We start from the raw sequence: 72,089 nt of genomic DNA on the forward strand, positions 1-72,089 counted from the left end.
GAGGACAGCAGTGGTTGACGTGGCTGAAGACGCTGGACCAGGAGGAGGATGGCGGCTTTGAGTTTGTGTACTGCTTGTACTCATGTGTTGATCCCATAGGCGTTTGTGATGTGCGATCATGTGCCTACGCAAAGCAGTTGTACCTAGGTGGGTGTTGAACTTCCCACGACTCAGTTTCTTTTGGCACAGGTTGCAAATGGCATCGCTGTTGTCAGAGGCAGACACACAAAAAAAATACCACACTGCTGAGCTCTGCAATGACGGCATCCTGGTGGTGGACACAGCATGCGTTGATTGACGTGCTGTCGGGCTGACCCCAGGTGCCGATGCATGCTGTCTGACTGTGCCACTAGCTCCTTGCGACGACCTCCCCCTGCTTCCAACTCGTCTCCTCCTCCTCTCTGTCTCTCCATCTGAACTTTCGTCCTGTTCTTCTTCTTGCCGAGCGGGCACCCACGTGACATCCATGGACGCATCGTCATCATCAACCGCTTCACTTGTATCTGACAACTCAGCAAAGGAAGCAGCGGGTACAACATCATCATCATCACACTGTACGTCCATGTATGTAATGCTGCCTGCCTGAGACATATCCCTGTTATGTACATCCTCTGGCAATAATGGTTGCGCATCACTCATTTCTTCAAACGGATGTGTGAATAACTCCTCTGACATACCAAGTGAAGCGACTGTGGTGCTAGTGTTGGTGGTGGCGGCAGGCGGGTGAGTGGTATCTTGAGAGGTGCCCGAAGCTAAGCTGGAGGAGGATGGTGCGTCAAGGTTCCGAGTGGAAGCTGTAGAAGATTGGGTGTCCTGTGTTAGCCAGTCAACTAAGTCCTCAGAACTTTTCAAGTTCAGGGTACGTGGCCTCTGAAAACTGGGCATTATTCTAGGGCCAAAGGGAATCACAGCACCACAACCACCCCTGCGGGGTGGCCTGCCTCTGCCTGTCATTTTTTGGGGGATTAGTGGTAATATGCGTGCAAGCTACTGTGAGACCAGATATGAGTGGCACTGTGCAGTGGCAGAGGTTGGCAGAGTACACGCTGAAGGCCTGACACCCGCTTGAAGACAACTAACTGCTATTCAATCTATAACAGTGAAAAAAGTTTTTTGTTTTTAAATGCACGCTATTGTGACACCAGATTTGAGTGGCAATGTGGACTGGCAGAGGTTGGCAGAGTACACGCTGAAGGCCTGACACACCAGCTTGAAGGACACTGACTGCTATTAGCTTACAGTGAAAAACTTTTTTTCTTTTTAAAAGGCACGCTATTGTCACACCTGATATGAGTGGCAAAGTGGACTGGCAGAGGTTGGCAGAGTACACGCTGAAGGTCTGACACCCGCTTTAAGGACACTGACTGCTATTAGCTTACAGTGAAAATTTTTTTTCCTTTTTAAAGGCACGCTATAGTCACACGAGATATGAGTGGCAAAGTGCACTTGCAGAGGTTGGCAGAGTACACGCTGAAGGCCTGACACCCAGACGCTTGCAGACAACTAACTGCTATTCAATCTATTACAGTGAAAAAAATGTTTTTGTTTTTAAATGCAAGTTTAAGCTATTGTGACACCAGATATGAGTGGTGGCACTGGGCAAGTGGGCACAGTATTCACTGTGAGCCTGACACAGAAGCTGGCAGGCAGGCAACTGCAATTACATTACACAGAAAAAAAAGCAGACTGATGTTCTAGCCCTAAAAAGGGCTTTTTGGGGTGCTGTTCTTACAGCAGAGATCAGATGAGTCCTTCAGGACTGTAGTGGACACTGAATACCCTAGCCTAGCTATCAATTTCCCTATCAAATGAGCAGCAGCTACAATTTCCCTCCTCTATCTAAGAATGCAGCTACAGAATGAATCTAAAATGGATGCTGTACAGGAGGTGGGAGGGTTTGGAAGGGAGGGTCTGCTGCTAATTTGCTGGAATGTGTCTGCTGACGGTGAGGCACAGGGTCAAAGTTTGCTCAATGATGACGAATAGGGGGCGGATCGAACCGCGCATGTGTTCACCCGCCGTGGCGAACGCGAACACGCTATGTTCGCCGGGAACTATTCGACAGCGAACAGTTCGGTACATCACTACCTGTCAATTTCAGGAGATTGAAAGTTGTGTGGGAGACTATCTATAAATGTAGAATTAAGCATGGGGTGGGTGGGAACCGAGTCTTCCAGATGGCTACCTGTTTCAAATGGCCATGGAACAGCTGATGGAGCTCTGAGTTCTATGCTGGGCTGGGTATGTTTAACCCCTTAAGAACACATGACATGTGACATGTCATGATTCCCTTTTATTCCAGAAGTTTGGTCCTTAAGGGGTTAAAAATCAGACTGTTTCAAATGGCCATGGAACAGCTGATGGAGCTCTGAGTTCTATGCTGGGCATGTTTAAAAATCAGACTGTGGGAGAGAGATGTATATTAGAATCAGATGGGCTAAGAGATTGGCGGGGGGATACATAGATGGACATTTGATTTAAGGTCATTTAAGGAAAAACAAAAGCGAAGATTGAGCATTACAGAGATAAGACAGAGGTATTTTAGTAGGTAAATAAAACCATTAAACAAGGAACAAGAAAGATATATGGGCCTGAGCTGGTTAAACTAACTTTTAACATGATGGACAAAGACAAAGGTGATAAAATACTTTGCATGATTAGCACAGGCTATAGTTACAAAGACATGAAAATAATAAAACTAAATAATAGTCACTAAATATCAAAACATACACATACAACAAAATTAACAGGTTATTTAGAAATAGTATGAAATATCAGTCTTCCAGATGGCTACCTGTTTCAAATGGCCATGGAACAGCTGATGGAGCTCTGACTTCTATGCTGGGCTGGGTATGTTTAAAAATCAGACTGTTTCAAATGGCCATGGAACAGCTGATGGAGCTCTGAGTTCTATGCTGGGCTGGGTATGTTTAAAAATCAGACTTTCAAATGGCCATGGAACAGCTGATGGAGCTCTGACTTCTATGCTGGGCTGGGTATGTTTAAAAATCAGACTGTTTCAAATGGCCATGGAACAGCTGATGGAGCTCTGACTTCTATGCTGGGCTGGGTATGTTTAAAAATCAGACTGTTTCAAATGGCCATGGAACAGCTGATGGAGCTCTGAGTTCTATGCTGGGCTGGGTATGTTTACAAATCAGACTGTGGGAGAGAGATGTATATTAGAGTCAGATGGGCTAAGAGATTGGCGGGGGGATACATAGATGGACATTTGATTTAAGGTCATTTAAGGAAAAACAAAAGCGAAGATTGAGAATTACAGAGATAAGACAGAGGTATTTTAGTAGGTAAATAAAACCATTAAACAAGGAACAAGAAAGATATATGGGCCTGAGCTGGTTAAACTAACTTTTAACATGATGGACAAAGACAAAGGTGATAAAATACTTTGCATGATTAGCACAGGCTATAGTTACAAAGACATGAAAATGTATACATTGAAAATAATAAAACTAAATAATAGTCACTAAATATCAAAACATACACATACAACAAAATTAACAGGTTATGTAGAAATAGTATGAAATATCAGTCTTCCAGAAGGCTACCTGTTTCAAATGGCCATGGAACAGCTGATGGAGCTCTGACTTCTATGCTGGGCTGGGTATGTTTAAAAATCAGACTGTTTCAAATGACCATGGAACAGCTGATGGAGCTCTGACTTCTATGCTGGGCTGGGTAATAATACTGTATGTTCAAGTGATTTTAATGTCAATGTATGGTCATGAGGTTTTTTTGTTATAAGAGAAAATGAATACAGATTAAATAGATTAAAAAAAAAAAAAAAAAGGTTTAAATTAGAATTAGAAACATGTGCCTGTCAATCAAAATGTAAACCAGACATAGGACAAAGACATGTGTTGCCTGTCAAAGAGTCAAATAGCCATCTTTAAAATCTTACGTTTAACTCTTTGGAGCTAATCATAGACAGTGCTAAATAAGTATCTGCTGATCACAGCACGTTACATCATATATTAGGGAACAAGTTAAATAACTTTTTTGGGGAATATCACAGCATGTGGGGGCCTCTCTTTGGAGGAAGAACACCAACACTGGATTATTTTAGTGATTGTCAAGTTATCAGCTAGAATAGTTTAAATAGTCCAAATCAGATTTTTAATGATAGCTTGCAAAAGACATGTTTGTTCTCCTAGTGCTGTATAATCATGATAAGTAATGAATGACTGGAGAAACAGATGTTCGTCGGTACATCAATCACACCTTAGAGAGCCTCAGTGACCAATATATATTAAAAAGCCAATATACGTTGGAACCCCGACAGAGACCATACTACGTGCCATGGGGTTTAATGTTTAATCTCTGCCTGTGAGCTAAACCATTTGACATAAACCTCATGCATGATTCAGCTAACCATAGCCAAAGAGGGGCAATATAACTTAAACTGCAGGCGGCCATGAGTATTCAATTGGTATGACAGACTTATCTAATGGGCATTACAGCTAAAAGGAAAAATAAACATTGGGCACATGGTGCAAGAAGTGTTTGGAGCTTAAATAGCAGTGGTCTATCATGGGCATCATTGGTGGCTGTAAGACTGTACATGCCAGTCATATTGCTGTCATGAGATGAAAAATGAAAATATATTAAAGGGATTTCTACACTGCCAGGAAAACAATGAGGAAAACGATGAGGTCCATGAGGACGTCCAGCGTCCGATAACAGACCAAATGTCCGTTTGGATTACGGAAGCCCTCTAGTGGCTGTCTGTTAGACATCCACAGAGGGCAGACTTAGAGCTGCAATGTACATATTGCAGTTCTCTGGAAGTGCAATGTTTTACATTGCAGCACTAAGTGCAAAAGGGACACAGCACCCAGACTACTTAAATTAGCTGAAGTGGTCTAGGTGCCAACAGTGTCCCTTTAAGTTCACTGTTTTTTCATCAACTTACATTGTATTCGTGTAATTTCAGATACAAACCACAGCAGAATCATGGAACTTGTGGCTGTTATGAAGAGGGTCTTATCACCACTGTGTGAAGAGATATTACATGCTTATCGTAACCACTTGGAACTTCTAGCTGCAGTGGGAGCCTTGTACACTGCTCAGAAAGGCCTTTATTTGCTGTGCGGCTGTTACCGTGCAATCAGATTTCACATCAGCATTCGTATGTTCAGTAAAACCTTCCTGGCCAGACAATATGGAGAATGGGCTGTTGTGACTGGTAAGTTTGTAGAAAGAGAAACATTGTAAAGCATGTTAACAATCACAAAGTATCTGTTTCATTTCAGTTCTCATTAAGTCAATATTTGTTGATGGCTTCAATAGATCAATTCAGGGGTGTATCCTGGTTTTGTGCTGCCCTAGGCAGGACAAAACTCAGGCGCCCCCCTTACCCCCCCCCCCCCCCCCCCCCGCCACCCCCACCCAACCCTTCCCCCGCCTTCTAAATACACACACACTGACAGATACGCATCCATTAGCTAACTGTTAGCTAATGGATGCGTATCTGTCAGTGTGTGTGTGTGTGAGTGAGTGTGTGTGTGTCTGTGTGTGAGTGTGTCTGTGTGTGAGTGTGTCTGTTAGTGTGTGTGTCTGTTAGTGTGTGTATGTCAGTGTGTGTGAGTGTCTGTTAGTGAGTGTGTCTGTTAGCTGCTAACAGACACACTCACACACTCACTAACAGACACACTCACACACTGACATACACACACTAACAGACACACACAGTCAGACACACACACACTCTAACAGACACACTCTCACACACACACACACTCTAACAGACAAACAGACATACTCACACTCACTAACAGACACACACTAACAGACACACTCACACACACTAACAGACACACTCACACACACTAACAGACACACACAGTCAGACACACTCACACACACTCTCACACTCACTAACAGACACACACACACACACACACTAACAGACACACTCACACACACTAACAGACACACTCACACACACTAACAGACACACACAGTCAGGCACACTCACACACACTAACAGACACACACTAACAGACACACTCACTCACATTAACTCATTTTTTTTTTAATTTACCCCCCCCAGCCTCCTTACCTTTGGGAATGCTGGGGGGGTTCTCCCTCTCCCTGGGGTCTAGTGGGGCTGCCGGTCGGGCTGCTGGGCTGGTTGCTGGGCGGGCGGCTGGCGAGGGAGCACTTCCTCTGAGCTGTCTGCTCAGCTCCCTCGCGCGCCGCACAGTGAGGCTGGGAGGCGGAGCCGGAATATGACGTCATATTCCGGCTCCCAGCCTCACTCTGCGGCGCGCGAGGGAGCTGAGCAGACAGCTCAGAGGAAGTGCTCCCTCGCCAGCCGCCCGCCCGCCCAGCAACCAGCCCGCCCGCCCGCCCGCCCAGCAACCAGCCCAGCAGCCACCAGCCCAGGATGTCTGTTAGCCGCAAGGCTAACAAGGCATTTGCCCTGGGCGTTTGGGGGCGGCTTTTTTTGCCGCCCCCTGGAAAATGCCGCCCAAGGCAAATGCCTTGTTTGCCTCGCGGCAAATACGCCCCTGGATCAATTGCCTAATGTGAGAATGCTATTTTGTGTTTTATCATTAGTATGGATCAACATAATTACCAAACTCTACCACTATATTTGATTAGAAACATTGCCTTATTAAAATTTAAAATACGAAATGAGTACCACTCACTCCTAAACCTTTTGTTATTTTTTATTTTGCCTATTTTTCCCTCAGGGGCCACGGATGGTATTGGGAAAGCATACGCGGAAGAGTTGGCAAGCTTTGGCATAAATATCATCCTGATCAGCCGCAATAGAGATAAATTACAAATGGTGTCTGAGTCCATTGCTACAACCTATGGAGTTAAAACCAGCTTCATAGAGGCCGATTTCAACAAGGGACGGGAAGTGTTTCCTGCCATTAAGGAGGCTTTGAAAGATGTTGATGTCGGTATCTTGGTGAACAACGCTGGGGTGTGCTATGAGTACCCCCAGTATGTAACAGATGTTCAGGAGGATAAAATTTGGGAGATCATTAATGTCAATATTGCTGCAACCACTATGATGCTGCACATAGTACTGCCGGGCATGGTACAGCGAAAGAAAGGAGCAATTATCAATGTGGCCTCTGCTACCGCCCGAGTAACAAGCCCTCAATTAACCATATATGCTGCATCCAAGGTAACTTTGTGTATCTATTATTTCCCTATGGGTTTTTTTTTTTAAATTCTTTATTTATGGTGTGCTATTGATAACAGAAAGCTTGGTAAGCCACAACAGCGTTCACGTATATAGATAAAACAGGCTTTTGGAACAGTGACATTCAGATAGACTGCACATTTTTTTTTTTTATATTAAAGTATGCTAAAAAGTCATGTCTAAGATCTGAGCATTACTTATAGAGAGCTGTTAGACATGGTTAGTTGTAGGTCATAATAGGGTAAAACAGGCAAATAAAACATGTTGAACAATATGGCATAGAAAGAAAAACAAAAACTTATATAAAAGACTGTTAACAGCATGCTATATGAAGGATAGACCCCTGAACCCCACAGTCAGCCCGAGACAGGGTAATATCTGGAGGGAAAATATGGGCCACATTAAAGATCTGTTAGGATACACTCCCAGGTGTCAGGTAAGGATCTCACCCCCACCACAGTCCCAAGATGCAGACTCGGATCTGTCCCCTCAGTGTGAGCAATTTTTGTACCGCTAGCTTGAGGCAGAGGGTGTCGGGCACAAGTCCACTCCGGGTGTAGGTCGTCGCTTGATGCTGCGGTGGAGGGTTATCAGCCTATTTCATGCCGGAGCAGAGTCTCCCCTGGTGGTAAGTTGGCAGAGGTCAGCAGAGGAAGAGGTATAACCCAGTTGTGGGGGTTACTTTAGCCAGCGGCTTGCTGGAGATGGGAGCTGCGACGTCCATAGTTGCGTTCTGATCTGGGCCACTTGATTGGTATGTTTCTCTTGGGTAGGATCGCCCAGTTGTGTGCAGGAGACATCGACTGCCATCTCCAGCGCCTGCCTGTGTTGTGTGGCAGGCTCAGTAGCCATCTTGCGATGCAGGCGGGTCCACCAACCGTCCGGGCCAACAGCAGGGTCCCTTGCGGTGGACCGGGATGACCCCCACCGGTCCAAAGGGGGGGGGGGGGGAGAACAGGGCCGGTGCCTCCGAAGATCTAAGGGTCTAGCTTGTTGCAGGCAGGATAGCAGGGCAGCGGCTGTCCACCCCACTCACCACCTGCATAGGCCCCAATCATAGAGTGTTATTATTTCCACGCAAGGGACCGTGAGACAAGTTTCGGGCCGAACTTAGGGGGGCGAGCCAGTTTGATGCCCCGTAACAGTCTACAAACCAGTTGGTCCTGGCCCACCGGAACTCCGTCCAGAGGAACATGGGCTGCCGAGATCGCTGAACAGGAAACGTTGATGGATCTGTAGGAACGGCCTAGATCGAATAAATGAGAGAAGAAATTCAAAATGAACTGTCTAGGGGCCGTAAGGGGATCGGTATTCCGTTCCAGGCACCAATTGCACCAAGCGTTCCAGGAGGAAAGGTAGCATCTTCTAGTTCCAGGGGCCCACGAATCCCAGAGGAGTTCTTTAGATTTCTGCGATAGTCCTCCGAAGTGCCAGGTTCCCCTGAAAGAGTCCAGGCTACAAGGTGGAGGTGTCCTTGTGATATCATTGGATGAGGGTTCCCTTGAGGGTCCTCTAGGAGATTGGGCCATGGAGGCAGGAGGAGGGGAAACCATGCTTGGCCCCGCCAGAGTGGGGTGAGCAGTACAAGTGTGATCTGTTGTCTGCGAACCTGGAGAAGGATTCTGGGAATCATCGCAAATGGAGGAAAAGCATAGGCTCCCATCGCCGGCCAACTCTGCAGGAAGGCATCTACAGCCAAGCATTCTGGGTCTGGAAGCCAGCTGAAAAACCGTGGGACTTGAAAATTCGTCCGGGAGGCGAAAAGGTCTAGGGTAAAGGGGCCCCTGAGTTTGGAGATGTGAAGGAAGATCGTCCTGTGAAGGCGCCAGTCGCTGCCATCTCTCCAATGTCGGGAGAACCAATCCGCGGTGATGTTCGATTCCCCTGGGAGATATTCTGCCCGAAGAGTAATGTTGCGTTGGAAGCAAAACTCGTAGATGTCTTTTGTCACTTCGGAGAGGATGCGAGATCTGGCCCCGCCCAATTTGTTGATGTATTGGACAGCTGAGATATTGCCCATCCGTAGGAGAATACAGCAGTTTGAGAGGTGATTGGTCAAACTGCGAATCGCGAATGAGCCTGCGATTAACTCCAGACAATTGATGTGGAGAGAGTGTTCTGAGGTGGTCCATGGTCCCCCGGTGGATGTTGTATGACAGGTTGCGCCCCAACCCTGGAGGCTCGCATCTGATTCCACTACATAGTCCGGAGTGGGACCGAAAATTGCCTTGCCGTTCCAGGCCGACATGTGGCGGAGCCACCAAAAGAGTTCTTCTCTCACCTCCGAAGTGATCGGGACACTCTGGTCGTATGATGGATGAGTCCGGAGGAATTGAGCTTTCAAGCGTTGCATGGCCCGGTAGTGAAGGGGGCCTGGGTAGATTGCCTGGATAGAAGCGGAAAGTAGGCCTACAATCCGAGCTAAACTTCGAAGAGGTAAGACCTCCTGACGAAGCGTTTTGCGTAATTCCTTCCTGATCGCAGTTAACTTGGACTGAGGTAGGCGAAGAACACAGGTTGAAGAGTCGATCTCGAAGCCGAGAAACTGGATGACTCTGGATGGGGACATTGACTATTTCTCTTGGTTTATGACAAACCCCAAAGATTCGATTAATACAGATGTATAATTCGTCTGTGAACGCAGCCTGGATGCGTCTTCGCAGAGGAGTAAGAGATCGAGGTAGATCAAACAACGGATGCCTCTTTCTCGAAGATGTGCGGTGACTGGTTTGAGCAGTTTGGTGAAGCACCACGGGGCGGAACTCAGGCCGAATGGAAGGCACGTGAATTGGAAAATCCAGTGGTGCCAATGAAAGCGGAGAAAACGTTGACTGGATGGGTGAACTGGTACCGAGAGGTAAGCGACCTTGAGATCGAGGCGAGCGAACCAATCGCCTGGTCGGAGAATGTCCCTGAGGAGATGAATCCCTTCCATTTTGAAATGTCGGTAGATAACGAAAGAATTCAGTCGACGGAGATTGATTATTGGGCGAAATTCCCCTGATTTTCTTCTTGACTAAGAAGATGGAGCTGAGGAAACCTTTGTCTAGTGGCGCGAGTTGAATCGCTCCTTTTGTTAGAAGGGAACGTAGTTCTGAGTCTAGAAGCAGACTTTGAGACTTTGACATCTTTGGATAGTGAGGATAACCTGTTTGAGAAGGGAGAGAATGAAACTCTATGGAATAACCCTGAACTGTGTTTAAAATCCAGGTATCTGAAGACAGTGTCTTCCACATGTCTACACAATGCGACAACCTGCCCGCATGATAAACAGAAAAAGGGTGAAAGGTAGGAAATCTCACCTGGTGGGTATCTGTTGCGTCCGCGGGATCTGTATCCCCTTCCCCTATCTGCTCTTTGGGCGTAGGAGGCTCTTGTTTGATAGTTGGGGAAGAATGGAGTCGGGGTTCTCTGGCGTTGGTTTGAGGACCAGAAACGGCTGACTGTACGACCCCTTGAACGGCCAGCCCTGCCAAAAACCCGTGAGGGTTGATGGTGGAATACCCTTTTCATGGATGACTGCGCCTTGTTTAGTGTGGCGTATAGGTTTACATGCTTATGTAATTCTTTAATATAGGGTTCTCCAAACAATAGACCCTTTGCTTTGGGGCCCAACTCTTTGGTTCCCAAGTCAGCTAACTTGGCATCCATACGCAGCAGCACTGTTTTTCTACGCTCAGTACAGAGAGATGTATTGGCATTGCCCAGCAGGCAGAGCGTAGTGCCCATTCTCTAATCACAGATGGGTCTAGAGGGCCTTCATTAGATAAGGCTTCATCAGCCAGTAGAAGGATTTTAGCTAGAGGTCCTAGGATATCTAGCATTTTGTCTTGGGTCAGGCGTAGGCTGCGCTCAATGCCCTTCTTTCGGTCACGGCCCGATCTGGCTAGGTATGTGTAGAGCAGCGTATCAAACTCCGGGGTTACCGCGACCTTATCCGGTAGAGTGGGTCTAGGGCATTCTGCTCGTAATCTTTTACGGATCTCCCGATCTAGAGGTCTTCTGATCCAAAAATGGATATACTGGGAAAGATGGTCTGGTAGTGACCATTCAGATGATCGGGGATATCTAATTTGTCTCGGGTCAAAAAGAGGCTGGCCAAGAGCATCCAGAAAGGATTCAGCGTCTCCAGATGGATTCGAACCAGGCGTAACTTCGGTTGGGAGTTCTCCCATGATAGAGTGAGGGAGAGGAGCTCCTTTAAAGGATGTTTCGGGCCAGTCTTCCTCATCTTCTGAGGAGTGGTCGGCTTGCCATTCATCCAGGATGGCTAAGGGGTGCAAGTCGAAAGAGTCTTCCTCCTCTTCCGATAGAGTAGGCTGGATGGAGTGTTTCTCTCTAACATCCGCCTGTTTAGGGCGTTTCGCCGGTTCTTTCCCCTTACGATTGAGTGAGTGGCTCAGGCCCATTCCCTTTCCAATAACGTTTGCTGGGTTTGGAAGGGTTTCTTTTGGTGGAGTCGAAATCTTTTGATTCAACGGGCAGCACCCGAGCCAGGGCCTTTTCTAGTGAAGCAGCCACAGCTGCGTTGATGATTACTTGAAAATTTTGGTCTTGATTCGAAGCCTCCATAGTAACAGTGTTGGAACCTATGGGGCAGAATAGGCCAGTGTTAGAGTGTATTTAAGGCCGTCACTGAATATAACAGTATGTTATTATTTCATATTGCAAGCTGGAATTGGGGGTCACCCAGTATAAATCACCTCAGGGGATACTTTTTCAAACCCTTATAGAGGTATAGCGGCACAGACAAAGCGGGCCAACCATGGGCTGTATATGCAAACAGCAATCATAAATTAGTTTTATGAGTTTAATCTTATACACATGCACAATGCAGATATTAATTGAAATAATCCTAAAGTATATTAGGAAAATTGTCTAATAAAACACTTCGGAAAAGTGGATCCAGTTATAAGTTGGAATATATATTGAACGGCTAAAGGTAAAAATACATGCAGTATATATAATCCTCCACTAGAGGGAAGCAGAGTGGGACCGTATTAAATTGTATGGGGTTAAACTCCTTCCTTAGTAGAAAAAGGGGAGTAAGTCGAAATACCACTCTTTTATACATAAAATAAAATACAACAAACGAACATCGTTATAGATGAATTGTAAATGAATTTATGAAGGCTTATAATCGGCCAAGAACGTAGTTAGAAAGCTATTTAAACCGCTGTGATAAGCGGTATAATGGCCGCCGCACGGCCGGAATAAATGGAGATCGCGGCTCCAAGAAAATGGCTGCCGAGATCTCGCGCATGCGCACAAGTGAAGGGAGGCAGCCGTTTGGATCCCGCGGAGGAGGGCGAGATCCAAGATGGCCGCCGTGCGCACTGGGGACCGTTGGAGGCGTACTCCACGGACCAAAAAGCCCGGGAAAAACGGGGCAAGAATGCCGCTGAAGAAGGTAAAAAACAATAATAATAATAATAAAAACGGTCAGAAATGTTATAAAAAACGGAAAGAGAGGTAACGAAAAATCAAAGAGTTAGAAAGGTGTGGAAAATAAATTATCAGTATGAGGGGTAAAGTAAATATAAAGACCATAAATAAATAAAAGCAAAGATATAATATATAGAGGAAAATATATATATATATACTGTAAGGAAATATGAATTAAACAAGTGACAGATACAATAATAGATAAACCACAGAAAACACAGAAGTAGACAGTGGCACTCTGACCTGTACTGGTGTGAAGCTGCAAAGAAAAAGGAAATTACATCACTGGGAGGGACTTATATACCTTGTTATCCCTTTTTTCTGATTGGTTACCTTGTTACTAAGTAAAAAGTGCTGCTGTGAAGCTTAAGTAAAGAAAGGCTTAGCTGTGGACCTTTTTAGTGGCAGCAGGGATAGCTGAACGTTTTGATATAAGATTTGTGTAGGTGGGCCTGAAAATGAGGGAGTGGTGGCAGTTTAGAAATCATGTCCTGATTTTTCAGCTTTTGCCAGCTCCCACTCTAGCTTTGCCATTCATTCCTATGGGACAAATTTCGCCACAAGAACGACGATATTCCGAGAACCATTTGGCGAAACGTTCCACAAAGTAATAGCAATCCGATCGGGAACAATCTGCGCGTTTTGGTATATTTTTGTCTATGTAGTGTAAAAACTGTGGGAGGAGTTAGGGTGGCAAATTTGGCAATAATAATAATAATATATATGTGAGATAACAGTAAGTGGTCTTGCTATGCAAGAACACTTAATAACTAGAAAAGCTACAATTTCTGGGGAAATTGTGTGAAGTGTTCTTGCCTCCACCAGTAGTCTACAACTGGAGTGGGCGGAGTAACTGTTATCATTTATATAGCACATTTAATTGCAATGTTGTTGCACAGTTACATTAACCCCTTAAGACCGCAGCCAAATGTACAAGTTGTGAACCAAAAAAAATGTAAACAAACCACAGATTTTCTGTGGTCAAATTTCGCCACAAGAACGACGATATTCTGAGAACCATTCGCCGAAACGTTCCACAAAGTAATAGCAATCCGATCGGGAACAATCTGCACGTTTTGGTATATTTTTGTCTATGTAGTGTAAAAACTGTGGGAGGAGTTAGGGTGGCAAATTTGGCTATAATAATAATAATAATATATGTGAGATAACAGTAAGTGGTCTTGCTATGCAAGAACACTTAATAATATATATGTGAGATAACATTAAGTGGTCTTGCTTTGCAAGAACACTTAATAATTAAGTGTTCTTGCATAGCAAGACCACTTAATGTTATCTCACATATATATTATTAAGTGTTCTTGCATAGCAAGACCACTTAATGTTATCTCACATATATATTATTCTTATTCTTATTATAGCCAAATTTGCCACCCTAACTCCTCCCACAGTTTTTACACTACATAGACAAAAATATACCAAAACGCGCAGATTGTTCCCGATCGGATTGCTATTACTTTGTGGAACGTTTCGGCGAATGGTTCTCAGAATATCGTCGTTCTTGTGGCGAAATTTGTCCCATAGGAATGAATGGCAAAGCTAGAGTGGGAGCTGGCAAAAGCTGAAAAATCAGGACATGATTTCTAAACTGCCACTACTCCCTCATTTTCAGGCCCACCTACACACATCTTATATCAAAACGTTCAGCTATCCCTGCTGCCACTAAAAATGTCCACAGCTAAGCCATAGTCCTTACAGTTTTCACAATATGACCATTTGTTTGCAACTCACGCAGTCCATTGACATTCATTGAAACTCCACTCTGCAAAGCTCACATTTGAAGGGCAATTTCTAAACTGCGACTGTGCCTTCATTGTTAATATCTCAGAGACATACTATACATCAAAATGTAGGTATGGGTCTTGTGATTCTCACAATATAAAGCTCTTCACTGTAGGATTTATAGTTTTTAAAATACGACCGTTTGAAGATGGCAACCGCAAAAATACTCTGACATGTGCCAGGCTGCAGCAGCAAGTGATGTCATAGACAAAGCCTTTTACACCTGCTAATGTTTTTATAACTGTATGTTTTAATGTAACTGTGAAGCACTTTGAGCAACAACATTGCAATTAAATGTGCTATATAAATAAATAATAACAGTTACTCCGCCCACTCCAGTTGTAGACTACTGGTGGAGGCAAGAACACTTCACACAATTTCTCCAGAAATTGTAGCTTTTCTAGTTATTATTATTCTTCTTATTCTTATTATAGCCAAATTTGCCACCCTAACTCCTCCCACAGTTTTTACACTACATAGACAAAAATTTACCAAAACGTGCAGATTGTTCCCGATCGGATTGCTATTACTTTGTGGAACGTTTTGCCGACTGGTTCACGGAATATCGTCGTTCTTGTGGCGAAATTTGTCCCATAGGAATGAATGGCAAAGCTAGAGTGGGAGCTGGCAAAATCTGAAAAATCAGGACATGATTTCTAAACTGCCACCACTCCCTCATTTTCAGGCCCACCTACACAAATCTTATATCAAAACGTTCAGCTATCCCTGCTGACACTAAAAATGTCCACAGCTAAGCCATAGTCCTTATAGTTTTCACAATATGGCCATTTGTTTGCAACTCACGCAGTCCATTGACATTCATTGAAACTCCACTCTGCAAAGCTCACATTTGAAGGGCAATTTCTAAACTGCGACTGTGCCTTCATTGTTAATATCTCAGAGACATACTATACAACAAAAGGTAGGTCTGGGTCTTGTGATTCTCACAATATAAAGCTATTCACTGTAGGATTGATAGTTTTTAAAATACGACCGTTTGAAGATGGCAACCGCCAAAATACTCTGACTTGTGCCAGGCTGCAGCAGCAAGTGATGTCATAGACAAAGCCTTTTACACCTGCTAATTTTTTTATAAATGTATGGTTTAATGTAACTGTGCAACAACATTGCAATTAAATGTGCTATATAAATGATATAAGTTACTCCGCCCACTCCAGTTGTAGACTACTGGTGGAGGCAAGAACACTTCACAATTTCCCCAGAAATTGTAGCTTTTCTAGTAATATATATGTGAGATAACATTAAGTGGTCTTGCTATGCAAGAACACTTAATAAACATGGTGTAAAATGCTTAAATAGTCCTGGCTGTAAACTTAATTGTATTTAATTAACCATCAATTGTCTTCTTGCTTTCAGACTTACCTGGACAATTTAACTGAAGCTTTATACCATGAATACTCTTCTAAGGGAATTTTTATACAGAGCCTGACCCCATTTTTTGTGGTTACAAACATGACAAGCCCTATGTGTAATTTTTTTAAGAGAAAGTCCATACTGGTTCCTCTGGCAAAAGACACAGCCTATCAAGCTGTAAGGACCATAGGACTATGCAGAAGGACATCAGGATCTTATTCCCACTCCCTTCAGGTAAGTAGTGGAAGAAAAGGGAATAATGGAGGTGACTGATGAAGGCTTCAGAGCAACAGTTTTGGTAAGGGCTGGGCAAAAATTAGAGCCCTAGATTTGGTAGAACTACAACTACCATGATCCTTTGCCAGCCTTTAAAATGTCAAAGCATCATGGACGTTGCATTACTACCACATCTTGGCAACTATCATTTGCTCACCCTTGGTTTAGATCATATCCACAAAGCATAAAATATACACTGTGATCAGCCACAACATTAAAACGGTCATACCTCTGGCGCTGTTCAGCAATTTTAACCTCCAGTGGGAGTTGTGCAGCAGCCTTGAAGACCGGGGATCCGTGCCTCTTCCACCCGTTATCCAGTTCTGGCTGCAAGACATGCTCCTCACATCAAAAGGGTCATGGGGTTGCCAGGTAACCATGGCAACACTGTGTGTAGTGCAAGCTTCCTTGAAGTTACAGGACCCTGCAAAACACTACATTTTTATTATAACAATAATTAGGGGACACTTCCTACTCCCTTCCCACGTTACACCTCTTGGCGCTGGGTGATGATTCTGTCCAATAGTGTTTAAGTTCACCCTAATATATATATATTCATGCACCTCTCCCCATTATTTATCCAATTTTCTGCTTTCTCTATTCTTTTACCTTGGTGGGCCCTCTTTTATTTACAGGCCTACCATACATCGGTTTCGGTACACCACAACCGACATGCACCACTATCAATCTATTACATACCGCTTTTATGGTTCCCACCATATATATATGATCTCTTCCAAGTATTAAGTGCCCTGTCAAGGTTTCTGTTACTTGAGAATGCGTTCTGCGTGTGTTTACATTGCTGTTATAATATCCCTATTCTCTGTGTTTGTAAGATGTTGGCTAACTAAATCAGGAGTTTGTTAGGGTAAGGTCATTTCATCCCTAGTTGTCAGGAGTCCTTATAGAAAAATATATCATTAAAACTTAATCTTTAATTATATATGCAAAATAAATACATTAATTAATTTTAAAAAAATAAAAAAGGATTATTTAAACACCCATAATACCAAATTTTCATCAAGTGTAACGAAGTGTAAATAGTAATAACAAACGAAAAAACACATGAAAAACAAAAATAGTTGGATAAAACTAAGAGCTGAATGCTCTATAGATTAAAATGTTGTCACATGGAAAGACCAGAAAGATGTAATATTTTCTGATCTAACTCTATAGATTTTGACTGTTATGTCAGGTAGATCGAACAGAAAAGTGCTGTCCTCTACTGGTCAAACGTAGGTATTTAGAATGCTGTGAGGTATGTTGTAGCAAAAAGAGGGAGGAACGCTCTACTAAGCAGTGAAATATGCCAGTTCTCACTGTTGGTGTAGTTTCCCTATAAGTAGGGGGTATTATTGTTGCCAATATTCCACTTAGTGATGTATCTGAGAGACTCTTGTTAAAGTGGTGAATGTATATCAATTTACAAAGAAAAAAATCTAATTTGTTGGAACCTTTAGTACACATTGTTTCAAAGTAGGACTTTAGTTATGTGAGTCCGTTTTCATGATACGAACGGTAATGTCAGAGAGAGGGAATGCGGCAGGCTGATTTTCAGATAAGATAATGTTTACAACCTATTTGCTTATTATGGGTGTTTAAATAATCCTTTTTAATTTTGTTTTAATATTTTGCATATATAATTAAACGTTAAGTTTTAACTATATATTTTTTCATAAGGATGCCTGACAACTAGGGATGAAATGACCTTACCCTAACAAACTCCTGATTTAGTTCACTTACATATTGATTCAATTATAAGGGGTTGACCCCCACACAGGAGTTTACACTTCTATTTGAAAAACTTTTGATTACATAGGAATGGTTTAAGAAACATGACAAAGAGTTAGCCTCCAAATTTCCCAAATCTCAATCCAATTGGGCATCTGTGGGATGTGCTGGGGCAACAAATCCAATCCATTGTGGCCCTACCTCTCATCTTGCATGACTTAAAGTTCTGAGGTCTTGGTGCCATATAATACAGAACAAGAGTCCGTGCCTCGACACATCAGAGCTGTTTTGGACGCACACAATATTAGGCAGGTGGTTTTAATGTTGTGGCTGATCAGTGTAAGGATATAAGGAAATTGTGAGAGAATGAACTGATAGACAGGTCTCCTGCCTACGCTCTATGTCCACTTCAGGGTGTCCACAACCAGCTGATAGGATATAGTCTAGGTATTATGTAGTATGTGAATTTCAATATACACATAAGTTGTTTCCTGTATAGATGTTTTAAATCGGTATGGAGATACGGTTCTAGGAAGTTAATAGGTGCACGGGGGCTGTGAGAATTAATGTTTGTTATGAAATTGAGTCATGGGCTCTGGAGTTCCAAGCAGTAGAGGAGTGCAATCAGTGGCACCATCTGCTCTGCAAAGTAGTCTGCTAGAGAATTAAGGGGCTTTCATTTATAGGGAGTAGGTCCATAGTCTGCTTTAGGCTTTCAGATGCCTTCTTCACAATTAGAAATATAAAATTGTTCATGATACACTCACCTAGTATTCATAGTATTCCCCAGTACCCTGTAGAATAAATATAGAGCAAAGTACTTTAAGGAGTTACTATTGGAAAAGCAGGGATGTTTTAATTTAGTTAAAGAGGAACTGTGACTTTCCAGGATTATTAAAATGTTGTTTACTTATCCCCTATTTTAAACAAATATGTGTTTTATGTACACCTACTGAATCCTGCAACTGAGTATGAGAAATCTAACAATGTTTAATTGTGTCCTCCTCATTTTCAGGGTTTGCCCTGGTCAGGGCCGGACTGGCCCACCGGGACACCGGGAAACTTCCCGGTGGGCCGGCACACTAGGGGGCCAGTGCACGGCCGCCTAGTGTGCACCAGCCCCGGCTGCAATTACAGGGTGACCGGCAGGAGGGGAAGCGCTCCCCTCCTGCCGGTCACAGAATGTAGCGTGGCCGAGCAGGCAGACCGGGTAGGGGAGCTTCTGTTCCCCTACCCGGTGTAACAGGAAGCAGTAAGCGAGCCGAGAATGCTCCTCCCGCGAGCAGGCAGGTTGGAGCGTGGCCGTGCGTTACCATGGCAACGCTCCGACCTGCCTGCTGTTCTCGCGGGAGGAGAGCGAAGTCAGCCTGCAGCCAGAGGAGCTGCAGGCTGAACAGCACGTGCCACCACTGGACCACCAGGGATTGAATTGAAGCTGTTCCCCCTCTCCCCTGGGCCTTGACCAAAGGTAAGGGGGGAGGGGAGTAATAAAAAGGTTTTTTTATTTTTTTAAATATAAATATATCAATGCTTTAACCCCCCGCATACACACACTACTCTCCTCCCCCACACACAGAACCCCCCCCCACACACAGAACCCCCCCCCACACACAGAACCCCCCCCACACACAGAACCCCCCCCACACACAGAACCCCCCCCACACACAGAACCCCCCCCACACACAGAACCCCCCCACACACACAGAACCCCCCCAAACACAGAAGAACCCCCCCACACACACAGAAGAACCCCCCCACACACAGAACCACCCCCCACACACACAGAACCACCCCCCACACACACAGAACCACCCCCACACACACAGAACCACCCCCCCCACACACAGAACCCCCCCACACACACACAGAACCCCCCCACACACACACAGAACCCCCCCCACACACACAGAACCCCCCACACACACACAGAACCCCCCACACACACACAGAACCCCCCCCACACACACAGAACCCCCCCACACACACACAGAACCCCCCCACACACACACAGAACCCCCCCACACACACACAGAACCCCCCACACACACAGAACCCCCCACACACACAAACAGCACCCCTCCACACATAAACAGCACCCCTCCACGCACACAGAACCCCTCCACGCACACAGAACCCCTCCACGCACACAGAACCCCTCCACGCACACAAAACCCCTCCACGCACACAAAACCCCTCCACGCACACAAAACCCCTCCACGCACACAAAACCCCCCCACGCGCACAAACCCCCCCACGCGCACAAACCCCCCCACGCGCACAAACCCCCCCACGCGCACAAACCCCCCCACGCACACAAACCCCCCCACGCACACAAACCCCCCCACGCACACAAACCCCCCCACGCACACAAACCCCCCCACGCACACAAACCCCCCCACGCACACAAACCCCCCCACGCACACAAACCCCCCCACACACACAAACCCCCCCACGCACACAAACCCCCCACGCACACGAAGCCCCCCACGCACACGAAGCCCCCCACGCACACAAAGCCCCCCACGCACACAGATCCCCTCCACGCACACAGATCCCCTCCACGCACACAGATCCCCTCCACGCACACAGATCCCCTCCACGCACACAGATCCCCTCCACGCACACAGATCCCCTCCACGCACACAGATCCCCTCCACGCACACAGATCCCCTCCACGCACACAGATCCCCTCCACGCACACAGATCCCCTCCACGCACACAGATCCCCTCCACGCACAAACGGCACTCTCTCCACGCACTATGCTGGCGCGATGCATTACGGGGCTGGTATGGAATTTTTTTCCAGGGCTGCTTTTCATTCCCAGTCCGGCCCTGGTTTTGCCTTGTCTGATGTGGATTAAAGGGATACTATAGTCTCACTGTTCAATGCTCTACCATTTAGGAGTTAAATCACTTTGCTTCTGTTTATGCCACCCTAGCCAAACTTCCCCTGGCTGTGTCTCACACAGCCTGCGTGATAACAAAATTGTTTCCTTGATTCAATGCTTTCCTGTGAGAAAGTTTGATTGCCGAACATGCACATTAGTCTTGTAATTACTGTCTCTGTGTTGGAACAATGTATCAGCTTGATAAAATTATAGCGAAGTTACCCCTACTATGGTGAAAAGTCTGGGGACTTCCTAAATAAGCTGAATTAGGCTGTAGTCCAATATGTACCATAAGCAGGGCAGGACTGGGAAAAAAATTTGGTCCGGGCATTTTTCAATCACAGCGGCCCCCTGAGAAAGGGGTGGGTCCAGACTGGGTGTGTTTTGTCATCACTAATGACAAGCATGCCCCCTCTCAAAGTGGGCATGTTGGTACAATGCGCAGAACCCCACTGAAGAGCTCTAGCATGGGAAAAGGACCCTGTGTTTGTTCTGCGCAGCACAAGCAAATTTAATAACATGCTTGCGTTGTGTTTGGTTTTAACTTGTCTCCATAAGTGGGATACCACCAGGAAAGCGTATGGTGCATGTGTTTGGAGCCTACATGTGGGATTGCGTGTGTGTAGAGGGAGCCGATTGTGGTGTGGTATTGTGTAAATAGGTCGTTTTCATTTGTGTGTGTGGTGTAATATGTGTGGCTAGGGGCTGTAGAGAGTGTGTGTGTATAGAGGGCATAGTGTGTATAGGGGATGTAGCGAGTGTGTGCATACGGGCTGTAGTATGTGTAAGGGTTGTAGAGAGTGTGTGTTTGTGTTTGCTTGCAAGGAATGTAGTGTGTGCGTAGGGGATCCAGAGTTTGTATGTCAGGAATGTAGTGTGTGTAGGTGGTCCAGTGTGTGTGTATGTAGGGTATCTAGTGTGTAAAGGACCCAGAGTGTGTATATGAGTTCGTGTGTGTGTAGAGGATTCAGAGTGTATATAGGGATCTAGTGTATGTGTGTGTAGATTAGATGATCCAGAGTTGGGTAAGGGATCTAACGTGTATCTGGAGTGTAGTGGTGTAGTGTGAGGGGTGCTGTAGTGTGTGTGTGTGTGTGTGTGTGTAATATATATATATATGTAGAAAGGCCATTAGGCCTGAATTTGTGGGAGGAGTAAGTCCCCTACTTAAACCACCAGCCCCTACTCACCTCTGACGTTCGAGTTCAAGTGTTCCTTGATCTACTTCCCGTTCGCGGGTTTCCTGGTTCGCGTCACTTCCGGTTCGGGTGTCTGGTGTGTTGGCTGCACGGCTAAACTCCTCCGGTTTCGGCGGTCCGGCTTTTTAGCTAACCGTGAGTCTAAACGAGTTACATTCCGGTCCCCACCACACCGCACTGTGGTCTCACCGGGGGGCCGGAACGCACATGTCGGATATCTTACCGGGGACCACCCACGGTCCCCTCATGTCAGCATCTATGCGGCCACCCGTCTGGGGGGTCCTACACCCCCACCCCCCCCCATGTCGGAAATCTTACCAGGGACCACCCACGGTCCCCTCATGTCAGCATCTATGCGGCCACCCGTCTGGGGGGTCCTACCCCACCCCCCTACCCCCCCCTCACCCCCTCAGTATAAATATGTGGGAAAGGGATGATGCCAGTAAAGTTTACTACAATAATGCAAGACATGTATAGATTGGGAAAACTTTCATTCATACCTTTCATTGTATTTTCCTGTATCTGTTCACATACCTAGTTTTTGGCCTGTTATCACCACCTAGTGGTTGTTTATGGTATTCTCTGTCCTATTCTGTAAAAAATATAGCTTCCCTGCACTAAACTACAGCAGCAGCTACTAGCACAATATTATACCATGCCTTTACGTACAAGTCAATCTCAGTCCTGTTAAAACATGTTCCTTTGATCTCCACAGATTATACTTTTGTCATATATTTCGTCAAATAATTGCAAAACAGGGGTTCTTCGCCTTAAAAAATCCTGGTTGCCATTCTACAATGGCACCAACCGTTTGCTCCTTCCATATTGAAAAAACCCTGTTTCTTGTTCTTTAACCCCTTAAGGACACATGACATGTGTGACATGTCATGATTCCCTTTTATTCCAGAAGTTTGGTCCTTAAGGGGTTGATCAAGGTATAGTACTTATTATTTTGTTCCTGGTTTGTTAAAAAATCAGACAGATATCACTTTACTTTTCTACTCATACTACGTTCATACGATACGCCCACTCAGATTTACATCTGGCCCAAAAACCCTTAGGTTCTTCTACGATAGCATCTACAGTTTTGCCTCTCCAAAAAAATATCCAAAATTATTGTTCCTGCCCCTTATACCCAGGTATAGTATTTTCTTCAAACTTCTGTATTTGTTATACTTCAGTTTTGTTCTTAACCCCTTAAGACCGCAGGACGTACTATGCCGTCCTTATTTTGGTGGCTCTAAAAGCCGCAGGACGGCATAGTACGTCCTGCGATCTTATGTACTTACCCGGTCGCCGGCGATCCCACGCCGGCGATCGCGGTATGGGGGACTTACCTGGGAGCCCAGGGAGTCCCCCTGCGTCCTCTTCAGCTGCCCAGGGCCATGTGATCGCGAGGTCCTTGCGAGGACCCCGCGATCACATGGACGGCATAGCCGTCCAAGGCATTGCCAGCAGGGGGAGTGCCTGTAATGACAGGTACTCCCCCTGCTGTCTGAAAAAAAAATAAAAAATGTTAAAACAGTGTAAAAATAAATTATATATACTTAGATCATATATATATTTATTATATATATGATCTAAGTATATATATACACACATATACACACATACACATAAATATGCATACACTGTCTACGTGTATTTTAATATTAATATATACATAATTATATATATATATTAATATCAAAATACACGTACAATGATATTGATTAAATATATATATAATTTTCATTATATATATATTTATATATAATAAAAAATAAATAAATATATAAATACGTTAAAAAAATAAATAAAAAAATTATAAAAAAATAATAAAAAAAAATAGATAAAAAATATATAAACATGCGTAATTTCGTTCTAACTGTATTTTAAAATTAATATATATATATTGATATCAAAATACATGTAGAACGAAATAATATATATATCTATATACATAAGTATATACGTATATATCACTATGTATATACCTATATATATATATATATAAAAATAATTAAAAAAAATTATATACATATATATACACACATATATATATATATACACACATATATATAATAATTCTACGCATATATTTATGTAATAATTTTACATAATTAGGTCATTTTATTAATTACAATTTGCAGGACCTGCCTGCCAACCCAGGCCAAAAGTTCAGGGAATTACATTGTCTAGCACTATATTTAACTCTGTAACTTTCCAAGACACCATGAAACCTGTACAAGGGGGGTACTGTTTTACTCGGAAGACTTCGCTGAACACAAATATTAGTGTTTCAAAACAGTAAAATATATTACAACGACGATATCGTCAGTGACAGTGACATTTTTTGCATTTTTCACACACAAATGGCACTTACACTGACGATATAATTGTTGTGATACGTTTTACTGTTTTGAAACACTAATATTTGTGTTCAGCGAAGTCTCCTGAGTATAACAGTACCCCTCATGTACAGGTTTTATGGTGTTTTCAAAAGTTACAGAGTCAAATATAAGGTTTGCGTTTCAGTTTTTTCACATTAAAATTCGCCAGGTTGCGTTTGAGACCGTATGGTAGCCCAGGAATGAAAATTATCCCCATGATGGCATACCATTTGCAATAGTAGACAACCCAGGGTATTGCAAATAGGGTATGTTCAGTTTTTTTAGTAGCCACTTAGTCACAAACACTGGCCAAAATTTGCGTTCAAATTAGTTTTTTGCATTTTCAAATATTAACACTAACTTTGGCCAGTGTTTGTGACCAAGTGGCTACTAAAAAAGACTGGACATACTCAATTTGCAATACCTTAGGTTGTCTACTTTTGCAAATGGTATGCCATCATGGGGGTAATTCTTATTTCTGGGCTACCATATGGTCTCAAAGGCAACGTAACCAATCTGGCGAATTTCAATGTAAAAAAACTGAAATATGTAACACGCTATATTTGACCCTGTAACTTCCCAAAACACCATAAAACCTGTACATAGGGGGTACTGTTTTACACGCGAGACATCGCTGAATACAAATATGTGTATTGTATTGCAGTAAAAGCAAACAGTATTATGACATTCACAGTTAGAATGTCACGTAGAACTAAAAAAATTTAAAAAATTATTTTCTCCCATTTTTTAAATATTTTTTTCATATTAAATTATGTTCCATACCTAAATATTTGATGTTAAACGAAAGCCCCGTTTCCCCTGAATAAAATGATATATAATAATGGGGGGTGCATTTAATATGAAAGAGGTGAATTATGGTTGGACAGACATATAGCGCAAATGCCAGGTTTTGTTTACGTTTTTTTGGATCACAACTTGTACATTTGGCTGCGGTCTTAAGGGGTTAAGGCCTCAGACAGCCTTCACTGTTCACTCGCCACTCTCTCATATCACTCGTCCATGCCCCCCAGTAATGCGTTACGCGCTCATATGCCACGCTCAATCAGATCTACATCTGTCTCATAACCCCTTAGGCCTCTTCTACGATAGCACTAACCGCCGGGTCTCTCTTCCACAAATACTCAAAAGTCCAAGTCCCCCGGGTATAACCACTATCAACAATAATATACACACAAAACAAGTATGTCCCAAAGAAATAAAGACTGCTCAAAACACCAGTGAGGTATCCCCTTCACCTTCACAAATACAATAATATAGTGCAACAAATAGGTGGAGCAGTGGATAACAAATATTGTAAATACTTCCCTCTCTTCAATATTACAGCCAAAAAGAAAACTGAAACAGAAACAGAGGGAGATACAATTGTGTAAATCTGATAAAACAGAAATAGATCACTATCTCTTTAAATGGCACACTCACAAAAATAGAGCCATAAAATAACCTGGCTCTAGTCTGGATAGCAATAGGATTCTTAAGGGAGATCCAAATCCCACTCCAGCAGATGAGAAGGATGCTACAGGAACAATGACTGCTTCAAATAAAATATAACATTTATTCAAGAAATAAAGCAGCATAAAACAAAGTCCATATAGTCACCAAAATCACCAAGACGCGTTTCGCCAAATAGGCTTCCTCAGTTGGTGAATATTCAGTGTGAGTAGTCTCTTTCCTCTTAATATATTCAATTTTGGCGCCCTTTTCGTCCGTGGAACGCATCCGATTTCGTCAGTGGAACGCATCACTTTCATCAATGGAACGCACCGTTCATTTCCTGTATTGTCATGTGATCGGACAGCCTAATGTTTTTTGGAACGCACGTGCGTTCCACCCCTCTCCACATCCGCTTCCTACACCAAAGGACCGGCGGGCATGATGACCGTGGAACGCACATGCGTTCCAACAACGAGAATTTAAAGAGGAACACACCTTAAAATGAAATAACATTAAAATTAACATAAATATAATGAATAACCATCTTATATATTTATATAAGGTAGTACATAGTCATACAAGAAGACCAATAATAGTAGAACAATATAATAAATTAGAATGGCAGCAAAAAAAAGTATAATTCTTCAATATAAAGCAGCAAAGAAAGTATAAAATACCAGGATATTTTGAGAACATATAATGAATATAAAATTGTAAAGGTCCTACAAAACTAATGTGTGCCACAAATATATATATATTTGAACAAAGGGGAAGCAATTAATATATATATACAATCAGAATATTATAAAAAATATAATTATAAAAAATATACATTATAAAAAGTATTGTGAAAAATATTATAAAAAATGGCATAATTCAAAATCTTGGTTCAAACCATTTGGAATAAGAGTATTAAAATTGTAAATACATCGCATTTCTTCTTCACCAATCCTTTTACTGAAGTCTCCTCCCCTCCAATTTTTTGAGACTAATTTAATTGCACAAAATATTAATTTTTTTGGATTACTATTATGGCACTTTTTATAATGTTGTGAGACACTGTGTGTCTCTAAACCTTTTTTTATATTCCGTATATGTTCGGCAATTCTGATGTGTAGGCATCTGATTGTTCGTCCAACATAAATTAAGTTGCAGGGACATTTTAGAATATAAATAACATTTTTCGAGAAACATGTTAACTGGTCTTTAGTAATAAATTCCTTATTATCTTTATATGTAAATGAAGTTATGTGTCTTTTAGTGTTATTCGTTTCCCTACAGGCAAGACAGGATCCACACCCATAAAACCCTTTATTTTTATTTAAAAAATGTGTTGGAGGTTGTGCTCTAAAACTACTTTTCACTAAAAACTGTTTCAAATTCCTACATCCACGATAAACCATTTTTGGTCGATTTAGGTAAAATTTGTCTGAGTACGGGATCTTCTTTTAAGATTGGCCAATATTTAGTAACAATTTTATTGATTTTTTGATTATTACCACTATAATTGCATATAAAAGGCATATTTAGTCTGTTTATCAACAGTTTTTTTATGTGGCTTTTTATAATGTATAAAATCTTTCCTATCAATCTTTTTAACTTCCTCAATGCAGTTTTGTAGAGTTCCAGTCTCATATCCCTTATCTAAGAACTGCTCTTTAATTTTCTCTACTTGGGAAATGTAATCAGTCTCTTGTGTACAGTTTCTACGTACTCGTAGAAACTGACTTTTTGGAACATTCTTAAGCCATGGTGGGTAACGGCAACTATTCATTTCGATGTAACTGTTGGCATCAACATCTTTAAAGTGATGTGGAGAGGGGTGGAACGCACGTGCGTTCCCAAAAACATTAGGCTGTCCGATCACATGACAATACAGGAAATGAACGGTGCGTTCCATTGATGAAAGTGATGCGTTCCACTGACGAAATCGGATGCATTCCACGGACGAAAAGGGCGCCAAAATTGAATATATTAAGAGGAAAGAGACTACTCACACTGAATATTCACCAACTGAGGAAGCCTATTTGGCGAAACGCGTCTTGGTGATTTTGGTGACTATATGGACTATATGGACTTTGTTTTATGCTGCTTTTTATTTCTTGAATAAATTTTATATTTTATTTGAAGCAGTCATTGTTCCTGTAGCATCCTTCTCATCTGCTGGAGTGGGATTTGGATCTCCCTTAAGAATCCTATTGCTAGATACAACTTCTCCACTTTCGCACTAACCTACCCTATCCTATCCTCACCCAGGGGCTGGGGGACAGGCGGGCAGGGACCCCTGTGGGACAGGAGCGGAGACCTCACTACTGTTAGGAGTTGATACACGAGAGACGGGAGCGGGGGAACGCTATCTGCGAACAGAGTAACCAGACTTGCATATAACGCGCGTAGGGAGATGACCATTATCTTATAACATAAAATGCACGCACTGGTAACCGATGCCACACATGGGCGACTAACCCCGCACTGACCCACACAGGAGACAGCGGGCATACGGGGAGACGGGGAGCGGAACATATGGGACACATGCCACACCACGTACCACACGCACATACCAGTACCTACGATCACCTGAATAGACACACACAGAAGCACCAGAAGCTCGACTGGTCAAGAGACGACTCCCCAGATACTGGGAACCTTAGAAGACGAGTGAACAGAGGGAACACACTGGCTATGGACCTCAGTAAATACATGACCCGACAGCAGTCACTTAGGCAGCTGGAACAAATAGGGGAACAGACGGCCTACTGACCCTACACTAGCCCTGCTCCATGCACCGGATGCCCCGGTACCAGCCAAACACATGAACACGCCATTGGTGAGACACATCAATTCCCAAGCACAGCTATCCTTCATGGTACCGCATAACACCCACTGGTAAATACCGGGGAAGGGGGAGGGGAGGTGGATGCATCATGCACCCCAGAGAATGCATGGTAATAAGGCCATAACAACTAACCCCTGACCCCGCCTAGTGGTAAACTGCACCTCGTATAACCACTCCCACCGCAACGGCAACTTGACGCCTGCCCACCCAAGATCAAGTAGGGCTATACAGAACCACATCTGAATTGCTAGACCCACTCTACGAGCCCCGAACCACACCTTACGCCTAACACCATTAGGCCCCTGTGTGGGTTATGGTCGGACAGGTCGCTAAACTGACACCCATGGCCTGTACCACTCGACACGTCTCCTTATGCAAAGCTATGGAAACTACATCCAACTGCCCCACTTGACACTTCCAGTGGTACACCACGGGATTTGAATGACTACACATGGGGGGCGGGGGGAGGGGGGGAGGGAGCTGGTTGGGGGGGGTGGGCATGGAGGGGGGGAAAACAGAATGTTAGCATATTGGCAGTTAGAGAAAAGATACTCACGTTATGCGGTGACCTGCGTGTCGCCTTAATTGATATGATAGTATACAGTTTTTGCATGTTACCGTTAATGTACTGATTGTTGGGACCTGCATGTCCCAATCGAAGTTTACTCAAAGTTGACTAAATGAACGATTAAATACTTCAATAAACACATATTTACAAAAAAAAAAAGAATCCTATTGCTATCCAGACTAGAGCCAGGTTATTTTATGGCTCTATTTTTGTGAGTGTGCCATTTAAAGTGATAGTGATCTATTTCTGTTTTATCAGATTTACACAATTGTATCTCCCTCTGTTTCAGTTTTCTTTTTGGCTGTAATATTGAAGAGAGGGAAGTATTTACAATATTTGTTATCCACTGCTCCACCTATTTGTTGCACTATAACCACTATCAAAGTTAGTATCTCACCATCACACAATTCGCCAATCTACCCCATAGATGGTACGTGAACTGGCACACAGAGTCTGGGCTACAGACCTAGCTCACCGAGGCATTTACAGACCCCGCAAAGCCATCTCCCACCTCAACACGGAGGTACAGCCCCACGTCCAAATCATAGTTAAACGCCTCATTCGCTCTTCTACAGGGCCGTAGTAAGGGCCTCACCTTTCACGGCCACACGTTTTGAACCTTTTAAATATCATCGAGAGGTCAACATCCCGCCACCACATCTGTGGCAACATAGTCACCTCGCCCAAATCATAGATAGAGCCTCTCATCGCCACTTGACACTAGCAGGGCCTCATCCGTCACTAGTAAAAGCTAAGTTTTTCGCTTCGGCAATAACCTTACAGTCCAGTTCATCCGAGGAATTCCCCCCCCCCCCCCCCCACCCCTTGTAATAATTCTCTCAGAAGCCCCTACTAAATCCAACTAATTTAATTCATTTCTATGTCACAAGATACATCTACTACTGACGATTTGCCTGCTGAGGACATAATATCCACTCCCATCAGACCAGAGTCTCCAGGCATATCTCTCGCCCCTTCTACACCTACGTCTGTGAGAGCATCGACTATACCAAAAATTACGGCCAAACTTAGGCTTAGAGGCATCCCCTTTCTGGCTACGGCCCGAAAGGCGGAACTATACAGACTTTTGACCCACCAAGCCCCTGAGCCTAGGCCAGGCTCTAGCTCTCAAAGTCAACCATCTGGCGCTGGCACAACCACCCAGGACACCCTTGCTGCAATCCTGGCCAACCTGCAGACCTTAAGCAACAGGTTAAGCAAGGTGGAGAGTGCCATAGCCCCCTCAGGTAACCCTCCTGTCCTCTCAGCCCTCACCCCGGCAGTACCTATGGCACCAACACCCGTCCCTATACTTCCCCCTCCAGCTCCCGCCTCAGTTGCGTCTCCTTTCTTGTCACCAGCTCACTCCGTCCCAGACTCTATTAGGAAAAGAAATCCTAGATGGGAAGGACGTGTGTCTGGTGTCACTGCTTATCGCATCCCAAGACGTGCTGGAGAACAGGGCTTATACTTTGGCGATTGCCCTTCTATGGCTGATCCATCTAACCCCACTCCCACCCCTCAATCCACTTCCACTCCTCACTTTAAACACGAAGGTGGACAGCGGGATAAACTGGGTAGGCCCATCTCCTTTTTAGGGAAGGCGCAGGTGTGCAACAATTTCAATGCTGGATTCCTGCAGCTTCAGCGCCTGCAGATTGTTGCACATCTGCTCCATCTGCTTCAGGGCACACACAAGGTCCATGTGCCCGGCCAGGTTGTCCCCTAGCAAATGACTAACCGACATTGACATCGACAGCCTTGCTTTTTATTTTAAAACTCATCCAAATAAACATCGTGGAATATCTGATAACAGGGTTCACCCAGGGCTTCTCACGGGTCTCATAGCCATTCCCCCAGGGACGCTGGAATGCCCCAACCTCCTGTCAGCCTGCCTAGATCCAGAAGCCACCGACACTCTTCTTTCCACAGAAATTGCACTAGGTTTCATGATCGGCCCCTTCACCTCCTCACCGTTTTCCTCCTGGCGCACCAACCCCATTGGCATAGCGGTACACAAATATTCAAATAAAAAGCGTATGATTATTGATTTATCGGCACCACACTCCTCTTTTGTTCCCAGCATTAACGCACTCATTCCCGCAGACAAATTCTCACTACAGTACGTAAAAATCGATGACGCCATACAAACCATCTCAACCGGTAACAACGCTTGGCTTAGTAAAACGGACATAACTAACGCATTTAAATTACTGCCCATGCACCCATCACTTTGGCACTTGCACGGTGTTAAATGACGTAACGGGTACTATTTTTTTCCACACGACTTACTTCGGGTCCAGAAGCAGCCCAAAACTGTTCGATATTTTCGCAGAAACTCTATGCTGGCTGCTTCTGAACATTACTAGGTGTCACGCAGCCATTCATTACTTAGATGACTTCCTCATAATAGAACCAAGCGCACACACACCCACCGACATTCTCAGCACCTCTGCACTTTTTTCCACCCTTGGTGTACCTTTGTCTCCCTTTAAAACTATCGGACCCACTAATAAACTCACTTTCCTAGGGATAGAGCTGGACTCTGGTACCTTCCGTGCCAGTCTCCCCCCGGAAAATTGGCCCGCCTCAGAGGGGAAATATAAATGTTCCTGCGGAATGATGTATGCACCAGGAAAGAACTTCGGTCCTTACTAGGGTCCCTGAATTTTTCGCGATGCAGATCATTCCGCAGGGAAGGTCCTTTGTGCCCAGGCTTCTTTGTCTGCTTCACGGGGTACCGGACGCATGACCAATTACGTTGGACCAACACGCCAAAGCTGACCTACTCATGTGGGGAAAGTTTTTGACTGAGTAGGAACAGTATCTCCATGTTTATTCCCCCTCTCTCCAACTCCTCACCCTGCATTTACACTGACGCTGCAGCCAACACGGGGTCACAGCTATATTTGGGAATCACTGGTTTAGGGGTCACTGGCCCACTGATACGGATGCCTTGCCGGGTTTTAGAAAAACATCTCCCCTTTTGAAATATACCCCATCGTGGCGGCCGCACACACCTGGGGTCACCTCTGGTCCGGCAAGGCAGTAAGATACTATTCCGACAATTCGTCAGCTTGCGATATCATTAACAAAGGGCGCTCATCCTCCCTTACCATTATGCGGCTGATCCGCAAACTGACCTGGCTGGCAGCAACCGTCCAGTTCCACTTAATTGGCTTTCACATCCCGGGTATTCACAACACGGCTGCTGATGCTCTGTCTCCATCTCAATTCCAGGTATTTTTCCAGGCACTCCCGTCAGCCCACCATCAACCATCCAGAACACCGACGTTTCACGAGTTAATCCTGGATCAAACATACTTATGCACCACGCTAGGGCTCTCACACACCAAGCACTATCACCCAACACAACTATCGCCTACAACAGGGCACTTACCATCTTTAATAAATTCACAGCGGAATTTGGATTACAAGGTGATTTTTCTACCCAAACTATGCTGACTTTTGCCTCTTTTTTTCCACTTACACTTAAAACTTTCACACTATACAATCAAGCTATACCTCACGGGGGGCAGCATCACAGCCTCACTAATTTCCCTTACAACACCCCCTTTTTGTCATCATACCCCATTAAGGAATCTTAAAAGTCATCTTTAAAGTTCGGTTCAAGTTATCACCACCAGACTTCCAATAGATTGGCCTATCTTCAGACTACTCAGCAATCTCCTTGACAAATCCCCATTTGATCCTAACACAAACCTGGTGATCAAATCGGCTATCTATCTAGCTTTTTATGGGTTCCTAAGACCTAGGGAATTTACTGTTGTTTGTCAAGGAGATACCACACACAGCCTTAAAACCTCACAACTCACCAAAGTAGACGATTATTACATTCTCACTATTCCATCTACCAAAACTAATCATTCACCACACCCCACTATCATCCCTCTCTTTCCAACAGACAATGCTTGGTGCCCAGTTAAGGCACTAGACCACCTACGTGTCAGGGTACCTGAGGCCTCTACCTCTAAGGGAGGTAGAGACTTGGTGGTGTATCCGTCCAGGCGAGCTGTCTCCTCCGTTCCTCGCGGTTCATCCAGTCACTTAAACACCGGCCGCGAGGAATCCACGTCCTTTTCTAGCAGGACGCTCAATACGTGACGTCATGACGCTAGCACGAGCAATCTGTCACTCAAGTGTCCGATATCCAATCGGTACTTTTCAGAGGCGTGATTTCCATCCAGAACCAGGGTATTTAAGCTTACTCCTTACTTCAGCTCATTGCCCTGTCGTGGTTCTAGCTTGTCTAGTCACTCAGTGCTCTGGTATTCTAGTTTGCTCTTTTGGTTTTGACTCGGCTCGTTGTACTACCCTGTTTCTCTGTTATCCCTTGACCCGGCTTGTCTCTCGCTTATCTGTCTTCTCGTTCCCTCGACCTCGGCTTGCCTCTGACTATTCTTTACTCTCGGTACGTTAGTCCGGCCATTCTAAGGCCCGGTATACGTACCTTTCCACTCTTTGTACTCTGCGTGTTGGATCCCTGTCCCGATCCTGACATTACGACAGGGCCAATGGATCCTGCAGGTACAAACTGTCAGCTTGGTTCTTCGGATCCCAGGTTTGACGCCATGGAACATAGGATGGATCAGATGGCTTTGGCACTACAGGCACTTTTGTCTCGTGCTAGTAATCCACCTGAGGAGACACGTTCTCCTTCTATCTCTCCTGCAGTCTCAGGTCTAGAGGTAGCCACTGTAGGTGCTTCTTCCCGTATTACCCCACCAGTACGTTATGGCGGGTCACCGGAGAAGTGTCGTGGCTTTCTAAACCAGATTAGCATCCATTTCGAACTACAACCCCGCTCTTATCCTACAGATAGAGCAAAGGTTGGATTTATTATTACTCTGCTCATTGAAAAAGCTTTGAGATGGGCCAATCCTTTATGGGAGAATGATAATCCACTCGTCTATAATTATAATGCCTTTGTAGCTGCGTTTAGAAGAACTTTTGACCCTCCTGGCAGAAAGGTCAATGCAGCTAGATTAATGTTGCGCCTTAAACAGGAAAATCGAACACTTGTGGATTATGCACTAGAGTTCAGATCCTTGGCGGCAGAAGTTAAGTGGAACGAACAGGCTTATATAGATGTGTTTCTGAATGGGTTATCAGATGTAATTCTTGACGAGGTCGCTACTAGAGAACTCCCTGAAAATTTGGAGGATTTAATTTCTTTTATATCTCGTATTGATGAACGCTTAAGAGAGAGGCAGAACACTCGAGATAGGACCCGTAGACCCTCCTTTAAACTAGCGCCTACCTTTCAAAGATCTGAGTTCGAAGACTTACGTATTCCTGAACCTATGCAGATAGGCAGTACTCATCTCACTGAAAGGGAGAGACAGTACAGGAGAAGGGAGGGTTTATGTATGTATTGTGGAGTCAGGGGTCATTTACGCCTAAATTGTCCCAATCTTTCGGGAAACGCTCGCACCTAAGTTCCTCTAGAGGGCAGGCCTTGGGTGTTTCTACTTTGTCCTCTATTCACAACTACAAGGAGCTCAGGCTTGTGTTACCCGTTTCTTTAAAGTGGGAGAAGGGAGTAGTTAAGACTATGGCACTAATCGATTCTGGAGCTGCTGAGAGCTTTATAGATCAGGGTTTTGCTGCCAAGCATGCTATTCCATCCCAGTTAAAAGAGACACCTCTGGCTGTTGAGGCCATCGATGGTAGACCGTTACTTGAGCCTGTTATTTTTCATGAGACCATACCGATTAACTTGACTGTTGGCATCTTGCATAAAGAGGATATATCCTTGATGCTCATTTCTTCTCCGTCTATTCCCATAGTTCTGGGGTACTCCTGGCTGAGGAGACACAACCCTATTATTAATTGGGAATCAGGGGAGATAGTTTCATGGGGAGAGAATTGTCAAGAAAAATGCTTGCGGAAGGTCTTACCTCTTGGATTAACTAATACATCGAATACCTCTGACAATCCTACAGAGACACAAATTCCGCCTCAGTATCTAGATTTAAAGGCAGTATTTGACAAAAAGAAGGCCGATACCTTACCCCCACACAGGTCCTTTGATTGCAAAATTAACCTACTCCCTGGTACCATGCCTCCCAGAGGTCATGTATACCCATTATCTATAAAGGAGAACTCAGTCTTAGAGGAATATATTCACGAGAATTTAGACAAGGGATTCATCAGGAGGTCATCCTCCCCTGCCGGGGCTGGATTTTTTTTTGTTAAAAAGAAAGATGGTTCTTTGAGACCTTGTATTGACTATCGAGGTCTGAATAAGATAACCATTAAAAATGCCTACCCGATTCCCTTGATCACCGAACTCTTCGATCGTTTGAAGGGCTCTACAATTTTCACCAAGTTAGACCTCAGAGGGGCATATAACTTGGTGAGAATCCAGCAGGGACATGAGTGGATGACGGCATTCAATACTCGATATGGCCACTATGAATATACCGTCATGCCTTTTGGGTTATGCAATGCACCAGCAGTATTCCAAGATCTGATTAATGAGGTTCTTAGGGAATTTCAGCAAGAGTGCGTCATTGTATACCTAGATGATATACTCATTCATTCTAGTGACATTGAGATTCATCACAAACAAGTCAGGAGGGTTTTGCACAAGCTTCTCCAGCATGGCTTGTACTGCAAGTTGGAGAAATGTAGCTTTGATCAAACCCAGGTAACCTTTCTCGGCTATGTGATCTCTGGGGAGGGATTTAAGATGGATCCGGATAAGCTCCAATCCATTCTAGAGTGGCCTTTACCCACAGGTCTTAAAGCCATACAGAGATTTATTGGTTTTTCCAATTATTATAGGCGCTTTATTAAGGGCTATTCTTCCATTATTGCACCTATCACTAACATGACCAAACAGGGGGCTGACACTAAGAATTGGACTACTGAAGCTCTCCTTGCGTTCAAGACTCTCAAGGAGCTTTTCGCTTCCGCTCCAATTTTAGTTCACCCTGACACTTCTCTGCCATTTTTGCTCGAGGTAGACGCATCAGAGACTGGTTTAGGTGCTGTTCTATCTCAAAGGTTGGGTGTTGATAAACCATTACATCCATGTGGATTTTTCTCTAAAAAATTGACCGGTACTGAAAGCAGGTATGACATTGGTGACAGAGAATTACTAGCGGTTATCAAGGCTTTGAAAGAATGGAGACATTTATTGGAAGGTACATTACATCCTGTTACCATCCTGACAGACCACAAAAACTTGTCTTATATCGGAGAGGCCAAGCGTCTATCCTCCAGGCAGGCTCGTTGGTCGTTGTTTCTTACCCATTTCAATTACGTTCTGACTTACAGACCTGGGTCAAAGAATTCTAAAGCCGATGCGCTATCTCGCCAATATGAACCCTCTGCTTCAGTAGAACCACTTTTGTCTTCCATTGTACCCAAATGCAATATTATTGCTAATACCAGTCTCAAAATTCATTCCCCGCTACTTGACCAGATCTTGAAGTCACAACATCTAGCTCCCGGAAACACTCCTGAGGGAAGAAACTTTGTTCCTCCTGAACTGCAACTGGAGCTCTTACAATGTTTTCATGAAAGTAAAATAGCTGGTCATCCTGGTATTCGCAAGACGTACTCTCTGATATCCAAGGATTTCTGGTGGCCTTCACTTCGTAAGGATATTGAGGAGTTCGTCGCAGCTTGTGAGACTTGTGCCAAGACTAAACTATCTCATGCATCCCCATGTGGCCTGTTACACCCCTTGGACATTCCTGAGAAACCTTGGTCCTGTTTGTCCATTGACTTTATCGTTGATTTGCCTGCTTCCAAAAGACAGACTGTTATTCTCACGGTGGTGGATAGATTTACCAAGATGGCCCATTTCGTGCCATTACCTAAACTTCCGACTTCCCCTGAATTGGCGGAGATTTTTGCGAGAGAAGTTTTTCGCCTACATGGGATCCCTTCAGAGATTGTTTCTGATAGAGGTTCTCAATTTGTCTCACGTTTCTGGAGATCCTTTTGTTCTCAAATGGGCATCAAATTGAACTTTTCCTCTGCCTATCACCCTCAGTCTAACGGAGCTGCTGAACGTACTAATCAAAAGATCGAACAGTATCTGCGTTGCTTTGTTTCCGAACACCAGGACGATTGGGTCGGTCTGATTCCTTGGGCGGAGTTCGCACACAATAACCTTGTTTGCGATTCAACTCGCTCTAGCCCTTTCTTCATGAACTATGGCTTTCATCCTTCGATTTTTCCTTCGGTTTCCTCTTCTCAGGGGATACCGTCGGTTGATGATCATGTCGCCAACCTGAAGAAATTATGGGATCAAACTCGACAAATTCTATTACATAGTTCCTCGCTGTTCAAGAAACACGCTGACAAACATAGAAGAGCGGCTCCTGTTTTTGTTCCTGGGGATAGGGTATGGTTGAGTACTAAGAATATTCGCCTAAAAGTTCCGTCCATGAAATTTGCTCCTCGTTACATAGGTCCTTACAGGGTTCTCACTCGTATCAATCCGGTTGCGTATCGCCTTGCTCTGCCACCTGCCTTACGCATTCCTAACTCTTTTCATGTCTCCTTGTTGAAACCCCTCATTTGCAACAAATTCTCCTCTAAGGTCTCCTCGCCTCGTCCTGTTCAGGTGGAGGGTCGGGAGGAGTACGAGGTCAACTCCATCATTGACTCCAGAATTTCAAGGGGAAAATTGCAATATCTGGTCAACTGGAGGGGATATGGTCCTGAGGAGAGGAGTTGGGTACCTCAGGAGGACGTCCATGCTTCTCGCCTTCGCAGAGCATTTCACCTTCGCTTCCCATCTCGCCCCGGTTCATTCCGCCCGGTGGGCGTATCTGAGAGGGGGGGTACTGTCAGGGTACCTGAGGCCTCTACCTCTAAGGGAGGTAGAGACTTGGTGGTGTATCCGTCCAGGCGAGCTGTCTCCTCCGTTCCTCGCGGTTCATCCAGTCACTTAAACACCGGCCGCGAGGAATCCACGTCCTTTTCTAGCAGGACGCTCAATACGTGACGTCATGACGCTAGCACGAGCAATCTGTCACTCAAGTGTCCGATATCCAATCGGTACTTTTCAGAGGCGTGATTTCCATCCAGAACCAGGGTATTTAAGCTTACTCCTTACTTCAGCTCATTGCCCTGTCGTGGTTCTAGCTTGTCTAGTCACTCAGTGCTCTGGTATTCTAGTTTGCTCTTTTGGTTTTGACTCGGCTCGTTGTACTACCCTGTTTCTCTGTTATCCCTTGACCCGGCTTGTCTCTCGCTTATCTGTCTTCTCGTTCCCTCGACCTCGGCTTGCCTCTGACTATTCTTTACTCTCGGTACGTTAGTCCGGCCATTCTAAGGCCCGGTATACGTACCTTTCCACTCTTTGTACTCTGCGTGTTGGATCCCTGTCCCGATCCTGACACTACGATCTACAAATAACGCACAATTTGCAAACTCACCACTCTTGCAACTACAAGGGCACCCACTCACTGCAGAAAAATTCACCACGCATGTTAGAATTTTTTATTGGGGTAATTTGGTTACAACCCAGCTTCATTCTCCGGGCATTCCTTCCGCATAGGAGCCGCTTCAGCAGCTTCTAGTTCTAACACTCCGGTCCACATCATTAAAAGACTGGGTCGTTGGAAATCCTCTATATACAATACGTACATTCCACGACCAGAACGAGAGCTTCGCCAAGCCTTCAGGAATTTAGTCATGTAAACAAATGCAATAAAGTGTGTTTTTTTTCGAACCTCTCTTTGCCCTCTTTTATTTACAGGCCCACTCGGACGTTGGTTTCGGCACACCACAACCAACTTTTCATATCAAACAATATCCATTTCATATTAAATTCCGAGCACAAGTAGAAAGGCCATTAGGCCTGAATTTGTGGGAGGAGTAAGTCCCCTACTTAAACCACCAGCCCCTACTCACCTCTGACATTCAAGTTCAAGTGTTCCCCACCCACCAGCACCCTTAGAACATACAATTCTCCTTGGTGGGCCCTCTTTTATTTATAGGCCCACTCGGACGTTGGTTTCGGCACACCACAACCAACTTTTCATAACAAACAATATCCATTTCATATTAAATTCCGAGCGCAAATATATAATATAATGTTTGGACATATTGTATGTGTGAGGGGCGCTGTGTGTATGTGTGAAGGGTGTAGTGTGTGTGTAGGAGGGGTGCAGTGTGTGTGTAGGAAGGGTGCTGTGCGAGAGGGTGTTCTTATCTGCCGTCTCATTCTATATTTCTAATTTTCTTTGTCTGTTATTTTATATATTATATATATATGTGTGTGTGTGTGTGTGTGCGTGAGGGTGCTGCGTGTGAGGGTGCTGTTAGTGTCTGAGGGTGCTGTTAGTGTGAGGGTGCTGTGTGTGTGAATATGTCTGGAGGGATTGTGTGTGTGAGAGGGGAGGGCGGGCAAGATGTAAATATGTATTTATTTTTTCTAATTAAAAAAACAAAAGGTAAAAAATGGGTCGCAAGAGAAGGCTATTTCAGCTGCTGCCCGTTCTCAGTATGCTCTTGCGACCCATTTTTTACTCTCCACAAGTTTAAAGGTATAATCCAGACGTGGACCCCTTGCTCACGGTGCCTAGGGAGATATCAGCTATGCCTCACTGATGATGCCTAACAAGGCTGAAACGATCGTCTGGGGTTGCTGTGTCTCTCGTGCAGAGGGAACTTGCTGGCATTTCGGATCTGGACTGCCCGTATGGGTGGGACCAGTCTGACATGTTTCAGAGAAGTTCTCTCTGTAATGGCACAAGATGAGCAAAAAACAGCTTGAGAACTGAGCGGGGACCGACCGAAGGGCAGGCTATTTCAGCTGCTGCCCGTTCTCGGTATTCTCTTGCGACCCATTTTTTACTAAAAAAACAAAAACTTTCAATTCCCCCTCCCTTCTTACCTTTAGTCTGGGAATGGGGGAGCTGTGCGGCCATGGAGGGGGGCTGTGATGCAGTCCCTGGTGGTCCGAGTGGTGAGTTAACTCTACCCTGCAGTTCCTGGGGTAGAGTTCACTCTCGCGAGAGGAACCGAGCGGAGCTGCAGGGTAGAGCTCCACCGGGTCCTCCTCTCCCTCCCTCCCCAGCATGTCAGTGCTGGTGGGCCAGTGAGGGAGATCTTTGAAGGCACACAGCAGGGCCGGCGCTCGGATAGTGTGGGCCCTGCATGGGCCAGCCGGGGGGAGATCATGTGATTTCCCCTGCCGACCTCGGTCCATGGCCATCGCGGCCCACCTGGCATTTTGCCCGGAATGCCCGATGGCCAGTCCGGGACTGACCATAAGCACTAATACAGCTTGACAGGTCTTGTTTTGAGATGTTCGTATATTCCAGATAATGATATGAGTGTCAGTATCCCACGGTGGGGTATATCTAAAATAAGAATAGCAGAGACATAGTGCTCTCTAAAAACTTTATTAAAGTAAAAGATAAGTTAAAACACACTCACATAAGATGCAGGTATGGTTAACACATCGCCTAGTGGGAAATTAGTATAAGTCTGCAGGTCCCTTAGTTGCTCTTTCCTCTTTGCCGGCTCTGGGAGAGAGTGGTGGATCTGAATACTGTGTTTGCCACTGGAATTTCTGTGCGTGTGTTCCACTGTGAGCTGCTGTGCGTTCCACTTTTTGCCCTTGTCAGTGAAGTGTGAGTTTTTGCTGCCTTACACGTGTTTCATGATTGCTTGAATCACTTCATCGGAGGTAAACATTGTATCTGTGCGAAGGAAAATAGAATCTATAGACAAGTATATAGATATAAAAAATTCCGCTACAATAAATGATATATAAGTGACAGAATATATACTTATCTCAGTATTTCAAAATAAGACAGCCTCCCAGGTCATCACCCAGATCGGATAACCTTTACACAGCAAAATATAGAACAACAAGGATATTCGGGATACGGCTGAAAGATCTATAATTGAAACATAAAAGTGTACATAGTGTATATCTACATAGAGTAATTAGTAAGTGATCATGAAATGCACTCACGAGATGTAGATGAAAAGATCGCGTTTCAAAGGTGCCTCCCCCGGTAGTAATGGGGGGCTGATGCCTTTCTCCACTTGCTCCCGATAGTAGATGAGAAAAACAGGACTTCCAGGTGGTGGAAAAGATAAAACAATTTATTTGGGATGAAAGAAATCCCCCAGCAATAAAAAATAGGAATACAGGCTTTAAAAAGAGGTCCTACGCGTTTCGTTCACCAATTGGAACTTCCTCAGGGACCAAATAAATTAAAATTACATGTAGAAATCACAAACATGAAAAAATACAGCCTACCTAGTAACTGTAAGTGTGGTCCCATTAAAATCAGTTCACTTCACCCTCAACACAGGGCCTCATCTCATGATTGTAGGGGACAGCTATACCTGGTTATAATCACTAGCTCTTGTAAGAGCTACACAGCTATATCTGCGAGACTCTCTGGAGTAGCAGAGGTCCACCCACTGGAAGCTGGATCTTGGGCTTGGGTCCAGGGTGAGTGGAGGACAGCAAGACCCCAGCCAAGCTGCGGCGACTAAGGGGCTATGGTGCCTATGGTGTCTGGTGTGGTGCTTATAGTATTCCAGGCTACTAGGAAGCTGCGATTGGCGGAGGCACCCAGTTGGGTTGCCAAGCGGTCCATCACATAAACCATAAACATTATGGAATGAAAAATACTTTAGAATTGCAATTCATTAGAATGAAAATAAGGAATTATATTATGGAAAAAGCCATAGTGGTGATATAAAATCAGAAGACACTTTAATACATGTGGAATATACCAAATATACAAGTTATAACATTGTAAAATACACAGATATATAGTAGATAAAAAATATAGATAAGAAATAGATCAAACTAGATACAAATTTGTTTAGAAAGTATGAATATACAGCGGATGGTTTCATTTTAATCTTTCTTGAGAGGTCCTATCCACTTAATATACTTTGTTAGAGGCAGGTAGTTTGTTTAGTACCTTGAGGGTTTATATAAAAAAAATTGCCATTATTTAACTTTTTTTTAAATGGTGGCATATTGCATATCATAGATTATATAATTCCTTCATGTAAGGCATGCATTAAACATTATTAATATTGTATGAGTGAAATAGGTTTTGTTTTTTTAAAGTTATCTCTAAATATGCAAGATAGTGTCTGGATAGTCGCAGTCCCTTGTTCGGAAAGTAGAATATTAAGGGGGTTGTGACACCAATACACTAATTTTTATATCGAAATCAATATCACTCTGTTGTAGATCCACAGGATTTTAGCTATAGAGTTTAGTAGACAAATAGAAATTAATATATATATATATATAAAAAAAAATATATATATATATATATATTATTTTTTTTTGTCTGACTGTAATCAGGCATGAAAATAATGTCTATCTGAGAAATTCTACGTGGTTTATTATATTCCCTTGTTTAGAAGAGGTTAGGGGTTTGTGGTTGTTGGGATGTATTACATAGGTGGAAAGCACTATCGCTAAGTGATTATCCATATGAAAATGTTTAGCTTAGCGGATCAGGACTTTAAGTTCGCTAACTGTGACCAGATGAGGTGCATATATAAACTGATAGCGGTGTGAAATACATCGATGAAGGATAGTTAAAAAGGATCTTGCCTAAAGTATTGGTGGGGTTTCAACAGTGCGGTGTGTAATACACACAAAAGAAACTATTCTATTAAATACCGGAAGGAATAAGGGAAAAGTACAAGACTATTGAAGTCATAACCCTATAGTTAAAATATTTAAAATATATATACAATAGATGCACCGAAAACTATCAAATTATATAATAATATTATAAAATAATAAAATGTTGATGCAGAAAAATGAAGGTACTCGAGATAGAAAAGAGGTGGGGGAGAGGATGTATTACGGAAACACAGGGTTTGTTCTCAAATTCATAAAAAGGCATTGAGCTCGAAGTCCATATTGACCTTTTGGTTCAAGCGTATTTAGTTGATATATCCATCTTGCTTCTGCTCTGTCTAATGCCTTTTCGTGACCTCTACCTCTCCAGTGTTGTTGAATCGATTCTATTGCCATAAATCTTAATCCTTCCGGATTTTTAGCATGATGTAAGGAAAAATGTTTAGATAAATTGTGGGTAAGAAGACCCCTCTTTATATTTTATATATGCTCTCCTACTCTTCTTAAAAAGCTCAATAATTTAACAATTCAGCCAATTTAGTACGTCCCCCAGACTTTTCACCATAGTAGGGGTAAATAATTGTATCAAGCTGATACATTGTTCTAACACAGAGACAGTAATTAATTGACTCTCTCACAAACTACATCAGAGTGGAGATTTTAATACTCTGGCTAACTAATGGCAATCCTTTTTTCTTACTATTAAGTGATTTTTATGATTTGTTAAATCACTATTGCAATTTGAACATACAGACATTTAGTAGATATTCCCCTTTTTTCTTTCTAAACTGTCAGTATTTTATTACACCACCTATCTCCTATTCCTGGTTGCTTCAATAGCTGAGTTCTTTGCTATTTTATCTATCTATATCTTTATATCACACACACTACATGACACAATAAATTATATATACAGAGCTTGTCTGTAGTGAGTGCATGCATTTGTGTGTGTGTGTGTGTGTTTATATATGCACACACATACATATACTCCCTACAGACAAGCTCACTGACACACACACATGCTCAATACAGACAAGCTGACTGGCACATGGTAACTACAGACAAGCTCACTGACACATGTTCACTACAGACATGCTCATTAACACACACATGCTCACTGACACACGCATATGCCACTAACACACATGCTCAATTCACACAAGCTCACTACAGACAAGCTCACTGACACATGTTCACTACAGACATGCTCATTAACACACACATGCTCACTGACACACACATATGCCACTAACACACATGCTCAATTCACACAAGCTCACTACAGACAAGCTCACTGACACATGTTCACTACAGACATGCTCATTAACACACACATGCTCACTGACACACACATATGCCACTAACACACATGCTCAATTCACACAAGCTCACTACAGACAAGCTCACTGACACACACATGCTTACTACAGACAGGCTCACTGACATACACATGCTCACTTTCACACAAACATGCTCACTACAAACAAGCTCATTGATACACACATGCTAACTACAGACAGGCTCACTGACAAACACTTGCTCAGACAAGCTCAATGGCACACACATGCTCACTACAGCTGTACAAGCTCACCGACGGCTTGCATGCAGGGGTGGAGCATGAACACAGAATTAGCGAAAATTTTGGAGGGAGCCCAACAGTCCTCCCTCCGGCTGCCAGAACCCTAAACACAGTCGTAGCAGCCCCCAGCAACTCATTCTTTAAACCCCTCGGACTGACACAGAGTTCCACAGTCCAAGGAAAAAATTATTTAAACTGCATTTCTTAATGATTAGGGCTATCTGCCCAGCCCCAGGTGCCACAGCCCATTTGGAAATTACCCAGAAATTGTCTTTTAACATACAGAAGGTTTGATTATTATTAATTCCAGCCATAATTATGTATCTTGTAAAGTTTTATATTAGCTGTTACACATACCCTTTTATTCTTCCAGGATGAATTGGGGTAGCCAGTTTCCTCTGGCCAGTCCATAGTGTTTAGTTTCCACCTAATTATATATGAGATTAATTTTGCAGAATTTTATACCATTCATTTATTTTTCCCTCCAGATTTACTTGGGAAACACTATTCCAGAGTGGGCATGGATTTCCATCTTTAACTTGGCCTGTGCAGCCATTCGCAGGAACCATTTTGCCATCATGAAATAAAGAAGATTGTCCTCCAGCAGAACACGACAGATTCTCTTTTCATCTATTCTAAGTAGATGTTGTTTATCTACCCTCAATAATAAACTTGGTGAATGTTAGACACCCCTAACACCGCATATGCCTCATTCTTTAGCTATATTGCATATACATTTAAATGTTGAAAACCAGATCTGAAATCTATATATACAGGTGATACTCGAAAAATTAGAATATCGTGAAAAAGTTAATTTATTTCAGTAATGCAATGTAAAGGGGAAACTAATATATGAGATAGACGCATTACATGCAAAGCAAGGTAGTTCAAGCCGTGATTTGTCATAAGTGCGATGATTATGGCTTACAGCTCATGAAAACCCCGAATCCACAATCTCAGTAAATTAGAATATTATGAAAAGGTGCAATATTCTAGGCTCACAGTGTCCCACTCTAATCAGCAAGTAAGCCATAACACCTGCAAAGGGTTTCTGAGCCTTTAAATGGTCTCTCAGTCTGGTTCAGTAGGAATCACAATCATGGGGAAGACTGCTGACCTGACAGTTGTGCAGAAAACCATAATTGACACCCTCCATAAGGAGGGAAAGCCTCAAAAGGTAATTGCGAGGGAAGTTGGATGTTCCCAAAGTGCTGTATCAAAGCACATTAATAGAAAGTTATGTGGAAGGGAAAAGTGTGGAAGAAAAAGGTGCACAAGCAGTAGGGATGATCACAGCCGGAGAGGATTGTCAGGAAAAGGTAATTCAAAAGTGTTGAGGACTTTCACAAGGAGTGGACTGAGGCTGGAGTCAGTGCATCAAGAGCACCACACACAAACGGATCATGGACATGGGCTTCAGATGTCGTATTCCTCTTGTCAAGCCACTCCTGAACAACAAACCATGTCAGAAGCGTCTTACCTGGTCTAAAGAAAAACAGACCTGGTCTGTTGCTCAGTGGTCCAAAGTCCTCTTTTCTGATGAGAGCAACTTTTGCATCTCATTTGGAAACCTAGGACCCATAGTCTGGAGGAAGAATGGAGAGGCACACACTGCAAGATGCTTAAAGTCCAGTGTGAAGTTTCCACAGTCTGTGTTGATTTGAGGAGCCATGTAATCTGCTGGTGTTGGTCCACTGTGCTCATTAAGTCCAGGGTCAACGCAGCCGTCTACCAGGAGATTTTGGAGCACTTCATGCTTACTTCCACAGACGAGCTTTATGGGGATGCTGACTTCATTTTCCAGCAGCACCTGCCCACACTGCCAAAAGCACCAAAGCCTGGTTCAATGAACGTGGGATTACTGTGCTTGATTGGCCAGCAAACTCGCCTGACCTGAACCCCATAGAGAATCTATGGGGCACTGCCAAGAGAAAGATGAGAGACATGAGACTGAACAATGCAGAAGAGCTGAAGGCCGCTATTGAAGAATCCTGGTCTTCCATAACACCTCAGCAGTGTCACAGGCTGATAGCTTCCATGCCACGCCACATTGAGGCAGTAATTGCTGCAAAAGGGGCCCAAACCAAGTACTGAGTCCATATGCATGCTTGTACTTTTCAGAGGTCCGATATTGTTCTATGTACACTCCTTGTTTTTTCGATTGCCAGGTACTGACACAATGTACTGGCTGTCTGGAAGGGGGCACTAGGGTTAAAAATCATAAAATTATCATCAATGTTTCTTTTATATGTCCCCAGGTTTGCACTCTAGGTGTCACTTATGGGGTGACACGGCCCACAACTGTATGTCAGTGGATAAAGGAGCTGGATACGGCTAACATATACTATGGAGATGTAATACAATAACGCCAAAAGGCGTTTCGCCAATATTCTAAGCTTCTTCAGACAGTCAATTGTGGCACATTACCCTACCCTCCTAGTAAACATTATTAGTGGCCCCCCAGTTTTGACTATGGTATCCTATGTGTCCCACTATATATTGTTCCTACAATTGCCACTGAATGAAGTGCCTAAATCTGGATTTTTTTTATTATTCATGTGCAATTGTCTAGCACAATGAACCGATGAAATGTTATTTCTTCCAGGGTACTTTAATAACTTTAATGGTTCATATTAAGATATATATTACACAAGATCCAGCGCACTCACTTAAAACACCTAATCTAGGCAAGAATAATGGGGTTCAGTTACAGTATGTGATTATATATTGCATAAGCCTGCCACAATGTCAATGTACCCTATTTTGGCAGGTCCTACTCAGTGGCGTACTAAGGGGTAGGGGGGTTCGGGTGCCACAAGGGAGGGGGTTGCCACCAGGACTGGCCAGGTTGTGGGTGGTGTGAGCTGTGTGGCTGCACAGGGTGCTGGGCAGACGACACAGCTCACACACGCAGGGGCCGGGAGCAGGAGAACTGCAGAGATAATTGGGCGCGGAGCCAAATCGAGCATGGGGGCTCCCCAACACCTACAAACCAAGGACTTCACTGACTCCACTCCTCCTTCAGTAAGTGAGAGTGTGTGCTGTGTGAGTTACTGTGATTGTGTCTGTCTGTGACTGTATGTGTGTGTGTGTGTGTGTGTGTGTGTGTGACTGTCCTTCTGTGACTGTATGTGTAACTGTCTGCCTGTGACTGTATGTGTGACTGTGTGTGTGTCTGCCTGTGACTGTGTGTGTGACTGTCTTCCTGTGACTGTGTGTGATTGTCAGCCTTTGAATGTGTGTGGCTGTCTCTCTGTGACTGTGTGTGTGACTGTCTGGCTGTGACTGTGTGTATGAATACCTGCCTCTGCGACTGTTTGCCTGTGCCAGTGTGTGACTATCTGCCTCCTATTGTGTGTGACTGTTTAACTGTAACTGTGTGTGTGTGTGTGTGTGTGACTGTCTGCCTGTAACTGTGTGTGTGTGACTCTGTGTGACTGTGGGATGCTGCCTGTAACTGTGTTTCAGTCTGCCTGTACTTGTGCGTGCTACTGCCTGTAACTGTGTGTGTGTGTGTGTGTGTGTGTGTGACTGTCTGCCTGTAGCAGTGTGTGTGTAACTGTGTGTGACTATCTGCCCTGTGTGTGACTATCTGCCCATATAAGAGGAGCACTGGGCAGGGTGGACTGACAACTCACAGGGCCGTTGGGCAAGGTATTTTTGGCTACTACTACTCTTCTCGCCTTCTTTGTGCGGCTCTCTCAGAATGGCTGTGTTAGAGCCATACAGTCATGACTCCAGTCATGACTCAACACCCCGAGGCCCCCAAACAGAACCAGATTTACTTTTACAGACTTTTTCCCAACCAAAAATAGTGTTTTTAAAAAAAACAACACTGTTTTTGGATGGAGCAACCCTTGCTGGCACTCCTGTCTCCCCCCACCACTTAAATAAAGAAATAAAACAAACATAATTGCACGCTTCCACTGTGTTTCTACATGTGCAGACATACAAGTAGCTTCCAACTACATGTGAGGCTACTTGTGGGGTTGCATGTGTGAGATACTGCTTGTGATGTTGTGTTCCTGTATGTCACCATGTTGTGCTAGAATTATTATTTTTTTTACGTGTAATATGTTGGTGCTTTATAGGTGATTGTAATGTCTCCCCCCGGCCCTCTTGTTTCTCTTTCTTCCCAAGCCCACTGTGTGTCTCTTTCCCCTAAGCGCCTCTATGTGTCCAAACACACACATATACATACATCTATTGTGTGTGTGTATATACAAGTGTATGTGTTTAGTAGATAGCTCCCTTATTTGGTGTCCTTAAATTTTGCAATCTCACATAAGGATAACAAATAAGTAAGTTATCTAGTAAACAATTGAAAGATACAAATTAAGAAAATGGCTTTTTTAATGTTGATCGCTGAGCTGTTTAGTAGATAATTCCCTAAATTGGTGCAATTATGTGAGATTTCCATATTTAAAGATAATAAGTTAGGGTGGTGTTTAGCAGATAGCTCCCTTATTTGGTGTCCTTAAATATGGCAATCCCACATAATGATAGCAAATAGGGGAGTTATCTGATAAACAAATATTAAAGTTAAGAGATGTCAGCCAGCCCACAACAAGAAATCTGCGTGGCTTATGTGAATTCTATTAAAACTTGTTGCATGCACATTATGCTGGCATCAGACAGAACATAGCAGAATCTTACCCCATCCCATAGAAAAAAGTTTTAGTGCATTCCCCTCCCCCCCCCCCCCCCCCCCAGTTTTGAATGTGGTAACGTATGGGCTCCCCCTCATATATTGTTCCTAGAGTCACCTCTGTGTCTGCATGTGTGTCAGTGTGTGTATGTGTGTCTATGTATCTGCATGTGTGTTAGTGTGTATATGTGCATACATCACAGAATCTCTCCAACACTACACACAAGTACACACCTGCATTTCAACGTCAACACTACATACAAACCCCACCATTATATATAACCACACCACTGCATTCAAAAACCCCACTACAGACAAATGCATGCTTGCATTCAAACGCCAACACTACATACAAGTAGACCCCTACATTCACTCATACATCATACAAAAACATGCTAACATACAAACACACAAACACTGCTCAGTGCTAAATACAGTTCTAAAACAAAATGTGGTTGTTTTTTTTACATTCTAAAGAGGTGGGGTGGGGGCAAACATCGGACCTGCCCCGGGTGGCAAATACTCTAGGTACACCCCTGGTCCTACTCTAACAGCCTAAAGTCTGCTCTTATGAGACTAACCCACTTACTTGGAGTTGAACTTCCATCAGTGGCTCTCTGCAGTACAAGGCTTAATAGGGTCCTGGGATGAGGCACCTGTGACAGGGAAGGGTGCAAATCCAAGGAGTTGGCCTAAACTCTCAAATAAATATATGTAAACTGACCTTCACATGCATGAATGGAGTGTTATACAATACACAAGATCCAGCGCACCCCATTTATTCATGTGAAGGTCAGTGCAGCCCCCTGTTTCCGTATATAAAGTTTGCAAGCATTTAGGTAAGAGCACATAACTTGTACAAACAGAAGGTATGTAACAACTCAGTAAAAAAAAATGTCGTGAGAAAGAGACACACAAAGGGGCTGTGGGAAAGTAAGAGATACACAAGCAGTAGTTGTAAGAGACACACTAAATGGGCAATAAAATACACTGAAGTGGGGTATAAGACACAAAGTGGCAAGACATTCAAGATAGTGGATATGAAACACTAAAGGGGTTAGGAAATTCGTAAGGGGGGCTACGAGACACAGAGGTGAAGAAGCATTTTTTTGGTTTGTGGGGAGGAGGTGACAAAATGCATCTCAAAATTCCTTGTACCGTCCCTGCTTAGGTTTGGCTAGATTTTAATTCATTCAAACCAGATCGTATCTGTATATAATATTTGCTGATCATACTTATGTATTGCACAAAAGATTCCTATTATCATTTTTATTACATCAGTCATTTTTGTGTTGATGCAATTAAAACACCAACTGTAATTATCATGTCAAGTGTTTACTTTGTCTTCATTACTTTTTCATCTTTCCCATAAGGTGTGCTGATTGTGTGCTGGCCGTGTGTAATGGATGTGCATTATGAATGTGTCAGTGTTGGTTAAGTAATCACTACTTCAGTTTCTGTAGCTCAGTGATGATTTCGAGCCCTGTGTCTGCACTCATTGAGTGCTAGAATCAGGGCCGGATTTTCCTATAGGCTAACTAGGCTTCAGCCTAGGGCCTCAAGATCAAGAGGGGCCTACATTCAAATTGTTAGCAAAATTAAAATTACACTATTCTAAAAACAGTGAACACTAAAACACTGAACCGAAAATAAGGAGAAATTCTATGCATATGAAATGACCAGTGGCGTACTAAGGGGGGCGGGGGGGCAGTCCGCCCCGGGTGCCACTTACAAGGGGGGTGCCCGGGGCAGACTGCAATGTCCCTCCTGCCGCGATCGCCGAGACCGGCGGTCTGCAGCTCCGCAATGTGCAGAGCTGCAGACCATGGATCTCGCGTGCACTGCCCAATCAGAGCGTTGCCGTTGGTTACCACGGCATCGCTCTGATTGGGTCTCGCGAGATCCATGGTCTGCAGCTCTGCGGAGCTGCAGACCGGAAATGAGGGCCACCGGACCACCAGGGACCCCACCGGACCACCAGGCAGCCCCCACTGGACCACCAGGGATTTAAGGTAATTTTTGTAGTCACCCCCCCCCTCTCCTATCACCCCCCTCCCTCTCACAATCACCCCCTCTCCTCATCACAATCACCCCCCCTCTCCTCATCTCAACTTTTTTTAAATGTATTATCTGTGCCACATATTTTTTAAAGGTTAGTACCAATCACAACATGTTTCATTTAACATATTGATATATATATATATCACAGTAATGATGTATTTTATTGTCTCTCATGTAATTTACAAACTTAAAAATGGGAGGTGAAAGGGCCTCATAAGTGGAATAGCCTAGGGCCTCTTTTCATCTAAATCCGGCCCTGGCTAGAATCAAGAAGGAGCACTTAAAGTGAAGGTACAGATCACATGCACCCAGCCAGCAGTTATATGTTATCAAATGGGGGGATCTTGGCAAACCAAGGCTGTCTGTAGTGAGGAACTAAAGATAGGAACCTTACATAGCTTACTATGTGAGGGAGACGTGACCAGTCCTTGGATGAGTTTGGGGCCTTAATGGGTAATCCGGCTATACATTATATATAGTAACACCGTACTATATTACAATTTTAAAGATTGTTGGTAATTGTTTTAACCCCTTAAGGACACATGACGTGTCTGACACGTCATGATTCCCTTTTATTCCAGAAGTTTGGTCCTTAAGGGGTTAAAAGACTGTTTATTGACTTTTAGTAGCGAATGTTTCACTATAAAAATGATTACCTGATGCAGTTAAATGCCACCTTAATGTCATCATCAGCTCTTCTGTGAAAATTATTTTTGTTTTTAAAATGCACAAGGGTGGGTTGTAAAATCAAAACAATAATTCTAGACTATTCTGTATAACAGAGCTCCACAGCAAGAACACTCACAGTAATGTAACTTTAAACTACAATAAAAATGTTTAGAATTAACTATGTGTAAACGGGGCCGGACTAGGGATACAAAGCAGCCCTGGAAAAAAACCAATGCCAGCCCCATAAGTCACTACGCCATGTATTGTCCCATGTAATACGTATGGCTATGTGTTGCCACCCGAGATAATTGAGTAATATATTTTATGTGTGTATATTACTCAATCATCTGGGGTGGCAACACATGCATACATATATACCTTACATATTAATGGTATGTATATATATATATATATATACATATATATATAATATGGTGGGTAGGGGAGTTGTAAGGTGGGTAGGGGTTCTGTAAGGTGGATGGGGGGACTGTGAGGTGGGTAGGTGTCCTGTTAGGAGAGCTAGGAAGCGAGCTTAAAGGAGGTATCCAGTCGGGTTGCCAGGCGGTCTGTCACAGTTAGGGATACAATATCATCTCCTAACCATTTTCCCTACTAATAGTCCATTCGTGACCACTTACCCCATAAAAAAAAAACATACTAAAAGGCATACAACGAGACGGTCATACATCAACCCCCATACGACAACCAATAGACAGGCCCAAATTTTAGGTAGCCAATCATTCAAGACACACACTAACAATGACACCAAGACCGCCATTTACATTACCTTTTCAGCTTCTTACGTCAAAAGGAATTCACTATATGTTCATTATGTGATAAATCCCGGGGGTTTTAAATTAAATGACCTCAAATAAACTGGTGATCATTACATTTTTCTAATAGAGCAAACCAAAACTAATAAATCAGGTTTACCAGAGGTACCGTAATTCCTTTATGTCACACTGACAACAAATGGTGTCCAGTCTCTGCACTGGATAACTACTGCCAAACAATAACAAATCTTTCAGACAATACACCACCGCACAGTAATCCTCTCACGACAGCCGTATATCTTATATTTTATATTTATATAGATCTTTGTTCATGAAACTCTGTTTCATGAACCTTCCGCATTCACAGAGCATTTCTTCAGAATGCATGCAGTATCAGCTGCCTCTGGTAGGAATGTCCCGGTACACAGTAATACATTTTTTTTTTAAAAAAAAAAGCTAGGTAGAAATCGTCAGCATATTAAAGGTACATACATCAACCCGAGAAATGGTTAAGAAATACATTTAAAAGTTTGGTTTTGTAAACACATATGTAATAAAGTGTATCACAGAAACTACATATCAACCCCCTTTATGCAATCTGCTCTCCAAGCTTAGGTTTGGATAGATGTTTTTATTCATTTGATGAGAGTCAGTACGTATCAGTATCTAATATCTGTATTGCACAAGATTCCCACAAGCATTTTCGTTACATCAGATATTTTCGTGTTGATGCAATGAAAACATCAAATGCAATTATCAGCTCAAATGCCTACTTTGTTTACTACAGTTATCAAGTTCAGTTTTTTTTTGGTCTCTCCCTAGAGCCCTGGGCCTCCTCTGCAATTCCCATACTGTCTCTCCCTCGCCACAAAGTGTGCCGACTCACAAGTGAGAGACCGCAACGTTATGACCCCTAAAAGGGTCTTTGTCAAAATTGACAAAGACCCTTTCAGGGGTCAAAGCGTTGCAGTGTCTCACTTGTCCTCATTAATACAAATGAAGATATGTGGAGTGCCTGAATACTCTTTCTACCACTGATATCTACTAACCTGGGGCTGGTGCTAGCCCTTGGTCCAGTTTAGCACCCGGACCTTCACCTGATTGGAGTGCGGTTTGTTTTTCTCTTTGTAAATTACAATACCTTGTTGCATACCTCTCTCAGTCCTTATTTGAGATCCAAATCTCTCTGTCCCTCTTTTCTAACCTAATGTCCCTTTTTTCTAGGAGCTCCATATTGTTAGTGTATCTGAGTGTATAACAGAACTCCACAGCAATAATAGTCCCAGCATGGGTCGTTAAACTACAATAAATGTGTTTAGATACAGAAGATCTTTTTCTAAATTATATTTTAGTTGTATAAATTGTCATTAGCAAGTCATCTAAAAATTCTCAGAACAGCCCTGCCCTTGGCCAACCCCCCATCCACACCCTTAAAATTAAAGTTTCTCTCTTTATCCATCTGAAATGTTTAGTCGTATGTTTTTCAGGGGAGCAGCTGAAGCAGAGGAACAAGTCGTTTATATGGGATATTTAATATATTGTACTTAGAATGTAAGTTTCTCACTGTAACCATAATTTTATCATTCAATAAGTTGCATAAATGTATTCTTTTATGGAACACCCAAGACGTAGGTTGCTCTATGCTAAATATTTGAAAATACATGTATTATAGGCAGTGGGGATGTTATTTAAACAATGATTAATATGTCATATTACGATATACTAAAACGTGCTCATTCACCTAAAACATGTTAAGTTCTGTGTAGGTATAGATTTATATTATATATATATATATTATATATGAGAAAGCCGTCAAAATGTCTTCACTGCCAAGAAGTACATGTTAACTAAATTCAAGAGTAAATCATGGGAAATTCAAGATGAATTCAAAGTAAAATTCAAAGTTTATGCCAAAATAGTCAGACTGGAAACACAAGTGACTTCATTCCCTTTTGGGCATACAATATGAATTTCACGTTAAATTCACAGTTAATTTCAGACATTTTTGCACTATTTTTTAAATAGCCCTGATAGTTTTTATGTTTCATGCATGTTTTGTTATCATCAACTAATTTATTAGTTTTAACCCCTTAAGGACAGAGCTTCGGAAGCTTGTCTTTCACTTAATGACAACGGCATTTTTTGCTGTTTGCGTTCAACTGCAATTTGCATTTGACTAATTTATTGCACCGACACACATTATATACCGTTTTTTAAAGGACAGAAAGGGCTTTAATTTGATGTAACATATATATATATACATGCTTATTTATTATAAAAAATACAGAAAAATGCAAAGAAAATGAAAAATGTTGTGTTTTTTTTTTACAGTTTTTGCAATAATAATGTGTGCATAATTAGTGCAGGTTAAGGAACGTAATTAAAAATAAATTAATTCAGGTGTTCTGATTTACAGAATATATAATGTGTCTGGGATTTTACGTTTTTTTTGTAGTTACAGGTCACAAAGCACAAGGAGTAAAATAAACTTTTAATGTGGAGCGATTTTAGAATTTAGTATGTTTGTCTTAATAGCCAGAAAAGAAAACAAAATTGCCACACAAAAGTATATATTTATATAAAGTAGACATCACAGGCTATTTACCTAAGGTTGTTTTGACACTTTCTACGTAGCCATTTTACCGAAACCTCTGCTAAATATTGGAGTAAAATTGTGTTTTTTGGGGGGTTTTCGCACACAAACTTATAACAAAGAACTTCTCATGTGTATTTTGTAAAGTTGGTGTGTGCTATTCCTGTACAAAGTTTTATTATGTGTTCAGTTACTTCTGCTGAGTACAACGGTACCCCCATTGTATGTCTTTGGCACTATTTTGTGAAGCTACAGTGCCATATAGGAGACCTGTCCTTTTCAGTATTCACAGTAGAATTTTGAGAGACGGATTTAATGAGCCTATGCTTCCATTTGGGGTATTATAACAGTTTGACTGTTCAAAAAAACCCCACAAAGGCCTACCATTTGTAAAAGTAGACACTCCAGGGTATCTCATAAGGTGCATATTGTGCCTTAGCATGCCCCCATTCTTTCACCAATATATGCCAAAGTATGTGGTAAAAAATTATTTGGGGCATTTTTTTTACATACGGATTGCATTTTTGCTGGGCATTTTGTATATTTCATATGTGCCACTAAGTTCAAAACCCCCAAATTATGCTCAGCTAAGTCCTCTGAGTAAAAATACATCCCCAATGAATGTCTTTGGCACTATTTTGTGAAGCTACAGTGCCATATTGAAGACCAAGCCATATCAGTTTTTACAGAACTTTGAATTTTGACGCTGGGCTTATGTGCAATTTCCAAGCATCTTCGCAGGTTTTAAATTCAAACTACCCCGCAAAGGCCTACCATTTCTTAAAGTAGACACCCCAGGGTATTTTAAAAGGCATATTTTGAACCTTAGCGTGGGATAATTTTTCCGCTAGCTTGTACCAGGTGTAGTGGTAATAAGTGTTTTTTCTGCCTTTTTGACACACAAAGTGAGTTTGCACAGTATATTTTGCAAACCTTATGTGTGCTACGACTGTATAATACTTAATATGTTGCTCAGCTATGTCAGCTGAGTACAAAAATACCCCCATATGTACCTTTGCCAGGTATATGTGGACATCAGAGGGGCACATTTGGGACATAGTCATTCCAGTTTTTTTCAAACTTTAAATTTTTACGCTGTGCCCATGTCCCATTTTAGAGTATTTTACCAGGCTATATAATTCAAACTAGCCCACAAAGGCATACCATTTCTTAAAGAAGACATCCCAGGGTATTTCAAAAGGCACATTTTGAACCTTAGCGTGGGATCATTTTTCTGCTAGCTTGTACCAGGTGTAGTGGTAATAAGCGTTTTTTCTGCCTTTTTGACACACAAAGTGAGTTTGCACAGTATATTTTGCAAACCTTATATGTACCACCACTCTATAATACTTTATATGTTGCTCAGCTATGTCGGCTGAGTACAAAAATACCCCTGTATGTACCTTTGCCAGGTATATGTGGACATCGGAGGGGCACATTTGGGACACAGCCATTCCAGTTTGTTTTCAAACTTTAAATTTTTATGCTGTGCCCATGTCCCATTTTAGAGTATTTTACCAGGCTATATGATCCAAATACCCCATAAAGCCATACCATTTCTTAAAGAAGACATCCCAGGGTATTTCAAAAGGCATATTTTGAACCTTAGCGTGGGATCATTTTTCCGCTAGCTTGTACCAGGTGTAGTGGTACGAACCGTTTTTTTCTGCCTTTTTGACACACAAAGTGAGTTTGCACAGTATATTTTGCAAACCTTATGTGTGCTACGACTGTATAATACTTCATATGTTGCTCAGCTATGTGGTCTGAGTACAGCAATACCCCCGTATGTACCTTTGCCAGGTATATGTGGATGTTGAAGGGGCACATTTGAGACGCAGCCATTCAGTTTTTTTCTAACTTTGAAGTTTTACGCTGTGTCCATGTTCCAATTTGGAGTAGTTTAGATGGTTGGTTATTGAAACTTCCCCACAAACACATACTATTTATTAAAGAATACACCCTGGGGTAATTTAACCCCTTAAGGACCAAACTTCTGGAATAAAATGGAATCAGGACATGTCACACATGTCATGTGTCCTTAAGGGGTTAAAAGGCATATTTTGAACCTCAGCGTGGGATAATTTTTTCTCTAGTTTGTTCTAGGTGTAGTGGTAATGAGCGTTTTTAAATGTATTTTTTTACTTTTTTTACTTTTTTACTTTTTAAAACTATTTTTTAAACTTTTGTTTTGCTTATTCATTTTTTTAAACTTTTCTAAACTTTCTTAAAACTTTTTTTTTTACAGATTTAACATTTTTCTAAGCTTTTTTTTTAACCGTTAACCCCTAACTAGCAGTAAGCTGCACTAACCGTAAATTCCCCATTTTCCCATAACTCCCACCCACCCCACCTAGAAAAAAATATTTAATTATACAATATTTAAATTAGTTAATTAAATAAATCGAACCCCTGAGGATTAAAAAAATAAATAAAAGTTAATCGTCAGGGGTTAAAAAAAATTAGATCACAGTATAATACTGTGATCTGTGTTTTGATCACTGTAGGCAGTGATCGACTGGCAGGGAAGGGGTTAATGTTTATTTGGACTGGGTAAAGGGGGGTGTTTTTTTTTTACTTAAACTTTATTAAAACTTTTTTTAACTTAATTTTTTACTTTTTAAAGCTTATTTTAAAACATTTTTTTAACGTTAACCCCTAGTTAGCCTAACACCAAATCCCCCAATTCCCCACTAACTTCCACCCACCCCAGCTAGCTAAATATATAATTTTAAAATACTTAAATTAATTAATAAAATAAATTTAACCCCTGAGGGTTAAAAAAAAAAGAATTAACCCTCAGGGGTTAAAAAAAAAATCAGATCATAGTAAAATGTAATCCCTGCCAATTGATCACTGTAGTCATTTTACAATTATTATATATATATATATATATATATATATATCACATACACACACAATCCCAGTAGAGAGCACTCAAGAGTCTTTAAGGTAAATTACAACTGTTGCTTTATTAAGCAATAACAGGAATACACACTATATAGGTCGACGTTTCAGTCTGTGAAGACTTTTTTCAAAACAAATATGAGTGTGAAAAAAAAAAGTTCTTATATACGTGAATGCTGTGATCTTATTAGAGTATTAACTGGAATCACATTGTTGTCTAAAGGATTGTCGTTTATTCCCACTAGTGACATTAATGGTTTTGAATGGGAAATTGACCAATATAGATTTCAACGCAAACTCAGATTAGCTGATTACTTTAAATCACGTTCTGAAAAAGCAGTTTGTTTGATCCGCCCAGTAATAATGATTCACTCAAAGTTTTCTCACAGAATTTGAAATCAGAAAGCAAGCACTATCTTGACAAAACTAAAAAAGGTGCCAATATTTCCAAAATGGAAATGGAAGCTCTTAACAATCTGGCAAGGGACACTTCCATTACTATCTGCCCAGCAGACAAAGGTGGAGCTATAGTCATTATGCAATATCAGGACTATTAAAAATACATTTTGAGACAACTTTCAGATAACAAAGTATACAAGCTGTCTGAATCAGATCCAACTATTGAATTTGGGAAAACTATTTTTGAGTCATTACAAAAGGGGTTGCAAAATCAGTATATATCACAACAAGAATTTGAATACCTGTATGAGACTCATCCCAGTTGTCCGGTGTTATATACACTTCCAAAAATACACAAGGACTCCATTCACCCCTGGGTCGCCCTATAGTCTCAGCCAATGGTGGCTTGCTGGAACCCATTGGCAAATGGTTGGATAAACTTTTCAAAATTCCAGTCTTATCCTTACATCTTTGCGTGAAGGACAGTGCCGCTGTTATAGAAACATCTGAAAAACACCACAATTCCAACAGAAGGGATTTTATTAGCAACTATTGATGTGTATAGTCTTTATACAATAATCCCACATCAGGACGGCATATGAGCGATTAAAGAGGTCTTGCAAAATCATACTGAGACAGTGAATCCTCCTTCGGAGTATATACTGGAACTACTTCAACCATGTCTCACTTTGAACTATTTCAGATTTGAAACAGAATTTTACATACAGCAGACAGGCACTTTGATGGGGGCACCTATGGCCCCCATGTATGCTAATGCAAACATGTATGTATTTGAAAAAAAAATCCTTGACCCCTATGGTGGACACATACTTCAATATCTTCACTTCATGGATTATATCCTCCTTTTGTGGACAGGAGGTAAGGAACGATTTTTGAACATGGTGCATAACTTAAACTCTTTACCAACCCTTGTGAAATTCACTTACCAAATGTGTGACAACCATCAATTTCTTGGATTTACAAATCTTTACCACTGGTAATCGACTGGGCTATACCTTGTTTTTGAAATCAACTGATAGAAACACTGTCTTACATTCAACAAGCTTTCATCCCAGAATACTAAAAGTCTCTTCCTATCTCACAATTCATCAGAGTGTTAAGTAATAACTCTGATGACAGTCGAGCGAGTACACAAATTCAGGATATGTACCGCAAGTTCCAACAAAGAGGATATTCTAAGACTTGTCTGGATAAAGCAGATCCATCAGGATATGGGGTATCGATTTATTTTCCTCAGGCGTTTTACCCAAAGTCACATAAATTGAGGGACACTATCCGCAACAATTGACATGTTTTGTATAATGATCCAACGTTGCCTTCTACGTTCAAGAAACCTCCCATTATGAGTTATAGAAAAGGGAGAAGCCCGAGAGACTATTTGGTGCACACAGATTAAGTCTCAATGAAACAGGCGCTTCAGACAGTGACAAATTCGGGATGTTACCGGTGCTTGAATTGCCTACAATAAAACAACGCATCACATGCAGGACTACACATGTTGCGTATAGGATCATATGCCCCTGTGGCCTCACTTATGTGGGGAAAACATCCAATAATTTAAGAGAACGTATGCGGGGACACAGATCTACCATACGTTCTGCAATATTAAGTGGCACTGCAACTACTCCAATCTCCCGACACTTCTTGGAAAAGTAACAACTTGTCCTCAATCCGGTTTATGGGCATAGCCCATGTACCAATATCTCCCAGAGGTGGAGATCATGACAATGCCTTTTGGATTATACCCTAGAAGCTTTATCCCCAGCAGGCTTAAGTGAGAAAAACCTGTTACATTGCTTTTTACCAAGAAGATAATATATTACTGGGTTATATCATATACCTTATAACTTGGAACTGTTCTTTGTCAACTCACCATGATTGAAACCTATGCATATTATGTTATATTATATAATTGTCTCTCTTTTATAGTATATTTACAGTATCACATTTTCTAACTGTTACACACTTGTTACATATCTTAGATTGATTTGATTGGCATTGGGTTTCTAGTACTCTTGTGGTTATGGATTAATAACTTGTGCATATCTTTTAACTTTATTATTTTTTTCACTCTCATCTTTTTACTTCACATACCTGTTATACACAGGGTTTATTTCATCCTCTACATATTTTGAATGTGTTCACGTCATCAATTATGTCATGGAGGTCCGTTGTTACCTTTCACCTTTTAATAAGATCACAGCATTCACGTATACAAGACATTTTTTTTACACACATAATTGTCTTGAAAAAGGTATTCACAGACTGAAACGTTGACCTATATGGTGTAATATGCAGGAGTTCACAGAGACTATAACTGATAAAGTGGCAATGTCAAGGGATACTTTGGGGACATAGTGTCAGGGTCTTACCTGAGATGCAAATAGACACAGTCCAAGGTGACCAAATCAGAAGCCACCTGGACTGTGAATCTGTGCACGGGGCTGTCCAGGTAAGTAATCCAATGCAGTACTGACAAGGACACAAACAGCAGTCAGGAGCCGGAGTCAATATGGAGTTGAAGAGACTGAAACACAGGAACTGAACACACACAACAGGATCGTACCTCTGTTGGAGCTCCGCAAAGGGAGTGATCTCATTGCCTGTGAGTAGTTGGGATATTTTGGTGACGCCTGCCTCTGCCCACTTAGTTAGTGTGAGCCATGGTAAAACCATGGACAGGGCTCTTAATGGGGCCAGTCTATGGAACACGTGAGCTCAAAACTTATCCCATTTACGTACGGTCATTTTCGTGGTGTAGAAAAGGGTGTGTGCTTTTCCCTGTTTGATTGGTGGGGACCACATATACTCCAGGAGAGCCTCATTAGGTCATTGTGTGCATTCCATGTCGACCCAAAGTAATTGCCCTTTATCTGCGTGGGCTAATATGGCTGCTAATCGATAGGTGGCTACAAGCGGCACCCCCATCCCTCCCATCCAGAAAGGTCTGTATAGGGTATGTTTTGCTACTCTCGCTTTCTTGTTCTACCATATAAAGCTGTTAATTATGGATAGAGCCTTTTGACAAAAAGCTGGTGGGATGTCTATAGGCAACATTTAGAATAAATAAAGTAGTTTGGGCAAGGCCATCATTTTCACCGCATTAACTCTCCCTGCCCAAGAGATCATTGTGTCTTTCCATGAGTTCAGGCCTCTGCAAATTGTCTCTAGGAGGGGTATATGGTTTAATTAACATACAGAATGGATCAACTTGGCAACTTGCACTCCTAAATAGGTTAGCGATTCCGTCCTCCAATCAAATTCAAAGGTCTTTTTCAATGCCTCTGTTCTCTTCAGAGGAATATAAATTGGCAGAACTTGTGTCTTAGCTATGTTAAGTTTGTAATACAAAATAGAGCTGAAAGTTTCTAGGATGGGCATGAGGGTTGGGAGTGATACGTCCGCTTGTGTAAGTGTCAACAATATGTCATCAGCGAACAGTGAAAGTTTATACTGGTGTTCATTGACAGTGACTGTGTGAATGTTTGAATTTTGCCTGATGATCTGAGCTAAAGGTTCTAAGCAGAGAATAAAAATTAGAGGAGATAGAGGGCATCCTTGTCTCGTTCCTTTCGGAAGATGAACCCTGCATTGGTAACGCTAGAATCTGGGGAAATGTATAGAGCCATAATCGCCATTATGAATGCGGAAGGGAAGTCAAGTTTTTCTAGTTCAGATTTCATGTATAGCCAATTGAGCCTATCTAAGGCTTTTTCCACATCCAATGCTAGTAACAGTCCCCCCATTTTGTTGCTATTGAGACCCTCCAGGACATTCAGGAGAAGTCTGGAATTATCTGAGCCCTGCCTGTCTCTGATAAAGCCTGATTGGTTATAATGGATCAGATTGGGGAGTATATGATTGAGTCTGGTTGCCAGGATTTTAGCGTAGAGTTTTGGTATCTATAAAAAAAAACTAAAATGCATCCCCCCCCTTCCCTGAGTCTTACCTTGGGCCAGGAGGGGTGGGACAGGAGCTAGAGCCTGCAGTCAGTAGAGTCGGCAGGCCTCTCCTGATGATGCAGGGAGAGAGGTGAGTTTAGAAATCCGAGTCCCCAGCCACAGGCAGGGGATTCGGATTTGTGCTCTCCCCTGCTCTGGCAGCCGCTTGTGCCAGCCCTGGGTTCTGCAGGACTAGGGGAACGGCATTCCTGCTGTGGAAAAAGTGCAGGAACGCCGTTCCCACGCGTTCCTCCAGAACTCGAGCCCTGGGTCTCTAATCCTTTCCCAGGTCTCTAATCCTGGACTGAGACATAGATGCAGTTGTCATTAGGTCAAGAGAGATGGTCATACCATCTATTTAGGTTGCGACAATTGTTTCGGTGTCTGTTTTTGCATGCATATTTTTAAACAATATCAACATAAGTATGGAAATATACCAAACGTATCAGGTTGGCTAACCCCTGTATGAAACTCATCCTATTTTGTTAATAATAACGCCCTTTTTGCGTGTGTGTGTGTTTTTTGTTTTCTGCTTTGCTATAATGCATTAATTTATGTTTTTGTTATTTATTTATTATTGTGTTTTTATTCTATTTTCTTTTTTTACATTTTTTTAAATTTTTTAACCCAAATGCAGTCTAACTAAAATGTGATTTGCAGGGCCGGTCCTGAGTTATCCGGCAACCGGTGGATTGTGCAGCAGAGCCAACTGGGCAGTGCCGCTGCACGCCTCCTCGTCTTAACCCTCTAGATTTGTGTCAACCGGCAAACTAGAACCCATTCCCTCACACAAAATAAATTAACATTAATGTCTATCATGTGCTGTTCACTTAGCTGCTTCGATTCTGTGCCAGTCTCCAACTACTGACTCTGTCTGTGACAGGGGGATGCTCCACTGCGCCAGTCCGCTCCTCCCATCCTCTGGGCTGAGAAACACCTACTCCACTCCTCCGTGCTATTAGGCATGTTGGAAAGCCCCATTTGTAGGGCATGGACGCCTCTCTGAGTGCCTTAATGATAGGGTCAAAAGCTCTTCTCTTAGCCATTGTCGCTGGTGACAGATCTGTATATAGCTGGACTCCCTTGTAGCGAACTCCCAGGCTTTGCACGTCTCGGGCCGCCACCATCAGCCTCTCATTCACCGCGTGAAAATGTACCCTTACAATGGCGTCTCTTGGAACTGCCACTGGGAGATTTCGGGGTTTCATCAGCCTGTGGATTCTGTCTAGTTGTAGATCCTGCTCTAATGCCTCCGGTAGCAATGCACGGAAGAGTTGGGTGACATAATCTCTCAGGTCAGGTTGTTTCACATCTTCAGAAATGCCACGCAGATGGATGTTGTTTCTGCGGGCCCTATCTTCTAGGTCCACCACCTTAGTCTCCAGCTGCTGTATTTGAGTCTGGAACGTGGTGTAGGCATCCGCCAGGGTGTTATGTGCCTCTATGACCTCCTCCATTTTGTCCTCTAATGGCCTGCACATCTCTCTTGATATCAGCAGCTAACGTTTGGAAGTCAACTCTCATGGTCTGTTTAATGTCTGCCAGCAGGAGCCTAATGTCCCTATCAGCTTGGGGGATTTGCTGGAGATGGGACACTGAGGTTACATCACTTGCCTCTGATGCCGGGGAGCTCGTCATCTTGGCGCCATCTTGGATCAGCCTGCTCGGCGTTGAGATGGCCGAAATCTGCAGGTTTGCAGTCTTTTGCCTCTGTTTTCTAGAAGGTTTGCTCATCATCGTGTTCCTCCGGTTCTTGCTAGCGGTAATAGCTGTGTCGCAGCCATGCCCCGGATTACATAATTTTTGACAGTTGCAGGAGATGAGTCATGGGGGAGGGGAAATGAATGAAAACCCACTAACAGTTTAAATGATATGCTTTCTTGAAGATGTGTGTTTTCAAAAATTTGAGTGGAGACTGGGTGAAAGTCTAACGGACAAGGGAAGGGAGTTCCACAGAAAAGGTGCAGCCCTGGAGAAGTCTTGGAGGCGAGCATCAGATGTGGGAGTATGGACAGAAGACAGACGTAGGTCTTTAGCAGAGCGCAGGGGCCTCAACGGGACATACTTCTGTATTAGGGAGGATTGGTAGGTTGGAAGAGAAGTATGTAGAGACTTGCAAGCAAGCACCAGAATCTTAAATTGAGCCCTATATCTAACTGGAAGCCAATGTAGAGACTGACAGAGGGGGGAGGAGTGGGAGGTGTGGGCTAACAGGAAAATGAGCCTTGCTGCCTAATTCGGAACAGAAGAAGAGAAAAGAAGCCTAACTATAGGAGGATGAAGAACAAATTAATCAGAGAAGGGCAGTGTACCTCAAAAAGGGAACTAGGAAACAGAAAATATACTATATACAGAATATACAATATTCCTAATAGGATGCCAGAAATACCAATGCCAGACTTGGCAACAATAAGCAAGAAAATAATAAAATGTTATAAACAAAAAAAGACAATACTATCACTAAAAAATCCTAAAGTGCTCATCTACCGCCGAATTCATTATAGATTGCAACGGTGCAATCTGGCAACACGTAAGTCCACTGAGTAAGGGATTGCAGTAGTCAAGGCGAGAAAGAACAACAGCATGGACCAGCACCTTAGCCGAGTCTGGTGTTAAATAGGGGTAAATGCCAGCTATGTTTTTGAGATGGAAGCGGCAGGATTTGGCAATTGACTGGACATGAGAGGTGAAGGAGAGGTCAGAATCAAAGAGAACACCTAGGCAGCGAACCTGCGAGGTAGAGGTGAGAGGTGATGGTTGCGCCGTTGACTTGGAGCGAGACAGACATGGAAGTAGCAACATTTAAAGGAAGGAAAGACCAGAAGTTCTGTTTTGGACAGGTTGAGTTTAAGGAAGTGAGCAGCCATCCAGTTGGAAATTGCAGAGAGGCAGTCAAAGACACGAGTCAAGATGGGCGGAGAGAGATCAGGAGAGGACAGGAAGATTTGTGAGTCATCTGCATATAAAGAATAATGGAAGCCAAAGGAGCTGATGAGTTAACTAAGGGAGGCAGTATAGATGGAGAACAGTAGGGGACCAAGGACAGAACCTTGGGGAACGACAACAGAGAGGGGTTGGGGAAAAGAGGCAGAGCCAGAGAAAGAAACACTGAAAAAGTGCTGGGAGAGGTAGGAGGAGCACCAGGAGAGAACAGTATCTCGTAGACCGAGAATACAGAGAATGAGAAGAAGCTGTTGATGATCAACAGTGTCAAAGGCAGTAGAAAGATCAAGGAGAATTAGGATAGAGTAATGGCCACGAGATTTAGCAGCAATTAAATTGTTGGATACTTTTGTCACAGCTGTTGAGTGGTGAGCGAGGAATCCAGACTGAAGTGGGTCAAGCAGAGAGAGTTGGATTCGAGGAAGTCTGTCAATGTCACATACACAACTCTCTCAAGGATCTTGGAGGCAAACAGCAGTAGCGATATAGGGCGGTAGTTGGATGGGGAGTTGGGGTCAAGGTTGGGCTTTTTCAGAATATCTGTATGTCTCTGTTTTTCCATTAGTTAGAAAGATTGTATTATATATTTGATGCATTATCATGTTGGTTTTCTCTTCAAGTTATGTGTGTTTTTTTATATTTATATGCATTTCACCACATTTAAGGACAATTCAACAAAGGCTAGTCCTTGTCTAAAATAAAGTAAAGTGTGTTAGTTCCACTGGGAATTGTGTGTCCTGTTTGGTTTGTGGAGGGATCCCACTAACAGAGTTTTTGGACCTGCTGGCTGCACTGGTCCCTGATTCCAGGTACAATTTAAAAAAGAGCTGGGTCTGCGAGCCACAAGTGTTTTCATAAAGGCAGTATTTGGAGACAGTGTAGGCAGAAGTGTCAATACCTGCCTGGGAGAGGAACAGAAGAGGCAAATGCAGAGGAGACGATACCTGCCTGGAAAGAGAGAGCTGCAGCCTGGTTCTGTGAAATAGGCCCTCCGAAACCCCAGTCAAAACTCATTGGACATAATGCATAATTCAGCTGCAGGTGGCCATGTATTTGTGCATGAATATTCAATTGGTAATACTGACTTATCTAATGGGCATTGCAGCCAGAAGGAAAAGTAAACATTGGGCATAGGGTGCAAGGAGTGTTTAGAGCTGAAATATGAGTGGTCTGTCATGGACATCATTGGTGGCTGTTGGAGAGTGCACTACAGTCATGTTGTGAAGAGAGTGACTCAAGTTGAAAAATTAAATTATATCAATTTTGCATTTCTTGCAACTCACATTGGATTGGTGTAATTTCAGATACAAACTACAGCAGAATTATGGAACTTGTGGCTGTTATGAAGAAGGTCTTATCACCACTGTATGAGGAGGTATTACATGCTTACCGTAACCACTTGGAACTTCTAGCTGTAGTGGGAGCCTTGTACACTGCTCAGAAAGGCCTTTATGTGCTATGCGGCTGTTACCGTGCAATCAGATTTCACATCAGAATCCGTATGTTCAGTAAAACCTTCCTGGCCAGACAATATGGAGGGTGGGCTGTTGTGACTGGTAAGTGTGCAACAAGAGAAGAATTGTATATGGCAAGTTAACAATAACAACGTATCTCTGTTTTGCTTAAGTACTCAATAAGCCAATTTATGTGGATGACTTTAATAGATCAATTGCATAACATGAGAATATGTTATTTGGTTTTTAATTTTAATTCAAATCTGGTATCACTAGTAAGGATCAACATAATTCCCAAACTATACTTCTATATTTGGTTAGAAAAATTGCCTTATTAAAATGTAAACTATTAAATGTGTTCCACTCACTCCTAAACCTTTTTTTTTTGCTTATTTTTCCCTCAGGGGCCACGGATGGTATTGGGAAAGCATACGCGGAAGAGTTGGCAAGCTTTGGCATAAATATCATCCTGATCAGCCGCAATAGAGATAAATTACAAATGGTGTCTGAGTCCATTGCTACAACCTATGGAGTTAAAACCAGCTTCATAGAGGCCGATTTCAACAAGGGCCGGGAAGTGTTTCCTGCCATTAAGGAGGCCTTGAAAGATGTTGATGTCGGTATCTTGGTGAACAACGCTGGGGTGTGCTATGAGTACCCCCAGTATGTAACAGATGTTCCAGAGGATAAAATTTGGGAGATCGTCAATGTCAATATTGCTGCAACCACTATGATGCTGCACATAGTGCTGCCGGGTATGGTACAGCGAAAGAAAGGAGCAATTATCAATGTGTCCTCTGCTACTGCCCGCATTATATGCCCTCAAGCTTCTATATATGCTGCTTCCAAGGTAACTTTGTGTATCTACTATTTGACTATGGATATTTTAATACATAAGCAGGTAACCTGTAAAGAAAATCTGTTAAGACAAATAGACTTATATGGAAACATATATGTATATGGTGAGGAAGGTTCTCTCAGAGAACAGCTCTTTAAAACAACACCAACATGTGACTGGTCTTCAATCCCAAGCTGCATTCCCTGCATCTGCAGCTTTGTTTCTCTCCATACAGACTAATTTACGGATACAAGTTCAAAGTAGGGAAAACGACGATAAGCGACATTAAACAGAACCCCTTCCACCCGAACCAACAGTAAATACCCCGAGACCTTATGGGGAAAAGGGGGAAGAAAGCGACTTCACTTAAGCCCACCCCAGGGCTCACAATAGGGGAAATGTGGAGGCAAACACGTGGCGGCAGCGAATCCAACATGGAGGCGCTGCACGGCGGATGCTCGGACTTCTCCGAGGACCTCTCTGATGATTTGGGGGACGTTTATATGCCTACCCCACATCGTAAACCGGGAGGGAAGCAGCAGGGAGCTGGTACAGACTCGGAGCGGGCCACCACAGCGGTCCTTAAAACCCTACTAGCGGACCTACAGAGGCACATCCACGAAGATGTCACCGCGCTCCGCGCGGACATACAAGGCCTGACAGGCCGCATCACCACTCTTGAAGAGACCACACAAGCCCAGGCCCAGGACTTATCCGGACTACAAAAGTCTATACTGGATCTACAAAAGCAGAACCAGCAGCATGAACGCCGCCTCGCGGCACAGGAAGACTCCAGACGGCAGAACAATATTAAGATTAGGGGGGTCCCTGAAGAAATCCCTGATAAAGAATTGCCGACAGTAATGGGGCGCCTATTGCCAGCAATCCTGATACGCAGACAAGCCGCAATGCCGACCCCAGAAGGAGTTTTTAGGGTCCCCAAACCGGCCAACGCTCCAACAACAGCCACGAGGGATGTAATCCTCACCCTCCGAAGCGGAAAAGAAAAAGCGGCGATCCTCTCTGCCCTAAGGGGAAGAACCCCCCTTCACTTTGAAAACATGGAACTACAGTTCTACCCGGACCTATCCGGAGGCACCCTAGCCTGGCGCAGGTCGCTTCAGCCTCTCACCACAGCATTACGGCGCCAAAACATCGAATACCGATGGCGATCCTCCAGGGCACTGACGGTGATACACGGGTCGACCACGCACATCATCCAGGACATACAAGAAGCCCAGGCCCTGATGCACACTCTGGGGGTACAGTATGACCCTGCCACCCAGGGCGGGCCACCCAACAATACCCCGGCTATCCATACCTGGACCCCGGATAAATCTGCGACATTCATTCCCCGGGGCTCCACGCCGGTCTCCTATGCGGCAGTCACCTCTTAAAGCCATCACTAACCCCAAGGCGAATCTGACCCGCCACAAAGCACTGAGGGGTCATCTGGACACAGTGGCCGCAGCAGCACATAGTACCACCTCTTTACCCGTCCAAAGGCCAAGGCAGTTTCGACCGCCACATCGGACCCCAAACCACAGCCAGCTCCAAAGCGCCTACATAGACGGCCGAAGTAATTCCCTGACTTTTAGAATGCTGCCAGTCCGTGCACACAAGGGCCTTTAAACCGCTAAGCCTCCGGTAGGCACCGGATGCTCGGGACACTTGTCACCACAGCTCAGATAAGCGCCCAACATCTCCCACTGTATTTCTTTGTACCACACTGCCTATGGAAGGAGAAAAAGTCTTTGCTGTTGTTTCATTTTCTTTATAGTATTGCATTTTTATTTTTCTCTTTCAATGTTTGACCTTTCAGAATAGCGTTGCCTGCCTAGCTGATAAATTACAAAATTAACTGTTTGCCATACCTAGCTTTGTACAAGTTTAGGCTCATTGCCCACCTAGGTCACACCTCTCGGCTAAGCAATAACCTTTGGCTGACCAGCAAGTCAATTTAGAACCGCTAGAGCCAGCCTTCCTTACACACTAACATATACACACGAGCATCAACTGAGATGGACACAGACATACAAACGATACTCGGCTCAGAAATAGCAGGTTACAGGCATAAGTCGGGCGTTACTAACGTAACTACACAGGCTAGGTATATTAACCCAGCAGGCGACAGATCACAAACGGCTTACCCACTATATTGGGTACACACGAAGTGTAACATGAGGCAATCATATCTTACATACTAAAGATTGTTCTCTTCCTCCTTAACTTGCATGCCTGGGCACTTCACACTATTGCCTCCACTAGTTAGGCTAATTTAGTCTCTTTTAACTACGCTTACAACTTGTTCACTATACGATTCACTGTATTGTTACTATAATTATTTCAAATTATCCAGCCATCATTCGCCATGCTATCAATGTGGGTCAGTAAACGGCGTTAGCAGACAAAGCTTTCAACAATACATTAGCATGTACTTGGAATCATTTTGAACTAATTTATGTTTGTCAATATGATACCCTTTTTTTTTTATATATATCCGGGGTATTTTTATACACTTCTAAACTGTAACTAAAACTAGGGCATAAATAAAGCCCCTTTAAACATCCGATAGTTAAACTGACCTGTATACACTTAGCTGCTCTTTAGCTATACTTTGTCAAACAAGGTAAACCAAAAGAAGGAATGGATTGCTGTATAATATAACATTAAGGTTTCCTCGAGAGCAACGTGCTGTGATTGCAAACTGGATTAGGTCTTCCAGATATGTCTCAGTTGGTACAATATAAAATATTTTTTGCTATATTTCTGAAAAGTTTACTACTTACTATACTCAGCTAACCCTCTTATCAAACCTCCTATGTTAAGGATCCTAGGCGACGTTAATGCTGGTGTAAACGTTAATAGTTAATAATTAATCTCACGTGAGACTATGCTTGAATTATTTTACTCTATAGTTTAAAACCACATCTCCTGTTTTTGACATAACTGTTGCAACTCTGATATCAATATAAAAAATGTGCTGTCAGATCATATGCCATGTCAATTCCACTGTACCTAACTGACCTGCTATTGCTATTGTGGCATAGTAAGGCAAGATGTTACCTGTTTTAACATGCACACAAAAAATAAAGAATTAAAAACAAGTTCAAAGTAGGTGCAGGACAAGACCACATACGTAGGGAACACACTCAAGACAAACCACATTTCAGAGACTAACTTTTGGTGATGCAACAATAACCAACTTATCTCTCAGCCAAAACAATCGAAAAAAATATCAAATATTTCTGGTTGTTTATTTTTTTATCTAAACTGGATTTAGTTTCAGCCAGAATTTAAGCAGCCGTACCTGGGACAGCTGTTTGAAATGAAACCAATGGTAAATGTGCTTTGCAAGCACCAGAGCAGGATTAACTATAAAGTGGCCTCAGGTAACCTAGGGTTAGACAAGGGCGACAGAACAAGGATATTGTTTTTTGCCCCCTTTATCATCCCTATGTGAAAAATGAATGGGAACCTGCATAGGCTCTCTGTGAGATCTTAATCCTACTCCGGTAAGCAGTCATGAAAAATAAATTAAATAAAAGCCCATTGGGGCCAATATCACCTGCACATTAGTATAAGGGAGATCTTAAACCTCCCTCATGCCCCCAACCACCATGCTACAGGTGGGGGCATGTCTACTAAACAGTAAACAGCCTTTCACTATTCACTGCAATAATAAACTCATAACTGGCCAACTATTGCTGCCCTGTTGTCATTAACATACAAGGGGGATCTGGCACTGGTGGAGGCTTCATAATAAAGAACGAGGGAGGGGGGAACAGATCACAGAGAAGTGAGATTTTCCTGTCAGAACACTTTCAAGCCAAACAATCAGAGCGCTCTGACTGAGATTTCAAAGCATGAGAAAAGGCCAATAAGGATAATATTCTAGTATGAAGGGTTGCTTGAGAAAGACCTGGGTACAGGTCGAAACGTTGCAGATCCATTAAAGCTGCTTTAAACGTATCACAGTGAGTTCCTGAGATTTTCTTTGATATATGTTCTATGGGGTATGCTGACCCATACTCAGTCAGCAGATTTTTATTTACATAATAAATGTGACGACACTTCCATGTTTATTATCTTATTAATGGCTCCCACTGTTGCCGGTGGGGGTCGGGGCTAGAATGTCATAGGGGTACAAGGGGATGGACAGTGACCTGGGTCAGCCACCCCTGTAAATTACATTCATCAGTCACTAGTCTTTTATTACAGAAAGCAGCCAATGGCTGCTGGCTGTTTAGTTGTTTATTAGACATGCACCAACCTACAAAATTGAATATTGACCCTCATATGCTTTTTTAACTATTTGCCTGCTGGTTGCAAGAGCTGCGGGCCAATAGTTGAAAAAACATTTTTCCAACACCCTTTATCTGTTTAGCCCCATTTACCATTTGCTAAAGTTTATAATTAAACTACAATAAAGTGTGAAGCATACTGTTCCATCTTCAAGAGGAAATGTGGATGAAAATATTTGTTTTTGAAGGAGTAGTGTAATACAAATAA

At 42.9% G+C, this 72,089-nt stretch overlaps 2 protein-coding genes across 2 annotated transcripts in view; both read left to right on the forward strand.

Annotated features, from left to right (window-relative positions):
- The first annotated feature begins 3,682 nt into the window (after positions 1-3,682).
- On the forward strand, positions 3,683-45,017 carry LOC134579080 (inactive hydroxysteroid dehydrogenase-like protein 1). Its single transcript, XM_063438243.1, has 5 exons — positions 3,683-3,699; positions 4,955-5,206; positions 6,720-7,165; positions 15,806-16,036; positions 44,819-45,017. The coding sequence occupies exons 2-5, from the start codon at positions 4,975-4,977 to the stop codon at positions 44,915-44,917; spliced, it is 1,008 nt and encodes a 335-aa protein (XP_063294313.1). The 5' UTR covers positions 3,683-3,699; positions 4,955-4,974; the 3' UTR covers positions 44,918-45,017.
- A 21,592-nt stretch (positions 45,018-66,609) lies between these two features.
- The window catches only part of LOC134578466 (inactive hydroxysteroid dehydrogenase-like protein 1), a 9,759-nt gene continuing 4,279 nt past the window's right edge, over positions 66,610-72,089 (forward strand). Inside the window, exons 1-2 of the mRNA XM_063437466.1 lie at positions 66,610-66,841; positions 67,144-67,589. Of these exons, the coding sequence (XP_063293536.1) occupies positions 66,610-66,841; positions 67,144-67,589 (678 nt within the window). The remainder of the gene's footprint in view (positions 66,842-67,143; positions 67,590-72,089) is intronic.

Source organism: Pelobates fuscus, chromosome 12 (genome assembly GCF_036172605.1).
Source record: "Pelobates fuscus isolate aPelFus1 chromosome 12, aPelFus1.pri, whole genome shotgun sequence".
Lineage (NCBI taxonomy): Eukaryota > Metazoa > Chordata > Amphibia > Anura > Pelobatidae > Pelobates > Pelobates fuscus.

What these genes read in the sequence shown, in the direction of transcription:
- LOC134579080 (XM_063438243.1), top strand. Translation starts at nt 4,975, where the DNA reads ATGGAACTTGTGGCTGTTATGAAGAGGGTCTTATCACCACTGTGTGAA. An exon ending in AGAATGGGCTGTTGTGACTG is followed by an intron (nt 5,207 to 6,719) that starts GTAAGTTTGTAG and finishes TTTTTCCCTCAG; the next exon opens with GGGCCACGGATGGTATTGGG. An exon ending in CTTATTCCCACTCCCTTCAG is followed by an intron (nt 16,037 to 44,818) that starts GTAAGTAGTGGA and finishes TTTTCCCTCCAG; the next exon opens with ATTTACTTGGGAAACACTAT.